This window comes from Engystomops pustulosus, chromosome 1 (assembly GCF_040894005.1).
Source record: "Engystomops pustulosus chromosome 1, aEngPut4.maternal, whole genome shotgun sequence".
Lineage (NCBI taxonomy): Eukaryota > Metazoa > Chordata > Amphibia > Anura > Leptodactylidae > Engystomops > Engystomops pustulosus.
Genome location: NC_092411.1, coordinates 35173682 through 35232239, shown reverse-complemented (window position 1 = coordinate 35232239; position 58558 = coordinate 35173682). Strand labels below are relative to the sequence as shown.

General features: G+C 41.8%; 1 protein-coding gene across 5 annotated transcripts; it reads right to left on the bottom strand.

Moving 5' to 3' along the window:
• Positions 1-19534: 19534 nt before the first annotated feature.
• Positions 19535-38968, bottom strand: MTX3 (metaxin 3). 5 transcript variants are annotated; one of them, XM_072137614.1, is made up of 9 exons: positions 38760-38963; positions 35300-35369; positions 32541-32617; positions 28532-28624; positions 27769-27951; positions 25526-25602; positions 24637-24794; positions 23139-23227; positions 19535-19791 (listed from the first exon to the last, which is right to left on the bottom strand). In XM_072137614.1, exons 1-9 carry the CDS (start codon positions 38889-38891, stop codon positions 19681-19683), a joined length of 990 nt encoding a protein of 329 aa, XP_071993715.1. In that variant the 5' UTR covers positions 38892-38963; the 3' UTR covers positions 19535-19680. The 5 variants fall into 5 exon arrangements, with proteins under 5 accessions (XP_071993715.1, XP_071993745.1, XP_071993732.1 ...); XM_072137644.1 differs by having other exon boundaries at positions 38702-38936; XM_072137622.1 differs by lacking the exon at positions 19535-19791 and adding an exon at positions 20247-20569 and having other exon boundaries at positions 38760-38968.
• Positions 38969-58558: the final 19590 nt, after the last annotated feature.

Here is a 58558-nt window from a genome sequence, read left to right as displayed (position 1 = left end):
CATGCATTACAGCAGCCGTGTGTCACCAGCATGGATAATCTTCAGTGACTAATGAAAAAAGTATGGGGGTCATTTATCTTATTTCCCCCTTCTCTGCGCTGTTTTTGCGCCGGCTGTGAGTCTATTTTTTGCACATCATTTGTCTTTGTCATTTTGGCTTTGGTTTGGCTCTGTGTCAAATGCAAATTTTTTAAAAGGCGCAATTTGTTTTGCGCAAATCATACCATTACCTTTCCTAAGCATGGTCAGGACTGGTGTGTTATTGCACAATTATTTGCACCCATATAGGCGCAACAGTATAATTAATTGGGCGCAAACATCTGGAAAGAGGCGCAACGTGATGACAAATAGGGCACAACAACACGTGGCGAATTGAGGCGTAACATTCCAAAAAAGTGCAAAATAGGCCCAAAACAGCCATTACGCAGAAAAAAGGTGCAAAAAAAGATAAATGACTCCCTATGTGTATTAGACCACTGAAACGTAGGGGCCCCCTGGAGCGAATTGTGTAAGGGGACGCATGGTGTCATTGGGGGACATTTATCAGTGTTATCTGAGGTAAATCTGTTCTAGTTGCCCATGGAGACCAATCAGAGCTCAGCTTTAATTTTATAAACAGCTGTGGGAAAATGAAAGCCGGGCTCTCATTGGTTTCCTAAATCTTCCCAATAGCCCCTATATGTAGATGTATATTTATAAATATAGATAGACAGACAGATAGATAGATAGATTCATTTGTTATGGAGATGTGTGGTCCTGTTGCCATTGCATTATGTGCTTGGCTCTGCCCTCTCTATGACCTCAGGTGAAGTAATTTGCATTTCTGAGGTAATTTCTGAGTTTTGCTTCAAACTTAAATTTATTCGCCTGGTGATAGGCTTAGGTTAGGTGTGATTGGTTACAAATTGGGCAAATCACAATAGTGTTTCCAGGTTAACTAGTGTAGGCATCTTTTTGATTGGTCAAAGAACCTGGCTACTCGTTATAAACGGCTGTCAGCGGAGGATATGGGCCAGTCTTCCATCAACATTCAAGCAGCAAGTCGTCTCGTCCGTACATCTCTTTATTCAGACTTTTACTAATGCTGGTGTAGATTCAGTTTCACATGTATTTATTATTCTTAAAATGTTATTTACTGATGAATAATAAAGTTATTTATTTATCTATTCATTGATGTTTTATCCAATTATTTAGTATAAAATTTTGGTTACTCAATAATAAAGCATGGCGGCCATATTTCACCACACTTATATCTTATTTGTTTTATGTGCTTGGTTTTGCATGAATGGGTCACCATACATGGGGCCATGTGCTAGCCAATAGCTAGCATACAAGCCAAAAATATGTCCGTGTGCAGGTAGCCTTATAATAATAATTCCTTTATGTATAGAGCGCACACAGCTTACGCAGCGCTGCACAGAGCTCGCCAAATCGTTCCCTGTCCCCAAAAGGGCTCACAATCTAATCAACCTACAGTATGTTTTGGAGTGTGGGAGGAAACCAGATCGGTTGCCCACAAGGGAGTAAGAGAAACTGTCTATCTGCGCTTTTGTGATTTTCCGTACTAAACATCAAATCTTTGAACTGACATGCTGAGTTAAGTTTAGTGATTTTTAGGTTAATTCCTGTAGACAATTTATTAAAATATATAATATAAAACATAACAATAACACAAAACATAAACCAAACATTATATACAATATATACAAAATATTTACAACAACTCGCCTGCTGGTAAAGACCCATTCACACCTAGCACCCGTGTTTTTTTTTTGTTGTTGTTGTTTTTTAAATTAAATTAAATAACACAACATCCCCCACCCTCATCATAAACCAACAATTGAAAATAAATCACACCCATAAAATTAACATAAATGAACATAAACACACCCTTCACCCTCTAATAAAATGAGGTTAATTCCTGTAAATCCTACATGTGCACAGAGCACGTTTTTTTGACCGACTTGCTCTTGGGCAATGAGGCTTAGAGGAAAAGAGTGCACTGGATATAGCTGCATTGTCTATGTCCCCTGTGTTAGGAAATTTACAGCATTATCTTAAGCAACTGAGAATCAGTTACTGGATTTATGTTATTTTCATCATATAAAAAAGCATAACTACGACAGAGCCTAGAAGCGCTGCATCCATTAGTCATTCATAATGACTAATTCATACTGGAAATAAAAGTTATATCCCAGAAATCTAAAAGTTGTGACTTGCTTTACTTTAAGTTCCATATAAAACATTATTGTCATTACTGGGATATGGTTTAATTGGAAATTATTTGACTATAAGGGAATTTCACTCACAAAACACAGTTACCTCCTGTGTAGGAAATCGTGGATTTTATACAGATGGCCAACGTCCACCTAGAAATTTCACCGAAATTCTTAAGACATTCAGACATTTGCTTTACAGACAACAAATAAATGAGTCAATTGAATGTAATTGGACTGGGAATAACTAATATCCTTATATTACTGGACTACTAAAAGCCACATGGAGTGGAAATGTGATTGTAGGTATAGAATTTTTTTTTGTTTTGTGCAGTAATTACCACATCAACTGTGGCAACAGACTGTAAAGCGCTACGGAATATGAAGGTGCTATATAAATAAAGATTATTATTATAATTATTACAGACAAAAACAGACAATAATTGGAGTTCTTCCACTGGGCAGAGACCAGGGGCATAACTAGGAAAGGCTGGACCCCATAGCAGACTTCTTAATGGACCCCCCTTCCACTTAAATGGGTTGTCCAGTAACTTGCTGATCGGTGGGGGTTTCAGTGATGGGACCCCAGGGATCCTGAGAACAGAGGTCTGTTGTACCCAAAATGAACAGAGCAGCCAGTTGCAAATGCTAACACAGTTTTTGGTCTCGGTCAGCCCCATAGAGAAGAAATTAGCAACTGGCTGCTCTGATCATCTTTAGTACAACGTAATCGATGGAGGGGGGGATCCCATCACTTTAGCAAGTAAGCCACTATAGATTGGAGCTAACTTGTTATCACCAGAGGGGTATTAGTGAATAATTTACTAATAACCCTCCCCAGTTAATTATGCACAGCCCCCCACTAATAAATTATATACAGGCCCCCCTCAATTAATAAATGTATGCCATGCCTCATAATTAAAAGTGCCCATTCATAAAATAAAAAAGGAACTTACCCACAGTTGTCCTGTCTGTGCCTTCGATCTTCCTCCCCCCGGGTCCGACGTGACTACACAAACAGAATGATGATAATGTCATCGTATCGCGCTTCCTCTGTAAAACTGCTGTGCCAGCTTTGTACATATTATCAATGGCATCCTACGGATACCATTGATTTATTGGCAGGGGTGTAATAGTACTCACGTGGCTTGCAATAACTGCATCAAGAGCTATATACAGCACCTGAGGGTGGTAGTCCCTGGCAGAGACAATACAGTATCTAAAGGTCCATGTGATGCTGAAGCATCATGTGATTGCTAACAGACAGCAAAGATATGCAAATGAGGTAGTTAAATAGTCATTTTAGAGGCTGGAGGTGGAGCAGCACTTCAGACACTATTATATTGGGTAGCACATGTTAAAGGATATCTACCACTAAAATCACTGCTGTTTAGTACTCACCCCTTGTGCTGGAACATCCTTTTGTTATAACCTGGAATGGCCGCATTATTTTCTAAAAACGGAAGAAATACGGCAGTATGCATTTAAATCAAAGCAGCCGTGCGTTCTGGCGCTAGCATGCGGGTGGCACAGGGTGCCGCAATTTTGGCGAAGTATGGATGCTCCCCATCATTGGGTTGTGACGGCCCTCCCAAAAATGGCAACACACAGCCCCGCTGACATTACAATTTAGCCGAACCCAAATTTTAATAGGTCTGCTCATCACTAATGATGCAACCAATAGGAAACTGAGATTTATATATTTAAATTATATATAGAAAATTATACAGCAATACAGGCAGTCCCCGAGTTACCTACAAGATTTGTTCTTAAGATGAATTTGTATGTAAGTCGTAACTGTATATTTCATAATTGTAACTCCAGACAAATTTTTTTTGGTCTTTGTGACAATTGGATTTTAAAAATGTTGGATTGTCATAAAAACCAGGATTAACAATAAAGCTTCATTACAGACACCTGTGATAACTGTTACTGCTTTTTTTGTAGCCTAAGGCTAAAGTACAGTGACTTACCAATTACTCGAGGTCTTTTTGTAACTAGGGGTCGTCTGTAAGTTGGGTGTTTTTAAGTAGGGGACTGCCTGTATATATGTTTTATTAAAAAAAAAAAAAAAACTACATTTCATTTGTAAGATAAAAACTCTCTCAATACAAGATCTTTTTCATTTCCTGCTTTCCAAGTTATCCGATCAGTACAGTTTTTGCCTTTGAAGATAGAACAGAAAATCCCACAATGTTACATTTTAATGATTTGCAAGTTTACAGAAGGAATGTATTTTACAGAGCACATTCCAAGCAGCAAATGTGATCCTAATAGCATTGCACTGGCCTATGCACTTTCCATATACTATGCATTGTAGTTCTCACAAGTTATTTGGCCTTCAGTTATCTGTTTAGTGCATTAGTGCAATGTCCATCCCACGATTGTATTAGTGTCTCAATAATACAGATCAGCTACTTGTGGTCTCTGTCTATGGGTGCCATTAGCACTGTACATGTAGAGGTTTCCATCCAGCTGTTCAAAAGATCTAGACCAAAGTATAAAACTGTAGGGCCTTGAACAAACTTATGTGGCACACATAGTATAACAATCCTTGTGATAAGTTGGGTACCACCAATTTGGAAAATTTCCACTAGAGAGGTTGTAAATTTTCTTTGGAATTTACATTGAAAATTTTGTGTCAATCAAAAAGTATTGACCAACTGTTCCAAATCAGATAAAGAAATATGAATGCATGGAAAGAATCACACACTCAGTCTCCAAGTAAGATTCTCCAATTTTTTATTGAACTACAAAACTATTTATCTATCTTTGGGTAGAGTAGCCCCACCGTTCAGGTACTTCACTTAGTTTTCATTGGCTGAGACCCTTTCCACACTTGCGTTTTTAACACACGTGTTCTGCACATGCTTTTGACGTGCAGAATTTGCATTGCACTCTATCCCATTGTTTCAAGTGGGCTTGTCCTTACTTGTGTTTTTTTTTTTCACGTGCGTGCATGCGTTTGTTTTCATGCGTCTCAAAATCGCAGCATGCTCTACTTTTGAGTTTCACGCGCGTTTTTCACGCCCCATTCAAGTCTATGGAGATGCATCAAAACGCCTTGCACTTGCGAGCATTGCAAGTGCAATGCGAATGCTATGCGTTTTAAATGGATGGGTTGCTAGGTGATGTGAAGAAAAGTCAAGAAGTACCAATTTAAGAAACCATGTGATTTAAAAAACACACATGAAAAACTATCTGAAAACGCAAGAAAAACGCCAACAAAAAGCTAATGACTCCAAGGAACAAAGGACCAAAAACGCAGCAAAAAAACTAAGTTTTTCATGCGTTGCACCCTGACGTGATCGGCAATGCAAGTGTGGAAAGGGCCTGACAGCTTAAAGGGGTTGTCTACTTTCAGCAAATAATTAAAATGGTTTGTGTAAGCAAAAGTTATACAATTTACTTTCTGAATCCATTCCTTGTGGTTTGCTAGATCTCTGCTTGCTGTCATTCAATAGAAAGCTTCTCTGTTTACTTTCTAGGAATAGAAATCTGTCCCTGGTCATGTGATGTCACACATATTACATCGTTATATCACACAGCTTTGATTACTCTTTGTGATACTAACACCTGTGTGATATCACATGACTAGGAATATAACAAGCCGTACACCTGGGATAGATCTCTATTCACTGGAAGTAAACATAGAAGCTTTTTATAGCAGGAGAGCAAGCAGAGATCTAGAAAACTGTGATGAATTGATACAGAAAGCATTTTGGAAAATTGTATAACTTTTTCTCACACAAACCATATCAATTATGTGCTGAAAATGGACAACCCCTTTAATCTTAGTTGGTCATATTTCCGAAGTTGTGTAGTAGCAGGATAAGCATAAAGGGGAAGATTTATCATTATGAAAGCTCTCTGTGCTAGTTCTATGACTGCCTTTTCAGATCTAATAAAGTGGCATTGGCCCTTTAATAAATCTCTCTGGGATCTTTCTTAAATAATCCAAAAATAATCGCTAGTAGATAACATATAAATAATAATGAAGGGAGGGCAGTGACCTTGCCACTTTTTTGGAATTATTTTTAAAAAATTACAAATCATAAATCTGGCTCTGCACGACGTTGCGCTACCAGTGGTTCTATGTTTAAACCACAATTTCCTCTGGGATTTTTTGGACACTTTTTTACACCAAAAAGTAAATAACATGTCACATGAGATATACACGCATCTACTTTTCATGGCCCGCAGTCTAGAAGGTACAAGATGTGCTTCATCAATGTCATGTTGAGGAGTTGTGCTGAACAATTAACAATTAACCCCGTCTTGAATAACTTCACTAAAAGAATCAAAGTAATTTCCGTAACATCTGTATTACCAGAATACCCCTAGTCTGCACAGCTATGAGAGGGTCTTACAATGCTCAGCAGTCACTACTGATCTAGCTTCCAGCTGTAGATTACATTTGCCAGGAATAAGGGGAACGAATCAGAATGGTTTATTCCCCGAATAAAATATCCTTTGTGAATATTATGTTACCACATCTCCACTGCGTGGACTCATTAGGTGATACACAAAATTCTTGTGTCCTGGAGAAGCCCTGATTATATAACCAGACTTCATTGGGGAAAAACACACGCTTGAAGTCCGACACCTATTCCTGATTATCCCCTGTCATGGAGACAACTGGGAGTGTTATTATAGACCATCTGCGGCAATCTTATTATGTTGTTCTACATCAGGTTAAAACAAGGATGATACATTTTCCAGAGACTGCAAAATAGAAGACAAACAGAACCCGGCACAAGAGTAAACCCTGTCCCTGGCAGGGGGAGAAAAGACTTCCCAAATCTTCCACCACCCCCTGCAGTAACAGGTTTGGCATGCAGTAACACAGTCACCATGGTAAACCAATCATCTCTGATCAGGATCTGGAAAATATATGTTCCCCATTCAAGACATATGAAATCCACAAAGCAGATGTCAGGGACTGGAGATACAGAAGTGATTAGAAATGGCTTGTGCCATAATCCAGGCCTGATACATAACAATATACAGTAGAGGCAATGAATACACATAATATCCATCTGTACAATGTTATTCCCTTGTCAAATACACATCGGCCAGGAATGTTTTATACTCAAGGAGCAATGTGCTAAACCTGTTGTTTTTGTAGGAAATAGAGTTCTTTCAATTAGACACCTCATGATTTTGTGTGCCCATATTATGCCATGAAATCTCAGCTCAACCAAAAATCCGTAAACTGGTCTATACGACTACTTTGCCCTGTTACTGCCATACTATAACCAGCAAACTACCCACATAAAGGTTCCCATCAATTGCTTGTATTATGGATTTCTTTTGCTTTAGCACAAATGGAGGCCCAAGCTCAAAGTAATATGTTGGGATCTATTTATAAAAGGCAATCTTCTGCAACAGTTCTATGTCTATTTTTGGAACTTTGATGCCCATCAGGTTCATTAAAGGCCATCTACCACCAGGATGAAGGTTTGTAAACCCCGCACATTGACATACTGGCAGGATCCGCTCTTCTTTTAGCTTCTAATGCCCTTGCTTTTAAGACAAAAATTCTTTAAAATTATGCAAATGAGCCTGAGGGGCTCCAGACTCCATTAAAACGCATGGAACCCAGAGCCCCTCAGGCTGATGTCCATAATTATAAAAGTTTTTTTTGTGAAAACTAGAGCATAAGAAGCTAAACGAAGAGTAGATCCTGGCAGTGGGGACACACTAGTATGTCAGTGTACTTGGCTTACATCCTGGTGGTAGATGTCCTTTAAAGTAGCTTTGGCAAATTAATAAATGTTTTTATGCTCTAATTGCTGTCTGGGATTTTTTTTTCCAAAAAGTTACAAAATGCATAAAAAGTCCCCGCACATACAACAGCAGGGCACTGGAGTGACTATGTGATTTTTTTATGCAACTTTTTACGAAAAGTCCCAAGCTTAAATCTGGCTTCTTCATGGCACTCTTTCAGATATGTGAAGAACACGGCAAATGGTTGTCCCGTGGACAGTTTCTCCTACCGTAGCTGTGGATCTCTGCCTCTCCTCCTGAGTGACCCTGGGCCTCTAGGACGCTTCACCTTGTCGGGCCTGTCAGTTTGGGTAGATGGTCACGACTACGTAAGTAAGCAGTTGTCCCATACTCCATTTACAGATTTAACTAATCTTGTATTTTTACTGATCCGTTGTTCATAGAAAAAAATTATGAAGCAGATGTGGATCATGGAAGGCAATATATATACACATGGCTGACAGTCAGTATAATAATGTGATACTCCTATACTGTGCTGGCTCCTCCCTATACTTCTTAGTGCTGGCGCCCCCTGCAGCCTTTGTGAATGAGATACTCCTTTACACATGACTGCATCCTGTATAATGATGTGACACTCCTGATGCTGGCTCCTCTATGTGCTTCCTGGTGCTGACTCCCCCTGCAGCCTGTGTGTATGAGATACTCCTATACACATGACTGACAGCCTGTATAATGATGTGACACTCCTGGTGCTGGCTGCCTCTCTATACTTCCTGGTGCTGGTGCCCACTGCAGCCTGTGTGTGTATGAGATACTCCTATACACATGGCTGACAGTCTGTATAATGATGTGACACTCCCTCCTGGTGCTGGCTCCTCTGTGTGCTTCCTGGTGCTGGTGCCCACTGCAGCCTGTGTGTGTATGAGATACTCCTATACACATGACTGACACCTGTATAATGATATGACACTCCTGGTGCTGGCTCCTCTATGTGCTTCCTGGTGCTGGCCCCCCTGCAGCCTGTGTGTGTATGAGATACTCCTATACACATGACTGACAGCCTGTATAATGATGTGACACTCCTGGTGCTGGCTCCTCTATGTGCTTCCTGGTGCTGGTGCCCCCTGCAGCCTGTGTGTGTATAAGATACTCCTATACACATGACTGACAGCCTGTATAATGATGTGACACTCCTGGTGCTGGCTCCTCTATGTGCTTCCTGGTCCTGGCGCCCCCTGCAGCCTGTGTGTATATGAGATACTCCTATACACATAACAGACGGTCTGTATAATGATGTGACACTCCTGGTGCTGGCTGCCTCTCTATACTTCCTGGTGCCCCCTGCAGCCTGTGTATGTATGAAAAACTGAATTATCAATAAAGATATAATACTAAAACCAAATAACATTTCACCTTACTATAAATTATATTTTTTTGCTGAAACTTGTTGGTGAACTTCCATTGTATTGTCACTAGGGCATGAGACATTTTGGCCACTTATGTGCAGCCCTATAATCATATATTCCCATTGGCCCAGATTATATGGTGTCTGCCAAGTTTTTTTACCTTAGAAAGCGTATTTTGTGCTTGCACATGAATTTATCAAATTCTTGTGTCACTTTCGTGTCATGGTTGCACTTTACCAGAACCTTTAGAAAACTGTGTGGAGTTTGCGTGACATTTATTAATGTGCGTCACCGCAATTGTGTCACAACAGCAAGAAGCAAAGTGCACTGTGTCACATGCTGAACAGACCAGATTTACTAAAAACGTGCAACACTATTGGATTATCTGGCGCAACCAGGACTGCGCCAGCACTGGGCATACCTGGGCAAGTGTGGGGCCCAGAGCTGCTGGGGGGGCCCCACATAAGGCGGTACATAAGGAATCTATGGGGGTGAGAGGGGATATATCTAATGAATCTATAGGGTGTGAGGGGGCTGTTTGGGATGATAAACTAGGGAATTTTTAAGGGAACATGAGACTGTTTTAGTTTCTGAATTTTTAATGCCAGATGAGGCGCTGTCACCCAGGGGCCTACGGAAACCTAGAGCCGACCCTGGGCGCTACCTGCATATTAATGAGGTAAACTGCACTTAGGCACATAGCATACATTTAGGCTATTATATCTAACCCTAGTTGAATCCATGTAGCTATGGAGATTCTCGAACTTCTGGTTTTTATTTATGACATACCATATTTTATGCATTCACTTTTTTCACACTTGATGTAAACCATATTGATTTCATTTCATACATTTTTCCCCTTAGGAATAAAATCATTTTAAGGTTTCAATCTATTTTATGTAAACCATGGAATAATGACCACATCCTCAGGAAGCTCTTAACCCCTTAGTGACCAAGCTCATTTGCGCCTTGATGACCAAGGCCTATTTTTCAAAACTGCGATATGTCACTTTATCCGGTTATAACTTTGGAAGGCTTTAACTTAACCAGGGGGCTTTGGGAGTGTTTTTTGTGAGATGTTGTACATCTAGTTATTTTTGATATATTTAGCATCTAATTATGAAAAAAGGTGAATTTGAAAATGATCTATTTTCAAAATTCAAAATGTTCTGTTTTTCAAACTGATGGTCTTACTACCCAAATTATTTGGTAACTAACATTTTGATATCTGAGCTTTGTGTTTGCATAATTTTATTAGTGCCCTTTTATTTTATTACAATGCTACAAAGATCACAAATCAAACAGCAATTTTTATTACATTTTCAGGAAAATTTTACAAGCTATTATTTTAGGGACCATTTTATTTCTATAGGGGATTTGGTAGTTCTGTTAATATAAACCCCCGCCCCCCACATATCACCCCTTTCAATTAACTTCACCCCTCAAACTATTAAAAAGGCAGGTAGGAAACTTGTTAACCCTTTAAGTATTTTACAGAACTTCAAACAAAATGAAGGGTATGTTTTAGATTTTATTTAGCCTTAAAATGTATCCACTTAAGATGAATAAACATAGAAAATGCATCTATGAATATATTGTGAGTAAGAGGACACACCCCACATGTGGATGTAACCTGGGTACAAGGCGGGAAGCAGAAGGAAAGGAGGGCCCTCAAACTTTTGCAGGGGAGATGTTTGCAGAGCCCCTGAGGCAATGTTGACATGTGGCGTTTCGGTTGCAATCCAAAGGCTCCACCTAAGATCGGATAGTGAGGTAATATCGCATTTCCTTCGCATTTAGATAACGTGTTGGAAACGTAATGTTACCTCATCATGTGATCATGGGTGAAGCCTTTGGATTTTGTTTCAAGATGCAACCAAAATCCCATGTGTGGATGCTGCCTCAGGTACCACAAGCCCGTTATCACACAGAATGACTCCATTTTGTTAACTTTTGGGGGGCATTCAAACCCCTTGCCTCTGATGGGATCTCCAATTTTATTTCCTGTTTATCGCTCCCTACTTAAAAAAATTCCTAACTTTTTTCATAATTTTTCTGCGTACAGTGCTGTATGACGGCTTGTTTTCTGCATAACAAATTGTACTTCCTATTGACAGTATTTTATATCCCATTGCCAGAGAAATCCGGGATATTCAGAGAAAGGCTTCTCATCCCAGCAGGAAAAAAGGCACTTACAAGACGCAAAACCGAGTGGTCAAAAAAGCTATAATAGCTACTAAGGTTAATCCATTTTAATGTCAAACTTAAAAGGTAAATGTACAATATATAATTGAAATCTGGATTAAAATCCAGATTTTAATTATCTATTCTACATGTACCTGCAGTATAAGGCCCGTTCCACACTTGCGAGTGTGATGCGATGAACTCGCAACGCACGCTGCCGGGAACGCACGGCCTGAACGCTGCACCGCGGAAGTGAACTGAAGTGAAATGCAGTTCCCGGCAGCATGCGTTGCGAGTGTGATGCGAGTTCATCGCATCACACTCGCAAGTGTGGAACGGGCCTAAGACTGGCGAGTTGTACTTTTGCACCTCCTATTAGTTGGTCTAGTTTACTGCGCCACAATAATGATTTTTCAGGTGCACTGACTATTTTCACGGCACCCATTTTTTGACAAAACTGACTTTTTTCAGACAGCCAAAAACTGCCTAATGCTTTAAAACCTTCAGCAAATGTGGCGCACAGCATTTCAGGTGCAAATTACTCCAGAATTCAGCTATAGAAAGATTGATATATCTTTCCCCATGAGTGAACGCTGATGACTGAGGGCACGTTCACACGTTGCGTTTTGACCTGCATTTTCATTGCGTTTGAAACGCATATGCAACAGCTGAGAAGGGGTGATTTGCTAATTACATCACTGTTAACATTTCCGTTTACAAAATGCATCGTAAACACAATGTTAACACACGTGTTAAAAACGCATTAAAGCATAGGAAATGCCTGGTGTTACACTCCCACACATCATATATTAATTACCTATCCCAGTGATGGCCAACCTATGACACGCGTGTCAGCACTGACACACGTAGCCATTTTCAGTGACACACGGCTGCTGGAGAAAAATTGCTGTAGTGCAGTTGTCCGTGGCCGGTCGGGTGGTCGGTCGGTCATGTGGTCTGCAGCGAGCGGCTGCATCTCAGTCAGAGAGATCGCAGCTGCTGCTCTTGTCCTACCGTCCTGCTCTGCGGAGGCCGCGCAATGACACCAGAGTGGAGCGTGGAGACAGAGCAGCCCCAGCTCGCAAAGACGCAACCTATGCTGTGCCTGTGCAGGAACATCTACACAGGAGCTGAAGCGGCCTGAAGAGGAGTAACGGAGGCTTGTGGTATCGTTGGAGCCTGTGCCAGTTAGGTAAGTTCATTTATTGAGTTGAGCTCTGCCGGGCTGGGCTGTGATGTACACTGCTTTGGGGGACACTTCTCAGGACACAAATGTCCATAAAACTAGCTGTTGCTGGACTGCCACAGGTTCGCCATCACTGGAAGAATTCCCCCTCCCCCTCACTTTCTTACTTCATGGCACCCCACACAAGTTAAATAACAGCAAGACCAACAAAAGAAACCAACTGACAGATTAACAAAGAAGTCACTAAGCAGGTAAGTTAAATAACTATACATATTTGTTATTTAAAATCTAAATATCATAAAATTAGGTTTTTTTTCTAAAGGTGACACACCACCCGAGTTATGCTCGGTTTTTTTGGCGAATTTTGACACACCAAGCTCGAAAGGTTGCCCATCACTGACCTATCCTGAGGGCGCGTTGACACGTTTCGCTTTGGTTGCGTTTTCATTGCGTTTTAAAACACATTACAACAGCTGAGGAGAGGTGATTTGCCTAATTACATTACTATTTACATTTGTTAACGCTATGTTACGCATAGCTACGCATGCGTTAACAAAATGCATGTGTTAACGCATTGTTAATGCATGTATTAACAATGCTTTTACGCATGCGTTTTGTAAATGCAAATGTTAACAGTAATGTAATTAGGCAAATCACCTCATCACAGCTGTTGTAATGCGTTTTAAAACGCAATGAAAACGCAACCAAAGCACAACGTGCCACACATGGCATTTTGAACCCTTTTTTGGTCCGTTTTTAAGCAGACCGTTAAAAAAACTGTTTTTGACCAGTTTTAATTAAGATAATTGTTAAAACCTGTCAAAAAAGGATGCGTTTCCAAAAGAAACGCATGGGTTTTTTAAAGGACTGCTTGGGTGAAGACACACATGGCGTTTTTGGGCCGTTTTTACTAAGTGCGTTTTCAGATCGTTAAAAACGCATGCGTTAAAAAACGCATCAGTTTTTTAAAAACGCATGCGTTTTTGTCCGTTTTTCCGAAATTGCGCAATGAAAAACGGACAAAAACGCATGTTTTTTAACGCATGCGTTTTTAACGATCTGAAAACGCACATAGTAAAAACGGCCAAAAACGCCATGTGTGTCTTCACCCTCAGGCCGCGGCCCAATCGCATCGGCTTTTCTGTGGAAATGCCTGTGATCGGGAACGAGCTGCTGGTGTTTTGCGTTAATTTAATAGAAACGTCAATGCGATTTCCGTTTGCAAACGCAGCCAAAACCGCACGTGTGCCACCCCTTTAAAAACCGCCACAAAATTTACTTGGCGCTGCTTTTTTAATTTTTTTAATTTTTGCAGCAAGTGGATAGGATGATGTTGAGGTTTGTCTGCAGGGAACTTACTCTTCAGAGCATGTTCACATATTCAGTTTTGCAGATGCAGTTTTTGAGGCAAAAGCAGCTGTGGATTGAACATATCTTTAAGGCCGCAGTCACACGTACCGCTAGACGTCCGTTCATAATGCGACGCTAGCGCACAGGGGGAGGTCCTCGGCCCGAACGCACATGCGTTTCCAGAGAAACGCATGCGATCGGCTTAACAATCACATGCGTTTCCCTGGAAACGCATGTGCGTTCAGGCCGAGGACCTCCCCCTGTGCGCTAGCGTCGCGTTATGACGGACGCCTAGCGGTACGTGTGACCGCGGCCTAAGGTACGCGTTAACGCAAAACACCGGTGGCTCGTTCCCGATCACAGGCGTTTCCATAGAAACGCCGATGCGATTGGGCCGAGACCCGCCCCGGTGGGCGCGACTTTGTCTGCGTTTGCAAGCGCAGACAAAGCGCTACGTTGGCGCTGGCCTAAGACGTGCTTCTCCTCTTTTTATCACTGAGCTCCTGGTTTGGACATCATAACCTGAGGGTGCGTCCAGACGTTCAGCTTTTCAGATGCAAAAAGCAGGTGTGGATGATAATGGGTGAGAATATATCATTGAGAGAACCTGCTCCTCCTGCTCCTTTATAACTCCACTCCTGGTTTGGACATCGGAAACTGCATCTAAAAAACGCGTGGACGTACCCTCAGACAGAATCCTGAAAAAAAAATCAAGGTGCTAAAACTAATAAGAACTTATAATCCCCAATGGTAAAAAATTAAAAGCGATTGTACTTGTCCAATATAATAAAATACATGAGAACTAATAATAATAATGATGCTAATTAAATAATTTTTTTTGGGATTTATTTTTTTATTAAAATAATAACATTTTAATTGTATAGGAAGCAGAAACCATTTATCGGGTAAAAACACACATTCAGGATTTTTTGCTGTATTTTTTTTTCCATGAAGAATCAAAACCAGAATTGAAAAAAAATACATTTTGCCCTTTGCAATTCACATCTGGTTTTTGGCTTCATTAACCTCAAAAAAATTAATAAAACAAAATTCTTACCCAATGTCAAGTCATATCATGTACACCACCAAAATTTTGGGGTCGCGAGCAGGTGGCACAAACTGCAGCATGCTGATGTCTATTGTGCAAGGTCACGTTGCAGTGAGGCCTGAAAGTTCGCAGTTTATAGCGCAATTCTATGGCAGGCGGGCCCTGGCGTAGAATTGTCCACTGTTGGCACCCTAATGAGTGATCCCTAAAAAATTATTCAGACTAGGACATGCTGCATGAAGCTTAGCTGGGTGTCCATGCTCTGTGGAGCCCCACCGTTATTACTGAAGACATTTTCATCAAATATCCCATCCACATTGCATTATAATGTGTAGGGAACCTTTTAAGTCAACTACTCTGCTTATTACTATGCATCATGGTTGTAATTCTGTGAGCTACAGAACAAGATATATGGACTTTTTGATCTTTATCTGGTACCTGGTATCCCCAAATTTGTCTTTAACTACCAGTTTTATTGTACACAGGATCTAAACCCTGGTGCTTTTTTAAAGATGACATTCTTATCTATACAATGACACCAGACTCATGGTTCTAGCTGCTATACATGCCAAAGTAAAGGCGTCTTATGTGACTTTTTTTTGTTATAGACAAACGAGAGACTTCACATAAAGAGGGAATATTAATAAGGGATATTTAATTCCCTAACTGATGGGGTTGGTAGTTAAGTGGTGTAAAAGCTGGACCTTGTCTGGCATAACAACCCAAAGCACTTTTCTAATCAAGCTAAATGTCACACGGTAAAGTAGTAAAAATGTCATATTTGTGTTTGTTGGACGGAGAAGACATTTTTTATGTGCCATTTGTAAAGTTCCAGTAGTCACAATATAAACTGCAGAACATATCAACCTAAATTGCCCGACTGAAGGATGAAGGCTTTCAAGTCCCCTAATTTATTCTACAAAGTAGCTGCAAACAAATATCTGAAGTGCAAATAGAACAACAGAAAAGCAACAAATACAATCAATAAAAAGTGGAAAAATACACAGTAGCTATGACATCTGCAAGGATCCACATAGGAAATAAATACCAATTTACTGCATAATATAATATATACCCCCCAAACAATCATTATCTAGAATATGTCATATGAAAATGTGTATACAGAACAATCTGCTGCAGGATATGAAGCCTATAGTTTAGTATTAGATTCATGCATAAAACTCTGTTACTAGAAGAATAAAGTCTTAGTTAATTCCATGTACAATAGGACATTCATCTGTATCATACAAATACTTAGAATAAATCATCTCATAACAAAATATTTTTGTACAATCTTTAAATTACAGACTAGGAAAAAGTAATACTTGTGTCATACATCCCATGAACTCGTAGATGCCTTTTATTTGCATAACTCGTTACCTATATTTACATTTAGGGGCAGCAAATAACATTAAAAAGGATCGTTCTACCTGTCACAAGGTAAACAGCGTCCCCTGTAGGCAGCGTGTTACATAGAAGGAGGAGCTAAGAAGATTGTCCTATCTGCAGGCAGGGTGTTATGGGGTAGGAGGAGGTGAGCAGAGTGTACATAATGTTCCATCTCCATGTAGCCTGTTATAGAGCAGGAAGAGCTAAGCAGATTGGACATTGTGTCCTATCTGTAGGCAGCATTTTATAGGGCAGGATTAGCTGAGCAGATTGTACACAGTGTCCTAACAGCAGGCAGCATGTTATAGAGCACAAGGAGTGAAGCAGGTTGTTCATAGTATCCTATCTGCAGGCAGTGTGCTTTAGAGCAGGAGGAGCTGAGCAGATAGGACACCATGTACAATATGCTCAGCCCCTTCTGCTCTATAACATGCTGCATGCAGATTGTTCATATTGTCCTATCTGCATGCAGCATGTTATAGAGCAGAAGGAGCTGAGCATATTGTACATAGTATCCTATCTGCAGACAGCATATTATAGAGCAGAAGGAGCTGAGCAGATTGTACATAGTGTCCTATCTGCAGGCAGCATGTTATACAGCAGAAGGAGCTGAGCAGATTGTACACAGTGTCCTATCTGCAGGCAGCATGTTATAGTGCAGGAGGAGCTGAGTAAATTGTACATACTGTCATATCTGCAGGCAGCATGTTATAGGGCAGGAAGAGCCGAGTAGATTGTATATAGTGTCCTATCTGCAAGCAGCATGTTATAGAGCAGGATGAACTATCCAGATTGTATACAGTGTCCTATCTGCAATACACTTGTTATAGAGAGGGGTTTATTTCTAATCAAATCTTTTTTATTTAACAGTTTTTGAATACAAACAATTCCCCCAGCACAGATAGCTTTTAAATATTACGCCGTAGTGACGTCTCAGTGTAGAAAGAGCAAAGATTTAAATGGATTTGGGGTTTGCATAAAAATGAATTCTGAATAATTTCCCCAAGTAATTGTACATATATCTGTACAGATCCTCCTGCTATATAACATGCTTTCTGCAGATATTTGCATATTCATGGTATGTCGTCCTAAAAACGTTATTATCAGAGCCCTTAAACAAAAGACATTGGGGCAGATTTACTTACCCGGTCCATTCGCGATCCAGCGGCGCGTTCTCTGCACTGGATTCGGGTCCGGACGGGATTCATTAAGGTAGTTCCTCCGCTGTCCACCAGGTGGCGCTGCTGCGATGAAGAGCATCGGAACGCACTGGAATACACCGAGCCGGGCTGAGTGAAGGTAAGTGCAAGCTCCGCGACAGATTATTTTTTTTTAAATGCGGGTTTTTTTCCGAATCCGATTTCCGTCGCGTGCATGCCAGAGCCGATGCGCCACAATCCGATCGCGTGCACCAAAATCCTGGGGCAATTCAGGGGAAATCGGCGCAAATCGGAAATATTCGGGTAACACGTTGGGAAAACGCGAATCGGGCCCTTAGTAAATGACCCCCATTGTACTGTTTGGATACAGAAACCTCCCATTCATTATATTTTGGTTCCTGATTTAGTTGCTACTCGCCTGTACCTGTATACATCTACTCAAGCAGCCATAGTCATAGCTAAATTAGGAGCTCATTTAGTACTTGTTTTTTGGGTACCCGTACTGAATGGCAATCAAGTATGGGACTGAGGTGCAATCCTGAATCGGGTGGTATTATAAGAGGGAACGCTACTACAAGTAGCCAAAGTACATACAGACTATATGGGGGAGATTTATCATCAAGTTTCTGAGGTAAAACTGTTCAGTTGCCCATTACAACCAATCAGAGCTCAGCTTTCATTTTATAAACAGCTGTGTGGAAATGAAAGTAGAGCTCTGACTGGTTGTAATGGGCAACTAGAATAGTTCTGCTTGAAGAGAATCATGATGAATTTCCCCCCCTATATGTCCATTAATATTTGATCAGTAACTCCAACATATTCTACTTGTGAATTCCCCAAATCCTGTCACAGCCCTAATAAAAAGTCTTTACACCAAACAACAAATGCATCTTTGTACATTATTCAATATTCAGATCACCCATGGAAAGAATAAATAATACATTTATTAACAGAAAAAGAAATAAATCTTGGAAACCCGTCTTCTACATTGACAACTTCTGAATGTCCAGCAATAGGACACAATGGGGCACATTTACTAAGGGTCCGTCAGACGCATTTCTGTTGGGATTCCCGAATATTTCGGAATATTTGCCCTGAATTGCACATGAGTTTTGGCGCACGCAATTGGATTTTGGCGCATCAGCGCCTGCTTTCATGCGACACAAATCAGGGGGTGGGCCGTCAGACAACGCGACTGATTTGGACAAACCGTGGAATTTAAAATTCTAATTGTGTCACAAGATCAGCACTTACATGTACCAGGAAGAAGAAGGTGAACTCCAGAGGACCTGAGCGGGGAAGCGACACATGCAGGAAATTGGACACATGGGGGCAGATTTACTTACCCGGTCCATTTGCGATCCTGCGGCGCGTTCTCTGCGCTGGATTCGGGTCCGGCCGGGATTTATTAAGGTAGTTCCTCCGCCGTCCACCAGGTGGCGCAGATGCGCTGAAAAGCATCGGAAAGCGCTGGAGTTCACCGAGCCAGGCTGAGTGAAGGTAAGTGCAAGCTCCGCAACAGATTGTTTTTTTAAATGCGGCGTTTTTTCCGAATCCATCGCGTTTTCGTTCGGCCACGCCCCCGATTTCCTTCGCGTGCATGCCGGCGCCGATGCACCACAATCCGATCGCATGCGCCAAAATCTCGGGGCAATTCAGGGGAAATCGCCGCAAATCGGAAATATTCGGGTAACACGTCGGGAAAACGCAAATCGGGCCCTTAGTAAATGACCCCCATGATCTTAGTGAATGGCGGAAGCTCCGAATCCTAATCAGACTAAGCACCTCTGGGATCGAGGCGGGACGGGTAAGTAAATGTGCCCCAATGTACATGGTGTAACATTTAGTATAATGCTACAAACAGGTTTCCGAGATGAGTTTATTGCACTTCATATGTTCCCGTAACTATATTTGGATGAGTATCATATTTGCGATTGCCACAAGCAACCACAAGACAGAAGAGGCCCAACCCCGAGTCCCTGACTGTAGCTGGAGAGAGGTAAGTGATCATTCATGGAGTGAGGAGCTGGCTGGGATGTCGGGGTTCAGTAGAAGCGTGAGGCTGCAGTGTTGTCGTAGTCTTAGGACGGTTCTGAGGGCTCCGCCGGAGATTATCATCCATCTATAACACACACACAAACACTTGACTGTAATACAACGATGTACTATATAAAGCAGATCTGTACACAATTCATTACATAAATAAATTAGGCAACAGAAATAATGGACCTTTCAGGGTGCATTCACACGTTCAGTTATTCGGATGCAGTTTTCAGTCCAAACCCGGACTGATGAGGAACATGAGGAGGAACAGCTTCTCTCAATCGTATGTTCTCAACAATTATGATCTACACCTCTTTTTGGCTTCAAAAACTGCATGTGAAAACCCGAACGTGTGAACGCACCCTGAGGAAACATAATGATTGCCATACACACAGGAGACGTTGTAGTGGATGCAGTTTTGACGCATATAAAAGGCTTCAGCCTTGATCACATGCTGAGGTTACACTGCGTTTTAGCAAATGCAGTGGAAACGCAATGCAACTTCAGCATGTGATCAAGGCTGAAGCTTTTTGAATGCGCCAAGAACGCATCAAAACTGCGACGCAATGCATCGTGTGAATGCGCCCTCAAGGAAATACAGCGGCTCAATTACAATATCAAATCATACCTCACCTCGTCTCATCCATAATATCAGCTGCATCAAATAAACTTGAAGGGAACCCATCATAATGAAAACCCTGTGCATGTTATAGAGCAAGAGGAGCAGAGAAGATTGTACATGGTTTCCTTTCTTTAGGTACAAGCTACAAGTGACTGTGGAGGCCAGGTCTCTGGTGTAGCCCCCCATCACTCTCCTTCTTGGTCAAATAGCCCTTACACAGCCGGGGGTCAATGTCCTGTTGAAAAATAAATGATGGTCCAACTAAACGCAAACTGGATGGAATAGCAGCCACTGCAAGATGTGGTGACCATGCTGGTTCAGTATACCTTCAATTTGAATTGAAAGCACCGACCCACACCATCACACCTCCTCCTCCATGCTTCACAGTGGGAACCAGGGATGCAGAGTCCATTTGTTCACCTTTTCACCTCGTTGGAACAAAGATCTCAAATTTGGACTCATCAGACCAAAGCACAGATTTCCACTGGTCTAATGTCCATTCCTTGAGTTCTCTTGTGCTTGTTACCTGACCTTAGCAGTGGTTTCCTAGCAGCGATGTTACCATGAAGGCTGCTGCACACAGTCTCCTCTTACCAGTTGCTGTAGAGATGTGTCTGCTGCCAGACCTCTGTGTGGCAGTGACCTAGTCTCTAATCTGAGCTGCTGTTACGCTGTGATTTCTGAGACTGGTGACTCGGATGAACTTATCCTCCGCAGCAGAAGTGCCCTTTGGTCTTCCTTTCTTGGGGTGGTCCTCATGATGGTAGCGCTTGATGGTTTTGCAACTGCACTTGGGGACACTTTCAAAGTTACCCCAATTATTGCGGACTGACTGACCTTCATTTCTTAAAGTAATTATGGCCACTCGTTTTTCTTTACTTAGTCCTACTGAATAGACTGATAGAATTTGTATTATGGATAGAAAAAATCAACTATCAGCCGCGTATCCACCTGACTTCTGCACAACACAACTGATGGTCCCAAACCCCTTACACAGCTCACAGTAGCCCAGGTGTATGTGACTTTCCTGTAGTCACAGCAGGATCTGTCGTCTCTTTAAAATGTGGTCATCAAGGATCCAAAAAAGCTTCTTAAGTACCTCCAGTCCTTTCGGCTCAGAAAATAAGTTTCTAGTCACATAGACACTTTGTTTATGGATTCTTTCCCTGCAATGACATCAGCGAGGACCCACGTAAAGGATACAGAGGCTTTCTTTCTTTCGTAGTCACTGAAGTCAGGATAATTGTGAAAATAAGTTCTTGTTTTTCGATCATTGGAAAATATGACTCGTCTGGAGGCAGAATATAATGACGGAGGAATGTACAGAGGTAGAAGGCGAGCTTTGTCTGCACAGATCAATCAGATCACCCAATGTATACAAGGACAGATGATTTGCTTCCCTGGACCCATAGTTGTAGGAATTTTGGATTGGGATGATGAAGCCTATGGGTCCAGTCTGTGCCAGTGGACGGTTGTGTTCATGTAACACCTACTTTCTTCCCAGAAATATGAAACTATTTTCCAGATGACCACCCAGAGGGGATTGTGACTTAGGTACAATAGCTTCAGCAGATGTGGACTACTCCGCTCTCCACAAACATTATCCCTGAAGGTTCATCTTACCGAACCTTTGTTTTCTCAAGATTGGCTTTACCAAAGGTCAAGAGTTTTAAGGTTTAGGGGTTAAAAGACATTTAGCCCCTAACAATCACCAGCAATATAAGTTGCCTAGTTGTTAAGGATTCTGTCCAGCTGTTACTCAGGCTCTGAGCCTACATTGATAGTATCTTACACTAGTCGTACAGATGATGGCCCCAAAAAACCTGCAGTTGTGCCATTTACTTATAGGTCTTGTTTCACTAAGCGGTGCCATTGACACATATGCTAATTTCATCTGCTACAATCACAGAAATACCAAATTTATATAGTTTTTATTAACTTTTAACACCTTGTAAAAAAATTCTATCACACCCGTAACTTTTTTTTTTTTTTTAAAGTTTGGTGTAAGGTATCATGTTTGGGGAATTGTAAATTTTTTGTTAAAACAACATTTGGCTGGCGATATAGCAAAGATTTAGACATGGAAATGGAAATACCTAATAAATTTAGGATTTTTAGGAATTTAATTGAATAGAATTTTTATGTACTTTTAAATTCTGATTTTTTTTTACATTTGTTTTACATTTTGAAGTCTGATTGCTAATACAGCCAGTCCAAGGACACCTGATTTACAGATGACACCAAGTTACCACGAACTCAATGCTGGAAATTTTACTTTACTGGAGTTACAGTTACAAAATATACTTGTTCCGACTTTAAATTCAATTTAAAGGAAATCTACCATCCTTACCAAGCATGATAAACCAGGGACACTTACTCATGTTAATCTTCTTAAATATGTTATCAATGGCCTCTTTTCTTGTAAAATCAACTTTTACAACCTAGAAGAGATCCTGGGGGTGTTACCAGAGCACCTCCATGCTGTTACAGTGTGCAGGAGCATCAACCCCCCCCCCCCCCCAACCCCCACTGTGTGATGAAACTTCCTCTTCTGCACTGAGATTACATTAGGCATAGGGGGGGGAGTGCTGGGAGAGCAGTTTGGCAGACATAGCCTAAGGGAAACCCGATTTATTTTTTCCAGGGAGGGGAGACCAAAAGGACAGGTTTTGGCCTCGTCTATTTAACAAGGACCTAAGTAGAAGCTTGATGTATACAATTTTTGTAGAGCATATAATGCAGATACAGTGAAATGAAGCAAATTGGTTAGAAGAATCTATAGAAAGAAGAAAGCAGGTTATGACCTTTTCTATCAGGTTGGACTCCTTATTTACAAGCTGCGTGAGTTTCTGTAAGTTTGCGTCTATTGCTTCCTGGCCAGCAGGAGATGTTCCTACACAGAGCAAGAAGAGACAGGGGTGAAACATACAAGAGAAAGGATTAGTAGGGATAAGAAAAATATATATAGCAAATAAGAGTAAAGATCCGTCTAGGACAGTGATGGTGAACCTACAACCAAGACCCACTTATTTATCGCAAAGTGCCAACATAGAAATGTAGTGATTTATACTCCCTGCTGTCACAGCTTTCATTGCTACCAGCACCCTGAGGACACCAATAAAGCAGAAAATAGAAGAAATTTGGATGATCATTGTAGCTTCCCTCCAGGATCCCATAAACAGGAAGAATTGTCAGGGCCGGAGCAGGAGCTACAATGATAATCCAGATCTGTCCACACCTCCCCACTCCTCCAGTAGTCCCAGGTAGCACAGTCACTTTAAAATATCTCTGTGCACAGCAAGTCCTGAGCTGTCTGGGACTGCAGGAAGATACCTGGAGTCCTCTCTGGTGATGTCCTGGGTGCCCACTCTGAGCTCGTGCCATAGGTTCGCCACCACTGGTCTAGGAGGATGGACGAGAATGTACTGGGAGAGTTAACAAGAACTACAACAATGTGAGGTATTTACTACGTACCTCCAAAACCACAGTCTTACCATTTATGATCAAATAACCAAAACTAAATATATAAATTTATAAAAATATTTCCCCATGTTGTGTCCACAGCCCCCGTGCAGCCTAATCTCTAAGTGTACAGACTAAAATACTCTGTGGTAGTCTTTGAAGCAATCTCCCTTCCATCTGTCCGGGAGTGGTGGATGGAGGTCATGCTACCTACTAAGTCACATAAAAGGGAACAGATGTGTCCCCGCAGTCCTCAGCTACAGCCCTGCAGGGGACAGCAGGGGGATTAGCCACATATTGGCTTTCAGGTAGTTACATTTCAGTAAGTAATGGAGACGCTCCATAATTAAGGGCAAGAGTTCACTTTTTATTATTCCCTAGAGATTAACATTAGAAGGAGTTGTCTGGTCACCAGGGATCTTCTATCCAGCACCTGCTAATTGATGGAACCACAGATCACGAGAACGAGGTTTTGTTGTACCCCTTAAATGAGTAAAGCAGGTGGCTACACATACGCCCTGCTGCTCTACTCATCTCTATGACCATGACAGAAGTAGTCTGTACTGGGCTCTGCTATCTCCATCAGTGCCACAGAGTGATTTGCCCTGTCATTCATCTGGGGTACAGCGGACCCCCATTCTCTTGATCTGCGGAGGTCTATTGATCAGCAAGTTATGCCCTATCCCCTAACTTGCTGTGATTGTAATACCCCTATATGGAGACACTCTTCTTATACATTCCTTCCATAATGCATCTTAAAGAAGGATTCAGACTTTTAAAGAAGGATTCAGACTACAATATTATATAACTTAAGCAATTCTAAGTAAAAATTGTAGGTACCTTCCGTGTGTTCTGTGAAATGGACACAGAGAACGTGGTCGCAGAAGTCACACAAGTTTGGAAGCTGCTTTAAGTGTTCTTGAAGCTGAACCTTGAGAAGACGAGCTTTATAGAGGGGGGCAAGAAAACCGAAAACAAAGGCATCAAGGGTCGTAGGCCTGTAATAAAACAGATGAGATCGTGAATTTGGCTGATCTCTAAGGCTGGGTTCACATCACACTTTGTGCCATATGCTATTAGGACATGTCAGGTGGATTCCGACCCGTCCTTACAACGTATATGCCTATACAGTACAATACGTCATCTGGGAAGTATTCACTAATGTAATGATAAGGTCCTGGAAGGTATACTGGTCATGGACAGTTAGAGATCACATGACCCTAAATCTGCGGCCAGATTTCTATGGACAGAAATGGCAGCTAAGGAAACGAAGTAAAATACATTTCTGAACCAGGGGCTGTACTTTACATATCAAGAAAGCAGAGCAAAACATGTAATAGATGTATATTGATTACATCCAGCCTCCCACACATTACAAAAGACATTAAGTAAAGTGGCCTGTCGCTTTAAGAATTTTTGCAAAGTTCCTTCATTTCACATTAGGCCAATGGTGGCAAAAGGGTTTAGGCCCCTTCCACACTAGCGAGTGTGATGCGATGAACTCGCATCACACTCGCAACGCAAGCTGCCGGGAACGCACGGCCCGAACGCTGCACCGCGGGAGTGAACTCAGCATGTCAGTTCACTCCCGCGGTGCAGCGTTCGGGCCGTGCGTTCCCGGCAGCTTGCGTTGCGAGTGTGATGCGAGTTCATCGCATCACACTCGCTAGTGTGGAAGGGGCCTTACCGTTTGCCACGTATGAATCTTAATATCTTTTCTACAACTCACATGTCTCCAAAAAAGAACTGTGATCTCCCGAGTCTGTTGGAGAGGAGATTCAGACATTCCTTGGCATCTTTATAGATCTGTTAAAACAAACAGAACCTGGTTAATATAGACAAAACTTACAAAATAACCAAAATACATAAAAAATAATATAACCCCTGGTCCCGTTTTTTTCAGTTTTATATGTACTACACAAAACCTGCATAAACCTGAAAAAAAAAGAGGACACACAGATGGAAATCAATGTACTGTGGCCAATAATAGGTCACGCAAAGTTAAAGATATTTGGGTGAAATGGATGGAATATATATATATATTTCTGCAATGCACTAAAATGGCCACAAAACAATATCTTTTGATCTTGTAGGTTTTAGACAACATTGGCAAGAAGTGGTAATAAATGTATAAACATTACAGTAGATTAGATTAATAACCACCCAGGAACATAATATGGTAAATAAGAGGATAACTTCCAACAAATCCAAAGTTCTGCCAGTAAGCAAATACTTCTCCTGACCGCTAATAAAATTGCAAGCTTCTCTATTGTCTTTGGATCCAGAGAGTGGAAACTCTGTACACTATTATGTTTCTAGCAAATTGAACCTGTGAGAGAACACAGTAAACCATGGTAGATCTGCAAAGTAAGACTCTAACATAGAACAAAATAAAAGTGATAAGACCCAGGGGGGGACATGGCATTTTGGTGCCCTGGGCAGACAAGTTTTGGTGCCTCCCCCACCTACCATTAGAGCAAGTGTGTATTTTAACCACTTGCCACCACAGCCCTTTCCCATTTCCATTTACTCCCCTCCTTCCAAATACCATAACTTTTTTATTGTTCCATTTACGGGACAATATGTACTTCCTAGTGGCATCATTTAATATTCCATGCAATGTACTTGGAAGTTGTAAAAAAAAAAAATTCCAATTTCAGTCTAATTGGCAGAAAAATGCTATTTTGTCATTTTCGTAGGGGTTTTGTTTTTAAAGCATTCACTGTGAGTCCCAAAAGGGCTCCCAGTTCTCATGGACACAGATTGCTACCCCCCATCCCTGATGAGGTCACAGGGGATGTTGTTCGGTGACGCACATGTGCCGTCAGCATTTAAGAGGTAGGTTCGCATTTGACTGTAGTGATAAAGAGGAAACACCTACAGGTAGAATTTTATGCTGCCTACCCTACGTCCCAACCCTGATAAGTCCTTTAAGATAAATTGGGGCACATTTACTTCCCCTTCCCCTCGCGATCCCCACCGTACATTGTCCCACGAGGTTTCGGGTCTACCGCAATTCACTAAGACCGTGCGTCCAATTTCCTGCATGTGTCGCTTCCCCACTGAGGTCCGCCGGAGTTCACCTTCTTATTCCTGGTGCATGTAAGTGCTGACCTTGTTAAACAATTGGCTTTTTAAATTCTGCAGTTTGTCCGAATCAGTCGGGTTGTACCATGTCCACGCCCCCGATTTGTGTCGCATGCAAGCCGGCGCCGATGCACAATCCGATCGCGTGCGCCAAAAACCCGGGGCAATTCAATGCAAAACCGAAAGATTCGGGAAATCCGATGGAAATGCGGCATTCGGACGCTTAGTAAATGTGTCCCAATATGTTACTTCTCAGACTAACTCATAATTTGTGTCCATACACTTCTGTTACACAGAACACAACATGCAACTTATCCCTGCAGGGGCTAAATTACCATGTTACTAGGGCTGGGCGATTTTGTCTAGATTAAATTTTGATGACTCTCGATTTTCCTATATATGCCCAATCTCTCTAGGCTTCTAAGCCACATTACCAGACAAAAGAGTTTTTTTTCTTATATAAAAGAAAGCCTTTGATAGTGGTTGTGACTAATATTACAAATTATCACATCCCCCATAGACGGCAATGGCTTCATGGAGCAATACAGTGCCGCAAATGTGCGGCACCGTACAAAGGTAAAAGATAGCACATGTCCTAACTTTCCCTGTGTGCACGGCCCGTATGCTGTGCACTTCTATGGAGAGGGGAGGGGTCACGGCCGTTTGTCTAAAGGCAGCTTAAGAACTACTGTGATTTCTCCATGACAATTAGAATAAGGGCATTGAAATTGGCAATAAGGAGCAATAAAGCAGAGGTACTTTTTTTTTTGCTTAAAAACTTAATTTTTTTAATGGTTTTCCTTGTAGTACTACAGTGTTTCAGGCAATACCTTTGTATTGATGACACCGGACACTTTACCATGTTGCCCGGCATTATGGCATTACCTGAGCTTCCACTTCATTCATGCTGTAAAGCGGGGGCTGTCCTTTGGTCACCAAAATCCGATTCAAAGCTTCTCTATACATCCTTCCAGGCAAGTAAAATCTTAGAGGAAAAGGAATCCTTGAAGCATACCAGGGCCGCGTCACACTGGAATAATTGTCCGGATCAACCCAAAACGTATGCAGCTGGGGTGACGTAAAATAAGAAAAATAATAAGACAAATATAGCTCGGTAGTGTAGAAAATCTGATAGAAGGCAGAAGCTGCTACAGAAAAAATTGATACATTAAATAAATTCAATTAAAGCATTGAATAAAGTGCTTAGTGCAAAATAGTAACAACCTATGATGTGCAATAAATAAATTAAGATGTCTGCTACAGATAGTTCATCCTATTACCTAGAGTACAACCATGAAAGGGAGAGACCAGTAGTGCTATATTTGTACAACGTTGTGTTATTAATTGTATTGTTGCACATTGCACTTTATCACCTTATAATTATAACTTCATTCATTGTTTCAATTCCCCCCTCCATTATTGTGTTAATCTGTATAAAATTATTATTAAATAATGTGGCATCCACCATCCTGTCCCTTCACCGGCTATCTATGAGATGAATCACAGTCTACGGCTCTGTGCACACCTCATTCCAGCCTTCCATCAGACGTGTACACCATGGGCAGGGTGTATGAAGACCGATGGATATGTCCTGCGACAAATATCCCAAACTTGTGCACAAAGCCTACTCATGTAACCCAAAACCTACTATTGCAGGAAGAAGCTTCTCCTCCAGTAGAGCGACGTATGCCAGGGTGTCAGATCCCTCTCTCGCAGATAACACATAGTCTGCATTATATTTCTGTGAATAAAAAAATGGAGAAATATTCAGCTGTAAAGATGGGAGAAATTACACAAGCGTCTAGTAACAAGGCGTCTCCCTAGGAGGTACATGATACCATCTGTTTAGATTCTCAGTTGAGAAAAGACACCAAATCCAATTTCCGCTTAGTAAAGTTAAATTCTACAGTCCACCGACTCAGCATGAAACAATTCATTCCACAACATGGATTTTTCATGAATAAATGATTATTTTGGCTCCCTTGATGTGTATGTTTAGTATGTAACTGCATTTCTCATAGAGGAGTTTTCAGAGATTAAAATATTGATGATCTGTCACTGAATAGATCCTCAATAAGTTGTTGGGGTACAACACCCAGAAAACTCAAATTCTACTTCCCAGACTGTGTCCATCCACATGTAGAGATGAGCGGTCCCTTAGTTTCAGTTTGGGGTTAGGCCTTGCGACCCAGGTGTATTGCCAGATTGGCAGCTTAAAAGCCAAATCCGGGAAATTGATGCCCCTTGCTACAAGCCATGCCATGATTGGCTAATGAGGTGTCCCTTGGATTTGCCGGATTGTGCCTCCCAACCCAAATTAAAACTATGGGGTCTGCTCATATCTCATCACATGATCTGGTTGCACATCAGTCCCAAAAAAGGGAATGCAACTGAGAAACAATACCAAGAACAACCAAGGTACAGACGGTCCCCTACTTAAGAACACTCGACTTACATAAAACCCATAGTTACAAACGGACCTCTGGATATTGGTAATTTATTGTACTTTACTCCTAGGCAACAATAAACAGCTGTAACAGTTATCACAGGTGTCTGTAATGAAGCTTTAGTGTTAATCCTGATTCTTATGACAACCCAACATTTTTAAAATCCAATTTTCACAGAGACCAAAAAAGTTCTGGCTGGGATTACAATGATAAAATATACAGTTCCGACTTACATACAAACTCAACTTAAGAACAAACCTACAGACCCTATCTTGTATGTAACCCGGGGACTGCCTGTACTGTACATTTTCCATTTGGTTCATGCAAGTACAGATTCTCCAACTTAATGAAATTCTGGGGAATACAAGAATTCACATGCTATGGGGATAGATCGACTAACCACACCAGGATTTGGATGTTTGTACAGTGGTTCACCGCTCCACAAGTCATGCGTTTTTACTCCGGCAGAACGGAAACCGTGTAATATTCTATCATTTCAGTGGACCACCACCACTGCGGGCACATCTTCAAAAAGCTACTGTATCCTGCTGTCCTAGTTTAGGAATCCGATCAATTTCTTCTTACTGGTTTACATTAAATGTGTGCCAGTACCCAGTTCAAAGGTATGAGAATTCTTGAGTAAGATCTACAAAACCCACACCTCTCTTACACATATGGGATTCATAGAAGAGTTGCTAAATACTCAGGATTTAGTGGAAATGTGAGAATCAAATCAGTAATAAAAGTAAAGGACCTAGTCTTGGAGTTTTCCCGGAATGGTCTTACATGTTTTACATGGATACCAGAGTCCTAATGACTGTGGAGGTTGTTGAAAGGATGTTTCTAACCTTCAAAGGATGGGGCGTAATGTTTGGCTATGGGCACAGTTGGGTCAGAAAGGCCCAAAGGGTCAGCAAGGCACTTCCAGTGTTACTGTGCACGTTGTTGCCTCGTCCCCCCCCCCATCCCTATGGGGGGACCGCGCTAACAACCAGGTTCACTATTCCTAACATCAAAATAAGCACAACGCATGCAGACGCAGAACGGACCAGCAAGGATGAATGGGTTCAATAGAAATACACTGTAAATACTTTAAGCCGGCACATTTTTAGGATTGCGTTTTAACTACAGCCGCTTGGTTGGTTTCCATCCACAACACCGCCACATTCCTTCTGCACGAGTGTTCATCAAACGGCGGAAAATTTATGGGAACAAATGCTATTAACTAAACATTTTATGGATTACTTCACTTTCCACTGAAGTCAGGTAGTGGACTGGCATTTCCTAGAATACTTCCTACAGATGTTATACGACTGGGGCCACACTCAACAAGCTGCAGGCAGGGGGAAAATTTTCCATCCGGAATTACGGGGTGATCTTATTCCCTTACTCTATAACATCCTACAGATGATGTTGTGAAAGGAGAAATCTCAAGATTATGTTTAGTATGTTGCTGCTGTGCACAAAATACATTTATTAACCTTTCATCTTGTGATCAGATAACGGTCTACAACTACTGTGAAATCACTCTGCTTTAAAGATGGCATTTGTGTCTAAACGACTGCACCCAAAGATGGCGTCTCAGTCTAAAGACTGCACCCAAAGATGGCGTCTCAGTCTAAAGACTGCACCCAAAGATGGCGTCTCAGTCTAAAGACTGCACCCAAAGATGGCGTCTCAGTCTAAAGACTGCACCCAAAGATGGCGTCTCAGTCTAAAGACTGCACCCAAAGATGGCGTCTCAGTCTAAAGACTGCACCCAAAGATGGCGTCTCAGTCTAAAGACTGCACCCAAAGATGGCGTCTCAGTCTAAAGACTGCACCCAAAGATGGCGTCTCAGTCTAAAGACTGCACCCAAAGATGGCGTCTCAGTCTAAAGACTGCACCCAAAGATGGCGTCTCAGTCTAAAGACTGCACCCAAAGATGGCGTCTCAGTCTAAAGACTGCACCCAAAGATGGCGTCTCAGTCTAAAGACTGCACCCAAAGATGGCGTCTCAGTCTAAAGACTGCACCCAAAGATGGCATCTGTGTCTGAGATAAGACTGGAATGTGACCATCCTGAAGTCTTGGTCATCTTGGATCTTCCTATCAAAAAGAGACACAGAAAAAAGCTGGCAATGCTTACTCTCGTTTCTATACGAGTTCCTGTACTTCCTTGAATAAAGCAGAATTGTCTGTGCCTCTAACAAAGAGGGAATTGTACCTGCTTTTAGTCTTGGTGTGATTCTTTATGAATGCACTTGGTTTCATCAATTTGGACAAGAGCAACAACTCGTATAATAAGGGGGTCTCCTCATAAGGAGGTACCCCACTTTAAGATTATCAGCTTATAAAATAAGGGTGAAAACTAACTTTATTTTGAGGGTGGATAAAGGCCTCGCCTGGTAAAGATATCAATTTGTCACATACAGTATTTAGGGATTCAGAGTTAATATAGAAGAGGTCCTCAGTTAGTTTAGGGGAGGCCCATAGGAGAAAAACTTCATCCCTTTACCATCAGTTTATTATTAAAAAGCCCTAAAAAGGCATTGTACACAGCAGGGACAAGCTTGATAAATGTGGGGTCCACTCTGGGGCAGCATGTTATAGAGCAAGCGGAGTCAAGCAGGTTTATATACATAATTGTGGGAAAAGATTAAGTATAAAAAGTAATTTATTCATTTAGACCTCTGCTCACTCTGTGTTAAGGAGTACAATGGGCTATCCTATCACTGACTGGAGACTGTATATGCCACATGTATAGAAAATTTTATTAGTTTTGGATTAGTACCACCCACTGGGCTCCGAAGCCCAGAAAATGTAGGTATTTCAAGGTAAAAGTTACAAGTGGTGCTTCATTTTTTCACGCACATATGTATCACAGTTTTCTCATATCCTCCTGCTCTATAACATACTACCTGCACTTAGGTGACTGTGTACAATATGCTCCTCCAGCTGCTGCTCTATAACATGCTGCCAGCTGATAGCACACCATGTACAATCTTTAATCTAATCCTGTACTTATCCTGCTCTATAACATGCTACCCAGGACTAGACTGCAATTTCCAAATTATGTTTCTCTTTAATCAATAACTTATTTAACATATCTTACCCATATATACTTTATATGAATAATACATTGTCTGACATGCAGAACAACATTCAGGTATTATAGTCATAACAAGGTAGTAAGATATAAAAAAAGCAAAAAGGCAGATATCAACTTACCTGTTTTCTAAAATAGCTTAAAATGTTGACAGGCAGAGCAATAACATCATCCTTGTGTATTAATAAGGGCACTTCACCTGCAAAACACATAATATTTGACTAAGACTTAGAGGGGTTGTCAGAGAGTTGAAAAACATGGCAGATTATTTTATTTATTTTTTTATAAACAGCGCCACACCTGACCATGGTTTGTGCCGGTATTGCAGCTCACCTGCATAGAGATGAATGGAGCGTAGTAGCAATACCACACACTACAGTGGATTCAAATTAAGCATTAGGGTTCACTCTACATATCAGTAAAGCAGAGCAGAACTATCCGGAAATATGTATTGGTTAATTCCCTGATATCCTGCCCCCCACACTTACACACACTTTACAAAAAATAAGTTAAAGTGGCCAACCCCTTTAATTAAACCCCCGTCACAGGATAAAATGTCTGCTTTGATAGATGCCTCTCATCAGCTCATGGGGTGTATGCACCATTGTAGATTGCCAAAACAAGAATCTCACTTCAAGTGAATGGGGCTTATTTACTAAGGGTCCGCAGTTCGCCCTTTCGTCAGATTTTTTACATTTTCGCTGTGACAGGTATTTAACAGGGGATTGTGTTGCACGCGATCGGTTTTTAGTGCCGCTGCGCTGGTTTTCATGCAACAGAAATTGGGGAGGGCGTGCCATCGGACGATCCGACTGATTCGGCCTGAGTGCAGGATTAAATATTCAAATTGTGTCTCAATCCAATGCACTTACATACATACATCAGGAAGAAGAAGGTGAACTCTGTCGGACCTGAGTGGGGAAGCGACACATGCAGGATATCGGGCGCACGATCTTAGTGAATCGCCGCACAGTGCATTATAGTCGGACAATGCACCTTCTAATCAACCTACCAGTATGTTTTGGAGTATGGGAGGAAACTGGAGGACCCTGAGGAAACCCATTCAAACACAGAGAGAACATACAAACTCTTTGCAGATGTTGACCCTGGGACTTGTTTTATCCCAAATATGACAGAATACATCAATATAGTGTATGCTTTCATATATGACAAAGATTCTTGTTCCCGAATCCCCTCCCCCCCCCAATAAAAAAAAGGCCAATTACAAAGAGGTACACTTTAAGCACATCACATGACACGTCTCGGTTCTAATGTACATCTGGAGTTACGGCAGAGCAATGTGCAATAATCTGGAATAGGGGCATCAGAATGACCAGGCGGGTTTAATCAGTGCATATGATAAGGCTCATGGCATCTGTTACTAAGGGTATAACTAGATGTTCTTTGTTTAAGTACCAGACCCTCCAATCGGGAAAGAGGTCACAAAAGCCCCTCAAATCCCTTGTCACCCAAAGAAAACTATTAGCGAGCGTTCTTTCCAGAGTAAGTCATCTCCATGAGAGCGGGATAGTGGATATCTCCTTATACCCTGGTGATGCTAACCAGAGCTTGTATGTATGTTATATATCCCATTCCATAATATATAAAGCCCCCACAAGGCAAGGTTTATCCCCCTCCCATCTGCTCTTCATTACTCTGCAGAAAGCGATTTTCTTCTGCGTTACCTTTGTGTATTAAATAGAAAGATAAGCCACCACATTCTCAAAGTTTAGGTTTATTGTGAACATCCACATGTGAATAATAAACCATAATCCATCCTCATGCCCAAAGGGCTTTCCCCAAAATCTCTAAAATTAAGGTGAATAAGCCCCATGCGTCACATCCAATTCTTCCAGATATTATCTGCCCTTCTACAACATAATCTTTTTACAAGATGCTTTGTATGGACATGTTTTTTTTTTATTATAGGAAATGTACCATCAAATCAAGCATAATAAATCAGGGGTGCACTTACTAATAGATCCAGGCGCCGAGACTGTGGTAATCTTCCTAAATGATGCTAATGATCCAGACAAGTTCTAAGGGGGGCATTACCAGAGCCCCTTCGTGCTTTAGCTGCACATGCTGTTACACTGTGCAGGATCACTTTCCTCTCCCTTCCCACTGTGCCCTGAAACTTCCTCTGCTGCAGTGAGATTACATGAGGCAGAGGGAGGTGCTGAGGTTACAGAAGGGAGGGCTTGACAGTGATTTTAAAAGGAAGGAAGCCATGGATAACAACTAAGATGACCACAGTCACGGTGTCTGGATAAGTAAGTGCCCCTGGTTGTGGCCTCGGAGATGCAGGGAGAAGACGAGCTGCGAGGAGAAGAGGATGCTGGAGTGTGCGATGGAGGTAAGGGTCCGCAGACCAGACTATCAAATATTCGACGATTTCCCATGTGCGTCGCATTTAGAAGGGGTTTTCGGTGCGCGCGATCAGATTTTGGCGCATCAGCGCCGACTTTCATGCAACAGAAATAGGGGGGTGGCCGTCGGGAAGATCTGAAGGATTCGGACCAAGCACTGAATTTAACATTCAAATTTGTGTTGTATTCAATGCACCAGGAAGAAGAAGGTGAACTCGAGTGGGGAGCGATACACGCAGGATATTGGGCGCAGGATCTACGTGGATCGCGGCACAGTGAAGGATCGTCGGGGAACGCACCTCGGGGATTGCGACTTGGACAGGTAAGTAAATGTGCCCGATTGTATTTATAAAGTGACCACCTGCACTATACCCACCGCAACACAAAATTCAGCCCTGAAAGGGGCATTTAGAGCACAGTAGGACCATGCGCCATATCATGCAGTGTCCAACAAAATTAGGTACCTCGGCTTATACTAAAGTATACAAGTTCTGCTTAGTCATTAGGAATACCTTGTGAACTTGCCCAGGTATAATCCACAGGAGTTAATGTCAGTGGGGCGCCACCAAATTTTGCATATGCCTAGAAAACACAAAAATAACAAATAAACAAAAATAAACATCAGTGTCCACAAAAATGCAGGGTTTCTCATCTTACAGTGGTGGGCAACTGGCAGCTTGGAGGCTGCCTTTATGGTCGTCACCCCAAACATAGAAAACCTTAGAAGAGCAACGGAAGATTTTTTTTTGCTCAGATACAGAGAAAGTTATTGGACGTATTGGGAACCCCAGTAGAAAGATGAGCTAATTTTTGGCTTGGAATTTGAGGTGGACGACATCAAACATACTCCTGACCTGCAAACAGATCCATTTCCTTGGACCGGTCACATACAGCTGACCTCATACTTCATATTAGAGATCAATCAGATTTGTCACGTCGGAGTCATCGTTACTACTCCCAATGCCTGCGCACATCTTCACTCAACATAGACACAACACACTTGCATTAAAGTAGGGTTTACTGACATTTGTGTGGAGCTGCACAGGTGCCTATAGTAGAAAGATAAGGTCAAATAGGAGTAGAAAGTTTGAGGCTGTATTCACACCTTCAGTTTTCCACGTGCTGTTTCTGATGTCCAAACCAGGAGTGGAGTGAAAACAGAGGGTGGACAGTTACTCTTGATGATATGTCCTCACCCATTACGATCGACAGCTGCTTTTGGTTTCAAAACTGAATGTGTGAACGCAACCTAAGGTGCCTTCGTAAATGTGCTGTTATTACAATGTAACATTATGTTTACATAGTGCAAATGCAATTTAATTGTGTTTACAATGCTTCACCAAATGCAAGGTGTGAATGCACCCTAAGAATGTATTAGACAGAATCAACCAGTATCAGACACCAATAAATATGGTGTATTTTAAAGGACACCTGTCACATGAAATAATGTTGGAGCTAAAGTTATAAAAGTTACAGAACACTCATATAAACATAATGCATATGCTTAGAAAGGGGCTGGGGGGATGGCTTAGAAAGGCTGCTTTGTTGTGGGCTGTGAATTCATGTGACAGGTGTCCTTTAACACGGTCTAGACTACCATGAGGAATCTACCACCAGAAGTAGATCATATGGTAGATTCCTCCTGCCTGCCTCTCTATAATCCTTATTTTACAAATCCTAGAAACTAACCAAAAGTTTTAAAAATTTTAATAAAGTAATATGTAAATTACCTGCAGAGGCTACTGGGGCGTGGCAAGGCAGAGGCTACTCCACGCCCCATTAGCCTTTGCAGTCCCACCTCCTAGCGTGTCCTCTTCATGCTTACGGCCATACACAAGCACCAGCCGCGCCGCTGGCTTTCTATGGAGCTACTGCGCATGCAACTGTGCCGGGTTGAGCAAGAATTGTGCATAGTGCACAGCGCACGCACACACACACATCTATGCTCGACTCGACACTGGAGCATGTGCATAGTAAAAGCAGGAAGATTGGACTCCATTCCTCCATTCCCCAAGAAGCTCGAGTCCAGTACCATATGTTGGGATATAATATTCATACAGCCCAGGGCCCTGGAAGGGAGCACAATACAAGCGCGTGCTGTCCTTCCAGCTTTATCTCTGCTCCATGAGAACCAGCTCCTTTATAAAATAACTAATAAAATCTCACAAGTAATAAAACACTGAATACAATCAGTAAATATCAGATTTATAACATGTAACAATCTTCTTCCAACTTTCCTATCTGCGCTGTGCTTTGTAACAGCTCTTACTGTGTACACAGTCACCTCCATAACAAACACCACGTCTCACACATTGTTCACAGGCCCAGATATATGACATTGTCCCAACCTCGTTCAGACTGGAAATACTGGGGCAGAACTGGCAGAGAACACAAAACTGAAAAGAAAACCTATAAAACATGTAATATACGAGTACAAGGTTATAGAAATCTCACCACATGATAAAAATATATACAAGTCGGAAGTCCCAAGACCCAGGAACAAAAAAATGACTTATCTACCGTAAATACCCAACAAGTAATGAGTGAGGAGGGGGGGCTTATCTTTTGAGGTTCAGATGCCATCTTGAAAGCCGCCATACAGGAGCAAGGGCAAGTTTTTTTACATTGTGAAGATAATCATGTAACATATCAACAACTAGAATGCTCTCAGAAATCAGTTACTTCTATCAGATTTGTAATATTTCTTATTATTCAAAAGTTGAAACAACAAGGGGGAATGTTCCCTGTGATGCACAGCTATCTGATCAGGGGCATTACTACAATGGTAGCAGCCATAGTAGCTGCTACGGGGCCTGCAGTGTTAGGGGGCCCCAGTGACAGATCTGTGAAAGTGTATATATATATATATATATATATATATATATATATATATATATATATATATATATATATATATATCAGTGTATAAATGTGTGCACATGAGTGTATGATTGTGTGAGTATAAAAATATGTATATTTTATGATGGGGTAGGGGGCTGTGGGGCCCTGCCTCATCCTAGTTGCAGTACCCCCCTGTATCTGATGTGTTGTCCATGGTGCTGAACACAGGACTGAAGGCGCTGGATCCAATCATTAGGAGACTATACTCTGTAGTGACAGCCTATAAACCTCCACAGATATTGCACATCTCATTCTGGAAATTGATGTCTTAAACGATTCTGCTCTTTGATCTGCTACATGGATCACCTTCCCATTAGGAAAAACTTCCCCTAGATCCAATATGGCGGCCGTGTGTTCTAGTTATGGCCTAAATAACAGACCCCTCTCCACATAAAGGGATATTCATATATGTTGTTTTCCGTTTCATAGAAGGGTTTCGAGTCCCTTTTGGCTGACCCTGGCACATGTTATCCCTTGGATTTGTGTAAGATGCTCCGTAGTGGATCAGCACAAGGATCAGCCCCATAGCATTGCGCTTCTGTGGCAGCAGAAAGATCACAACATGCAATGTGTCATGAGAGTCGTGAACCATATTCTATAAAAAATGCACCTAAACCTGAAGGAAAATGCACAGTGTGAATGTAGCCCTAGGCCGGGGCTATAGCTACACACCAAATGTGAAGATTTACTGCACTTCTCCTATTGCTGTGGTGACCTGGGGATGGGGTCAGTTTATTCTTCAAAATATTAAAGGAGTGAAGAAGATCCCTTTAAGTCTCCAGGTAGGTAATAACACACCTCCATGACACTGGGTGACCTTGGTGAGATTACACACAGCATTGCACACCAGGCCGGGGATGCAGAGCATTGCACATCAGGCCGGGGTTGCAGAGCATTGCACATAAGGCCGGGGTTGCAGAGCATTGCACATAAGGCCGGGGTTGCAGAGCATTGCACCTGCACACCCCGGGTAACCACATAGCATCATCTCCAGGTGGTCACGTGACTCTTACCAGCACAGCAAGGCATTCGGGGTGCACGGAGGGCAGCCCCCAGTCACCTCCCCAATACCTCAGCTCCATCACGGGGAATCCCCGGGGCAAACCGGCCACAACAACCGAGCGTCGGTCCGGAATTTCCTGCCGGAGACTCAGCCTCACTCCACGACCATCCCCCGGAGGGGGCGGAGCCACATCTGCACATAGCAATCTGCAGGGCGAACGGAAAAGGAGAACCCCGCCCACTACGGGTAAAGCCGCATAGGTAAACAGTCACAAGCCCCGCCCACTCACCGGGACTGTGCGCCCCGCCCACTACATTTTGCTCCCCGCCCACCTCATTTACGTCATTTCGGTAGCTTCTGCCTACAGGCGTAATACGGAGCGTGATATTTTAGCCGATGACGTCATGACGATTTTCACACATTATTTTGTCACTGGGAAATATAATGAAATCTCATTCCCTTATTTTTTTAGATGTTATTTGTTCATTACTGATGTAAGGCAGAAAGTAGTCAACGAGTACGTGAAAAGAACTGGAGGCCATCATAGTGCGATCAGTTCTCTACGCACGTGTTTCACGGAAGTAGCTCAAAGTGGTGAAACTTCTGACATAGGGCGGCACGGAGGCTGAGTGGGTAGCACTTCTGCCTTGCAGCGCTGGGGTCCTGGGTTCGAATCCCACCCAGGTCATATCATCTGCAAAGAGTTTGTATGTTCTCTCCGTGTTTGCATGGGTTTCCTCCAGGTCCTCTGGTTTCCTCCCACACTCCAAAAACATACTGATAGGTTGACCAGATTGTTAGCCCCATGGGGACAGTGAACAATTTGACATGCTTTGTGCAGCGCTGTGTAATCTGTAGGCGCTATATGAATTATTATAACTGGGATAATACAAGGATTACAAAAACTGATCTGCGGATATGACTAGGACTGAAATCGGAGCAACCATTTCCTCCAGCAAAAAAAAAAGTGCATTGTCTAAATCGCATTTACTTTTATCCTACCGTATTACGCTGTGTAAAACAACAAAATAGAAAACATTACAGGTTATTTTATTCTTTTGCGTTTGCCAGAAACAATTTCATCAGGTGCAAACAAATCCGAACATGTATCATAAGGTGCGATTGCCCATGGAAGGACGTTCTGAGATGTTTGTGCAGTGGATATTGATACCATTGGAAATGTTATTGGTCTTTTTTCAAGTTTCTGGGTCTCATGTTTTTCCCTGAGCTTCTTAAATTCCATAAATTCATGAAATAATTTGTTCATCACCATTATCCCTGTGTATTTGAGCTACGGTGGTCCCCTTTTATAGATAAGGTGATGCTGGTTCCTGATGTATTGTAGAGCAGTTTCATTTTTTGTAATGTGTGTGTAAGTGTGTGGGGGGCTGGATACTAGAGGATTAACCAATGTACATCTATTAAAGTTTAGCACCACTTTCCTTATATGTAAAGTGAAGTACAGGAGTTGGATCTCCATCAATCTGAAATTGATGGCCTATCCTATTTGGTCCAAGAATCCTATACATTTGGTACAGATTGTATTAAGACCCATTGGTAACATCATTTTTGCACTCTGCACCCCAACAGAAAAAAATAATTTTTTATTAAACAAGAAAAACTGAAATATCACATGGTCATAAGTATTCAGACCCTTTTCTGTGACACTCATATTAACTCACTTGCTGTCCATTTCCCTCTGATCCTCCTTGAGATGGTTCTACTCCTTCATTGGAGTCTAGCTCTATTTAATTAAACTGATTGGACTTAATTAGGAAAGGCACACACCTGCCTATATAAGACCTCAAAGCTGCCCAAAATGAAACCGCCCGAAGAGCTAAGAGACAGAATTGTGGTGTGGCTCAGATCTGGCCAAGGTTTGAAAGAATTTCTGCAGAACTCAAGGTTCCCAAGAGAACAATGACCTTTATAATCCATAAATGGAAGAAGTTTGGGACAACTACAACTCTTCCTTGAACTGGCCACCCAGCCAAACAAAGCAATCGTGGGAAAGGAGCCTTGACGAGGGAGGTAAAGAAGAACTCCAAGATCAACGTGGCTTAGCTCCAAATATGCAGTTGGTAGATGGGAGAAAGTTCCACAAAGTCACCCATCACTGCAGCCTCCACCAGTCAAGTCTTTCTGGCTGAGTGTGCCAACAGAAACCTCTACTCAAGACATATGAAAGCCGCATACAGTTTGCACAAAAACTCATGAAGGGCTCCCAGACTATGAGAAATAAAAGTCTCTGGACAATGAAATGAACATTTAACGTTTTTACAGCATCATGCTATGGGGGCAGGAACAGGACGACTGGTTGTAATTGAAAGAAAGAATAATGCGGCCAAGTACCAAGATATCCTGGATGAAAACCTCTTCCAGATGCGGTGGACCTCAGACTGGCTTAGGTTCACCTTCCATCAAGACAATGACCCTAAGCACACAGATAAAATAACAAAGCAGAGGCTTCAGAACAACTCTGTGACCATTCCTGACTAAACCCTATTTACCATCTCTGTAGAAACTTGAAAATAGCGTCCACCAACGTTCACCAGGGGCTGAATACTTATCACCAGGGGCCGAATACTTATCACCAGGGGCCGAATACTTATTACGAGGGGCTGACTACTTATCACCAGGGGCCGAATACTTATCATCAGGGGCCGAATACTTATTACGAGGGGCTGACTACTTATCACCAGGGGCCGAATACTTATCATCAGGGGCCGAATACTTATCACCAGGGGCCGAATACTTATTACGAGGGGCTGAATACTTATCACCAGGGGCCGAATACTTATCACCAGGGGCTGAATACTTATCACCAGGGGCTGAATACTTATCACCGGGGGCTGCATACTTATCACCGGGGGCTGAATACTTATCACCAGGGGCCAAATACTTATCACCAGGGGCTGAATACTTATCACCGGGGGCTGAATACTTATCACCAGGGGCTGAATACTTATCACCAGGGGCTGAATACTTATCACCAGGGGCTGAATACTTATCTCCGGGGGCTGAATACTTATCACCGGGGGCTGAATACTTATCACCGGGGGCCGAATACTTATTACGAGGGGCTGACTACTTATCACCAGGGGCCGAATACTTATCACCAGGGGCTGAATACTTATCACCAGGGTCTGAATACTGATCACCGGGGGCTGAATACTTATCACCAGGGGCCAAATACTTATCACCAGGGGCTGAATACTTATCACCGGGGGCTGTATAGTTATCACCAGGGGCTGAATACTTATCACCGGGGGCTGAATACTTATCACCGGGGGCTGAATACTTATCACCGGGGGCTGAATACTTATCACCGGGGGCTGAATACTTATCACCAGGGGCTGAATACTTATCACCAGGGGCCGAATGCTTATCACCAGGGGCCGAATACTTATCACCAGGGGCTGAATACTTATCACCAGGGGCTGAATACTTATCACCAGGGGCTGAATACTTATCACCGGACGCTGAATACTTATCACCGGGGGCTGAATACTTATCACCAGGGTTGAATACTTATCACCGGGGGCTGAATACTTATCACCAGGGGCTAAATACTTATCACCAGGGGCTGAATACTTATCACCGGACGCTGAATACTTATCACCGGGGGCTGAATACTTATCACCAGGGTTGAATACTTATCACCGGGGGCTGAATACTTATCACCAGGGGCTAAATACTTATCACCGGGGGCTGAATACTTATCACCGGACGCTGAATACTTATCACCGGGGGCTGAATACTTATCACCAGGGTTGAATACTTATCACCGGGGGCTGAATACTTATCACCAGGGGCTAAATACTTATCACCAGGGGCTGAATAATTATCAACGGGGGCTGAATAGTTATCACCAGGGGCTGAATACTTATCACCAGGCGGCTGAATACTTATCACCAGGGGCTGAATGCTTATCACCGAGCGCTGAATACTTATCACCGGGGGCTGAATACTTATCACCAGGGTTGAATACTTATCACCAGGGGCTGAATACTTATCACCAGGGGCTGAATACTTATCACCGGGGGCTGAATACTTATCACCAGGCGGCTGAATGCTTATCACCAGGGGCTGAATACTTATTACCAGGGGCTGAATACTTATTACCGGGGGCTGAATACTTATCACCGGGGGCTGAATACTTATCACCGGGGGCTGAACACTTATCACCGGGGGCTGAATACTTATCACCGGGGGCTGAATACTTATTACCGGGGGCTGAATACTTATCACCAGGGGCTGAATACTTATCTCCAGGGGCTGAATACTTATCACCGGGGGCTGAATACTTATCACCGGGGGCCGAATACTTATCCCCAGGGACTGAATACTTTTCACCAGGGGCTGAATACCTATCACCGGGGGCTGAATACTTATCACCAGGGGCTGAATACTTATCACCTGTGGCTGAATACTTATCACCTGTGGCTGAATACTTATCACCGGGGGCTGAATACTTATCACCGGGGACTGAATACTTATCACCAGGGGCTGAATACTTATCACCTGTGGCTGAATACTTATCACCTGTGGCTGAGTACTTATCACCGGGGGCTGAATACTTATCACCTGTGGCTGAGTACTTATCACCGGGGGCTGAGTACTTATCACCGGGGGCTGAATACTTATCACCAGGGGCTGAATACTTATCACCTGTGGCTGAGTACTTATCACCGGGGGCTGAGTACTTATCACCTGTGGCTGAATACTTATCACCTGTGGCTGAGTACTTATCACCCGGGGCTGAGTACTTATCACCGGGGGCTGAATACTTATCACCAGGGGCTGAATACTTATCACCTGTGGCTGAATACTTATCACCTGTGGCTGAGTACTTATCACCGGGGGCTGAGTACTTATCACCTGTGGCTGAATACTTATCACCTGTGGCTGAGTACTTATCACCGGGGGCTGAGTACTTATCACCGGGGGCTGAATACTTATCACCAGGGGCTGAATACTTATCACCTGTGGCTGAATACTTATCACCTGTTGCTGAGTACTTATCACCGGGGGCTGAGTACTTATCACCTGTGGCTGAATACTTATCACCTGTGGCTGAGTACTTATCACCAGGGGCTGAGTACTTATCACCGGGGGCTGAATACTTATCACCAGAGGCTGAATACTTATCACCGGGGGCTGAATACTTATCACCGGGGGCTGAGTACTTATCACCTGTGGCTGAATACTTATCACCTGTGGCTGAGTACTTATCACCGGGGGCTGAGTACTTATCACCGGGGGCTGAGTACTTATCACCGGGGGCTGAATACTTATCACCGGGGGCTGAATACTTATCCCCGGGGGCTGAATACTTATCACCAGGGGGCTAAATACTTATCACCAGGGGCTGAATACTTCTCACCAGGGGCTGAATACTTCTCACCAGGGGCTGAATACTTATCACCAGGGGGCTGAATACTTATCACCAGGGGCTGAATACTTATCGCCAGGGGCTGAGTACTTATCACCGGGGGCTGAATACTTATCACCGGGGGCTGAATACTTATCACCAGGGGGCTGAATACTTATCACCAGGGGCTGAATACTTATCGCCAGGGGCTGAGTACTTATCACCGGGGGCTGAATACTTATCACCGGGGGCTGAATACTTATCACCAGGGGGCTAAATACTTATCACCAGGGGCTGAATACTTATCACCGGGGGCTGAATACTTATCGCCGGGGGCTGAATACTTATCACCAGGGGCTGAATACTTATCACCAGAGGCTGAATACTTATCACCAGGGGCTGAATACTTATCACCGGGGGCTGAATACTTATCACCGGGGGCTGAATACTTATCACCGGGGGCTGAATACTTATCACCAGGGGATGAATACTTATCACCAGGGGATGAATACTTATCACCGGGGGCTGAATACTTATCACCGGGGCTGAATACTTATCACCGGGGGCTGAATACTTATCACCGGGGGCTGAATACTTATGCCCATGTGATATTTTAGTTTTTCTTGGTTAATAAATTAGCAAATATATCTAAATATCTTTTTTTCTGTCAAGATGGGGGAAGATGTTTTACCAATTGACTGCAATGAAACAAAAAGTGAAAAATTTGAATACTTTCCTTACCCACTATATATGGCACATGTAGTCCTGTGTTTTGGCTGTTTTTATTTTTTATACAAAATATGTCCACAAAGTGGAAAAAGAGATCTTATGTTAAGAGAGGATTATTTCCTCATATTTCTCTATATGTCATGGATCCAATTAAGACAAATATGATGTTTTAATTTAACTATAATATTATCTTTAATTTGGTTTCATATGAGATAATCATGGTCCTCCATCTTGATTGCATTGGCTATGAGTATGCAGATTAAAATCAGTTGTGTCTCACTAGTTTTACTTATACAACCCATGATGTGGCCCAAGATTTACATTTATACTGAATCAAATGGGCCAAGCCTTACATTTACTGCCTACACTATGGCCCTAGAATTACTTAAAGAGGACCTTTAACCCCTTGCCAACATGTGACGTAATAGTATGTGTTAACCCGTCCATCGTTTCCGACAAAGCTGCTGGCGTGCAAGTGTGTCCCCCGTGGATCGGACCCCCCCGATGTGCTTACCGGGGGATCCGATCCCTCCTGCCGCTGTCCCGGGTTCCGACGAGTGACCCGGGGCTGTCGGCTCCTCTTCTCACCGGGTCCTGCCTTCCTGGCAGGACCCGGCTGTATGTAACTGAGCATGCGCAGCATGCTCAGTTACTTACACTTTACACTGCAATACAGGTGTATTGCAGTGTAAAGGCTTGAATAAGCGATCGGATGATCGCTTATTCAAGCCAAGAAGTAGAAAATGTAAAAAAGTAAAAAAAAAAAAATTAAATCTTTTTATAATATAATTAAATAAATAAATAAAATAAAAGTCCCATAACCTCCCCAGTAACACATAAAATGCAAATAAAGTAAATAAAACACAAAAACACGTACATATTTGGTATCAGCGTGTCCGTATTAATCTGTACAATAAATCTAAATCAATATCGAATCCGCTCGGTGAACTACGTAAAAAAAAAACTCGAAAAACTTCCCATAATATACAATTTTTCATCAAACACCATCACAAAAAATGTTCTAAAAAGTGATCAAAAAAAGTTACGTTCCCTAATATGATACGACTGAAAAGAACAACTGTTTTCGCAAAAAATAAGCCCTCAACCAGATCTGACAACAGAAAAATACAGAAGTTATGGCCCTGAAAAGTTGTCAATAGTAAAAACAATGCGATTTTCTCCAATATTGGTTTTGCTCAGGAAAATTGAGCAAAAATAAGAAAAACTATATAAATGAGGTATCACCGCAATCGTAGTGAACCAGAGAATAAAGATAAAATATTATTTTTACGTTACGGTGAGCGGGGGGGGAAATGCTAACAATCCAAAATAAAAATTGATGATTTTGTTTGTGTCTCCCTTGAAATAGTTAATAAAATCTCAAGAATAAGCTTTAGACTCCCAAAATGAATTATTTATACATTGTATCTCATCCCATAAAAAATAAGCCCTCATATGATCGCATTACCAAAAAAAATAAAAATGTATAGGTTGTACAATGTGACAATACAAATCTGCTGTGGATGGCGCCTCCATTCATTCTATACTCGGCCGTGCGCCCGTACAGCAGTTTACCACCACATATGGGGTATCAGTACACTCGGGAGGAATTGGGCATCAAGCGTTGCAGTGCGTTTCATCATTTAATTTATTCTGAAAATGTCAGTTTTGGCCTAAATCAATGTATTTCCAAAAAAATTCTAGTTTCTAAATCGCAGGTCCATATTTTTTTAACCCATGTGAAACACTTAAAGGGTTAATGGACTTAATAGAAGTTGTTTTACATATGTTGAGGGGTGAACTTTCTATAGTGGGGTAATTTATGGGGTTTTACTATTATTTAGGCCTCTCAAAGTCACTTGAAAGCTGAGTTGTCCCTCAAAATGTGAGTTTTGGCAATTTTCATAAAAATAAGAAAAATCCCACCTAAAGTTCTGCACCTCATAACATCCTAGAAAAATGACCGGAAGCATAAAATATCATCCCAACATAAAGCAGATATTCTGTAAATGTTAATTATCAAACTTTTTGGGTAGTTTTACTTCCTGTCTGGAAACCAGAACATTTCAAACTTGGAAAATGAAGAATTTTTACAAACTTTTGCCAAATTTTCACTTTTTTTCAGAACGAAACGCAAAACGTATCACTTAAATTTTATAACTAACATGAAGTACAATGTGTCACGAGAAAACATTCTCAAAATCACCGGGATATGTTAAAGCGTTCCGAAGTTATAACCAATTATCGTGAGACATGTCAGATTTGAAAAATCAAGTCTGGTCATTGAGCTGAAAGCTAGTGTTGGTGATAAGGGGTTAAATATATGTAGAAATGTTAATAAACTTATAGTAACAGATGTGGCCAAAATCGAAACTTTGGCACTTTTTCATTTTAATGAAGTTTTTATAATCCTTCCAAAGATTTATAACATTTGCCTTTAGTTATGACCATTCCTTCAGTGAACCATCAATTTTCCACAATCAGCAGCCATGTTAGTATACATGCAATCAATCATAGCCGTGCATTTCCTTTGTAAGACCCGCTTCCTTAAATCTGCAAGTATTTATAATAATGTTGTTTAATTTTACTTCAGAGATTTTTTTACTGTAAGTCATTGTCTGGAAAAATCATCAATTCCATAATTATGCGTTTCCTGCTTTCTATAATTTCATGTCATCCCCAAAAAAACTCCATAGCTCCAGAGATGTTTACTTTTATGTAACCCTTTATGTTAATTTATTTTTAACACAATTTTTTAACCTGTTTAATATTCTTATTTATTTAAAGGACTTGTACACCCAGCTGATAACGATATGTATGTGTTAATCTAATATATAACGCTGAGTGTATGTGTGTCCATATGTCCGCTAAAGGAATCTGCACCATTGCGTTTACAATCACTCAATTTTGTACATTCGCTCCCTGTGACTCAGGAAACGTCATTATTAACCCCTTAAAGGCCACATTTCTGCGTTTCTATTTCTCCCACCCTACCTTCAAAAATCCATTTTTTATTTTTCCATCCAAAGATCTGTTTGAAAGCTTGTTTTCGGCATAACAAATTGCACATCATAGTGACAGTATTTAATATTCCATACCATGTAATGGGAAGCTGGAAAAAAATTCCAAATGCAGTGAAATTGATTAAAAAAAAATGGTCTTGCACCAATTTCTTGTGGGCTTGGATTTTACAGCTTTCACTGTGCGCCCCAGATGACATGTCTACTTTAGTCTTTGGGTCGGTACAATCCCAGGGATACCAAATTTATATAGGTTTTATAATGTTATCATACATTTACAAAAATTAAAAAAAATTCTTAATTTTGCCATGTTCTGGCGCTAATAACTTTTTCATACTTTGGTGGATGGAGCTGTGTGTGGTGTCATCTTTTGCAACTTTTAATGACTTTAGGCGATACCTAACATGTTTATGATTTTTTACTGTTCATTTATCATATTTATTTATAGATTTTTTTTTTACTAATTTTCAAACAAGGGTACTTTAACCTTAGGTTGTCGGATTGATCCTACCATATACTACAATACTACATCTTTTACAGAATGCAAAGAGTTGGAGTAGTATAAGGCCCACTTTAAAGGGATTGTCTAGCAAAAAAATATTTTTACAATGTGAAGTGATGGGGGAGAGGTTTTTCCTGGCCCCCATGAGCTGTGTATTCCCATATTCTAGGATTTAAACCTATATATACTGTATAAAACATACTGGGTTTCTATAGTATTCTTTGCACTCCTACAGATACAGCCTCCAGTGGATTATTTTTTAGTCATCTGTTTCGATATTGATATACTTAGAAAGGTAGTCTGAACTAGAGTCCACATTGTGAGTCCTTTTCACTGCTGGCAGTAGATATCTAGACAGAGACAGTAAAGTAGTAAATCTATTGTATATTTCCTCCTGTATAGCGAAATGCTATAAAACACAGAATTAAAGGGTAATTAGAATAATGAACATGTTTACATTAATCACCCAATAGGGTAGGATCATTGGGGTGGAAAAGCCCTTAAAGGGAACCTGTCATCAGTAAGTGGCCTAATAAACCAGTACCAGTATGTTGTAAACAGATTAACACCTTCTAGTTTTTGTTTCTCTCATGGTCCTGTGTGGTGACATCATCCAGAAAATCAGCTTTGAAGTGAGATGTAAATTGGTTGTATAAAGTCAAGGAGGAGGAGAGTTTAACACTGACGTCAAGGTCGGGAGCTCTGAACGCCTCCCCCTCTGTGATTGATATTGTGCATTGGACTTCAGGAGATCTGGTTAGTGATGTGTCTGGTGGCAGGACCACCTATTACAGTGAAGGGGGCTTTCTGAGGCAGGGAAAGCTTGACTTCAGTTTTTAAATCTCCACCTCCTTGACTTTATACAACCAATTTACATCTCACTTCAAAGTTGATTTTCTGGATGATGTCACCACACTGGGTCATGAAAGAAACATGATCTGGAAGCTGCTTGCCTACATACTGGTAGTGGTTTATTAGGTAAATTTCTGCTGACAGGTTCCCTTTACAGATACACATGTGATGGTTGGCACATACTTTTTTTCTGACCCACAGCATAAACATGCAAGGGCTATTCATTGTGATATGTTCGGTTTTCAACCCAAAATGTTAAAATCCTGGTTCTTTATCAGACACTTTTGTACTTTGCTGGCTGACAATATGATCTGAAAACCCACTTCCCGCAGACAAACTTACAGCATTCTGTAATCTGTTCACCTCTGCCATCACATACGTGACTAGTATATTGATTATATGCTGCACCTTTGTCACTTAAGGGCAGGGTCCTTTCTCCTGTATCAGTCACTTTATTCAGTAAATATAATGGGGCTCATTTACTAAGGGTCCGCAGACTGCACAAACGTCGGATATTCCGATGATTACCGGATTGTCTCTTTCATGCGACAAATCATGCGGCGGGCTGTCAGACGAACCGACGGATGCAGACCGAGCACGGGATTTAACATTTGAATTTGTGTTGCAAGCCAAGCACTTACATGCACCAGGAAGAAGAAGGTGAACTCTGGCGGACCTGAGCGGGGAAGCGACACATGCAGGAAATCTGCAGGCACACGATCTTAGTGAACTGGAGTCCATGATCGTCGGACAACAGCGAGGATTGCGCAAGGGACGGGTAAGTAAATTTGCCCCAATGTGTCTTATAACTTGATTTATTTTATATTGAATAGAAGTTCCTAATAAAGTAGTGAAGGATCTTGAGGTGCAAATCAGTTAAAAAAACTATTTATATTCAAAGGAAATTCCAGAAATAAGCATAAATCATATCCAAATTGCTCATTTAAATATGTAATTAGTTGTTAACTAAGATATTGCTCCCATTTGCAGAAAAATGTTGCGGAATTAAAATTCTATTTGACCATTGATTTTCTCACCATGGAAGAGACACAGGACAGAAGATGGCCGCTGGTCACATGTTCACATCACATGTCCTGCTGCTGCCTGGGCAGGTCTTGTGATCAGCACTATGTTTGGCTGTAGTCGGTTGGTTGCAGTGCATCCTATATGGCCGGTGTTGTGGTGAGACACCAACTCAATGAGGAAATGTGCAGTGATGCCAGTTACACGTCATTACAATGGTAACAGAGCAGGACAGTCTTTTACATCATCACTGGGAGCAGAGCATAAGAGGGAGGAGCTGTTACCCAGAACTGAGGGATCATGGTAGCTGTAGTATCCTGTGGCACCCATCTTGTAAATAACTCCACCTTCTTTAGAAAGGCCATTTTGTGAATCATAAAAACAAACAATTTAAGCTCCGTTTGCGGTTAATGACATTGAGTTTGTATTAATTTATTTATAACATTCAGGGTTTTTGTATCAGCTGTTCATATTCTTGGAATACCAAATACTTTTAACTCTCTCTAGTAGCTCTGTTCTGTTATAACATTCCAACACAGGTGATTTTCACAGACTATAAAAGTTGACTATAATTCACCTTAAAGGGAACCTGTCACCAGGAGAACCCTTTTTTGCAACCCCCCTCCTGCTAAACATTTTTTGTATGAAAAGTCGGTATTACAGAACAAAAGATATCTTATATATTACCTTTCAATTCCATGTACTGTGTGACTAGTCTAGTCGCCACCTGGGCGGAGCTGAAGAGGAGTAGTTTCCCCCCACCCTTGGAAAACTGCTCCTCCGTGTGTGAGATTTTCAAAAGTATACTCCCGCCCTCCTCCTTTATTCTTTTGGCCCCTGGCTCACCCCCTGCACATGTCACCTATGCAGATCCTGCCCGCTGTCCTGAATTCTTGCTAACTGTGAATTCTCGTCCTGTGCGCACGGACATGCGCAGATGAGGAGGTGCTGGCTGCAAGGTCCTTTCATCTGTCTGCGCAGGCGCCACACTACGCTGCCGGCTTGGGTTGGCTACGTAGTTTACGTAGCTCCCGGTGCCTCATTGTCTACGTAGCCAAGCCTGGTGACAGGTTCCCTTTAAGAGGTGAGCTTGATTACTTATTTTATTCTCTACATATAGTAATCTCTGTGAGGGAGGGAACAAAAGTTGCAGCGCACCATAAAAATATTCAGTTCACAAGCCCCTCTCTTTCTCCTCATCCTTACCCCACCCTTAGTGTCCCCAAAAAGTATAATATCCCCTCCTGTTTCTGACCACCACACGTTATAATGGCCCCCCCAATTGTATAATGTTCCCTTCTTGTACTGCTTATAATATATAATGCCCCCTTCTAACCTATTTTTCTGATGGACCCCATTTGTGATGCCCCCTGTCCTCTAACCCATGCCTCATTTTCTTTAGCCCCCACTTATATTGTCCCCCCTTTTGTGCACCCCTAATTTATGCCCCCCTGTCCTGTAGCATCTATAATGCCCCTTATTTTTGTAGCCCCCATGTTCATGATGCACCCCTTATCTATTAGATGCCCACTCCCTTTTTCTGTAAATGAAAATAAAAAAATCAAATACTCACCTTTCTCAATTCCCCACAGCAGTGTTTACTTTTTCTTGTCTTAACTTCCATGATTGCTGTTGAGTGGAGCAGTTGTGCCAGCAGAGGGGGATGCAGACAAAACCATATAGGGGTAGCTCTGAATATACCTACCGTTGACAGAGACAGTAGGACAAACCCAAAAGAACAGGATTGTGCCGCTCAATCTGGCATGGGTGGGAGATATTACTTTCTGAATGAGTAAGGTTAAACGGGCCTGCACCGCAATGTTCAGGTCCTTGCCGAACATTGTGGATTCCTGAACCCGGATTACAGCTAGTTCAGCATTCGGGTTTACCCCCACTATTAATACTTTTGATTGGTGCTGAGCGTTAACCCTTTAAATGCTACCAGCAATGTCAACATTTTCGATGGGATTTTACAATTCCATCAAGTTGAGTGACAATCCTAGGGAAAATAGCAGCGTGCATGCGCTGGCTTCATTTAAAGGGTTACTGGTGAGTGTTCGGTACCTGAACAGAACTTGGCGAACCCGAACGGGTCTGCTCATAACTAGTAATCAGGTCACAGTAACTTTAAGTATTCACATTGGTAAAGCGGGAGAACAGACTTTCTACTATTTTATTCTGCCTACTGACACATTTATGATAATATTTTTCCAATGGAAAACCCCTATCGAGGATTCTTTCTGGGACAAAGTGATTAATATAGATTATTCTCAAATCAGACATTTCTGTAAGTTTTTATTCCTTTATTACTGATACTACAAGATCCTTTAGCACATTATTTAGTACCCGCTCCTAGGGGGACTATATTAGGTTAGAGTAATCTCTTCTACAGAGACTGATAGTGTGGTGTGCACGGCCCCCTTAGGCACGTCTGGAAAAGTTCTTATTCATTGTTAAGATCAAAAGCCAATGTGACATCTGTAGAGAATTACTGTATAGCCGTCCCCTGCCATCATTCACCAGCCGGGAATACTTGGGTTGTGCTCTGTCGATTCTCTGCCTGACAAAGAAATACAGAAAATACTCTAGGGCCAATCACATTCTTACATTGGGCATTGGTGCTGCTTACACTGGATTTTCGGAAATTCCCTCTTGCCTTGCATCGTCATACTGGCATGGTTTAGGTATATTAAAATTCACTGGAAAGGGTTTGGCAGCAATGATGTTCTCAGTGACAGGATCCTAGAATGGAAATGTCCTTTTACAAGGTTGTGTTTTAGGTGTAGATGTAAAAAATGCTTTTTATATGCTATGACACATTCTTTCTAGCACATTTGCCTTGGTGATATTGTCGGAACTCACGGTCGGCTCCAGGTTTCAGTAGGCCCCTGGGCGACAGAGCCTCAGTGGGCCCCTTTACAGTGAACTAATGTGGCAGCATTATAAATTCAGCAACTAAAACCGTCTCCTGTTTCGTAAAAAAAAATATTCCCTAGTTTATCATAACTGGTTATTTTATATAAAGCCCCCGTTACCTCCTGTGGATTCCTTATCTACAACCTTATTTGGGCCTCCCCACAGCCCTGGGCCCCAACACTTGCTCGGGTAAGCCAAGTGCTGTCGCCGCCCCTGTCGGAACTAAATATTTGTATACTTGAGTCAATGGCCTTGTATATAGCAGAGGAGTTATCATATGTATTTACAACAATGAGAATGGAGTCACTAGCAATCTACCTGTGAATCATCAGCACTTGTTTGTTCCTTCCTGTAGTCGTAGGATGAGTGTTACCGTGTTGTTAGGAGTGTTATTGTGCCCACAAAACTGCTGCCGTCACAGTATTACTATTCCACGGTGTGATTTCTCCAGAAAGATGACACCTCATAAATAATAACATGGAATAGTCACTAAATTTGGTTACAGGTTATATTAGCAAAGGATTAGATGTAACATGTAAGTTTTTCCATGAACCTATAAAAAGGGTTTTGCATCATAATTATTCAGGGATAGATAAATTAATAAAAGTAATTAAAATTAGAGCTTTCAGAAAACTAAAACTAAATGTAAAAACTCCCATACATGTATGAATGAATATTAAAAAAAAATCTTGTGAAGAAGGGAATCAGTGACAGTCTGAGAGCAAAACTGTTTTAGTTGCTCATGGCAAACAATCAGAGCTCAGCTTTCATTTCCCCACAGCAGTTTATGAAATGAAAGCTGAACCCTGATTGGTCTCCAAAAGCAATTAGACTAGTTTTGCTCTGAGGCACTAGAGATAAATCTCTCCCAGTGTCCCCATAATGTCCTACTCAGATGATCCATTAACAATTAAAACTCTATCATCCACATGAAGTAAACATGCATAAGTGCTGTATGAGACAATGAGGCTCATTTACTAAGGGTGGCACGCTGCACTTTCATCGGACTTTGCACCTTTTTTGGGGATTGCACGGCTGTGACATGTATTTAACAGATGTCTCCGCTCGGATTGTGTCGCACACAAACGTTTTTTGGCGTAGCTGCACTGGCCTCCATGCAACACAAATTGAGGGGTGCGCCTTTGGACGATCCTACTGGGACTGGGCGCGGAATTTAACTTTCAAATTGTAATGCAAGAACAAGCACTTACATGCACCGGGAAGAAGAAGGTGAACTCTGTCAGACCTGAGCGGGAAAGTGACACATGACGGATATCGGGCGCATGATCTTATTGAATCGGGGCACAGTGCATGATCGCCGGACAATGCACTTTCGGTGAACTCCAGCGGACGGGTAAGTAAATGTGCCCCATTGTGCTGACATAAAGACAAGCTTGGAGGTAGTGGTGGTAACAAGTGCAGCGAGTTCAGATAGCAGGACCTTCTAAAAGTGTTATAAAATTATCAGGACCAGCCCTTGGTGAACTCTGAAGATTGGATATAGAGGACCATCTGATGCGTTTCAGACCTTTAGGTCTTAGTCATCTTAGTCATCTATGACTAAAGACCTAAAGGTCTGAAACACGTCAGTCGCTATTTGCATGTTCCCTGGCTGCACTGTAATGTACTACTCTACTGTGTTTTGGATCAATGAAGCTGAAGACACATTTTTGACAAGTAAGTGCTGACTTTCAGCAGGAGTCTTTCTTATCAAGTCTTGCACCTGGATGAGAGCTGTTCCTTTTAGCATCAGATTGTCATATTGATCATCATTAGCCCCAAATCGCACAGAGAAGGGGCTGGAGACTGTAGGGGATTTACGGTGATGGTGCAGAAGGTGGCTAAAAAAGCGATTGGCCCCTTCTTTAGGCGGTCCCTAAAAGGGGCTGGATTGGGCGGGCTTATTGGTGCCCGCCCCGTGGTTTTAAAAGCTTTGGGGGCACGTGGCGGGGCCTCTTTCCTTCTGCCCTCAGGACCGAGCGGCGAGAAGTCTCCCACCCACCCTGCCCTCAGGTTAATTTTCGTTTACAGGTGCTTTTCCCGTCATTCCGGTTTTTGGCTGTTCTTTCTTTCTTCCTTTCAGATGTCACAGCATTGGCGGATTTTCACATGCCCGAAGGCGAGATGAAGGTGCCCATGTGACGTCTGACGGCATTCGGGTGAAAGGTTTTTGCTCAAAAGGAGCGAAGAGCCCGGATGGGCATAAATTTTGTTCCAACTATTTTGCAATTTAATCTATTTGTTATTTAATTAATTAATTATTTCTCTAAAAATAAATGCTGTGCCCCCACATACCCACAACAAGAAACACTGTGTAGTGTCCATTGATGGCTGGTCTTTGTTTACGAGGATTTTAAATTCTGGGTCAAGAGCCTGAATATTTTGGGCTTAGATTACAAGTCCAAGAAACTATAAGCATTCAGTTTAGTTTTGTGTCTTTTGTAAGGACCTCAGGTTTAATAGATTATTGTATAATGTGTGAATATGTGGTTCAGACTTTCTCTCCAAATGTTGGTGTATTATGGATAATGTTGACATAATGCCAAAAAGTTTGATGGTTATCCTATGCAAGATGTGTATTGGTGGGGAAGATTGTAAAAGTCAGTCAATTTTCAATGCCTTTCTAAAAATTGAAAAGGATTATTTATTAACAGTGTCCTAGCACTGTAATTATTCCTTTTACATAATTTACGTTGTAGACAAAGAACTTAAGGCCTCATGCCTGTTTTGGCCAGATCACGACCCCCATAGATGCTATGGCACCTGGTCACGGTGCGGTGAGGGGACAGTGGTCTCATCACTTCATGACTAGGGCAATTTATGGTGGCGACCACCCAGCTTTTCATGGAGAGGGAAGGGGTGAGGAGCTCTCACCTCTCCTCCTGGTCATGTGAGCACAAATCCATCTGCATGAGGATTAGGTTGGGTGAACATGACCCTGTGCTTTATACATGTGTATACCAGGAGTAGTTTGTGGCCCAGTGGAGATGGCAGGGATGATTGCTCCTCACCCCTCCCATCTCCTTAGAAGCAATATGCTGTGTGCACTTACCCTTACCCTAGCTACAGTAAACAGCGAGTAGCGGGACACCATGGAACCACCATGGTACCTATGGGTTAAAGTTTGAGAACCTCTGTACTGGATCTGCAGCTGGAGAAGTAATCAGTCCGATCTGCCATTATGGCTAATTACATAAAAATGCATAATCCTTTGTATATCTACCGACAGCAAGTAAGTCATGATGCATAGAGAAACGGAGACAGACCCTGCCTTGGAAAAGCAACACGCTTTGGCTACAGTCTTACTGGAACGGGCCCAGCATAAACAGCCATCTTATTAATGGACAGACGCATTGATTTGAAAATGTTTAGTATTTACTTTGAGCCATTTCCTTGTAAAGTCATTATCCATGTATGTGTTTGATGTGGAGCAGACATGACATAACCCAGAAGCTATACAGCAGCATATAGGGAGATGCCAGAATTGGATTTCAGAGGTTACATACAGTGGAACAGTGTCTGAGAAATGTGTTCATGTTTAAAAGACCACGATATTTGTGCAACTAATCATATGAGGACGTATTAAATTAGAGAGGATTTGGGTAGCCTTTATTTCTTAGAGAGAAATTAAAGGGGCATTGCCAAATGAAACAGATGTGTGTCATATTGGCACATGTGCATGCAGTGTGGCCCCAGTATAAATAGATGTTACCCATAGTTATTGGACGCATGTGTCCTAATAATATGGCAAAGTGACCAAGGAGTTCATGATAAGTGGGTGTAACTGATACCTCTCTGTATTACTCATCATCAAAGACACTTTCCTATGCTGTGGCACCAATATTAACCCCTTACATCATCTTTCGCTCCCCACCCCACCTATTGCACTTTGCATTGATGGTATTTATTATTCAATGTCTTGTACTGGAAAGTTTTGCCATCTTCTGATGCTAATAACTTTTTCATTCTTTCGGAGCGAGATGAGCTGATGTTTTCCTTGCTACCATTCTGAGGCCTGTACAAGCTTTTGATTACTTTTTGTTAAATATTTTTTGCAGTTGTTTTCCATTACGCGGTATAACTGTTATTACGTATTTATATCAGTTCTAGGGAAATGCGGTGATTTAAACTTTTAGGTTTTATTATTTTGTTTCATTTTTGAAACTTTTTTTTTTTTACTATTTTTCAAAACCTCCAGAGTACTTTTAACCCTAGGTTGTCTGATTGATCCTACCATATATTGCCATACTACAGTATGGCAGTATATGAGGATTTTCCACATCATCTATTACAATGTGCAAATTGCAGATTGTAATAGATAGGGTAAAATAAGAGAGCCTCTGGTCTTTGTATGACCAGAGGCTGTCTTGGCAACAGATCGCCACTCTCCACCAGTGGCAATCAAAGGGTTAACACATATCCTTAGCGGTGGGTGTTTGCTGCAATATGCAGCAAACCCCATGTCTTTATGATAAGGGCTCACCCAGTCAGCCCTCTTCATATAATATTAACAGCTCCGTGACGTACAGATATATCATGGAGCGTTAAGGAGTTAAAGGGAACCTGTCATCTGGAAGGTCATTTTTACATGATGATAGATTCCAATAGCCTATGGCAAGTTGATTTGCATCTGAATAATTCCATTGCCTTTATACTGGCTCCCTGCCACCAGTGTGTGGTGAGTCCTGGGTGAGAACCTGTCATCATGTAAAAATGACCTTCCTGATGACATGTTCCCTTAAAGAACTTAATATAATTAAAGTAATATTCATCATGAATGATCTATTGCAAGTTCCAGCAAAACTGTGTACTTTGCCTCCTCAAGGATAAACTAACAAAGTGAGGGGGATATTCTAACCTTGGAGACCGAAGTAGTATGTTGCCTATTGTTTATATCATTTGTAAAAAGTTCAAGCAAATTTAACTTTCTTCACCATTATCTCTCCGTGTCCTAGAAATTATCCCATAGTCAACAAGTCTAGTTGAATATTTGTAACATTCTCAATATTGAGTTACATTTTTGTGTATTCTCTCTCTCTAGAGGCTTTTTGCATCACTACTTCTCCTTTTATCCTTTGTGAGTTTGTAAATTTTAGGGTTAAGGGAACATATTATGGAAAACATTAAAAAATTTTCAAATTTCTCCTGATTCCTTTAATAATGGGTTAACAAAAGTCCTAAAAGGCATGTTTAGTAATTTGAGGAGTGCCATTTTGAGAATGGCATTTTGAAAAACATTTGAGAACTAAATTACAGGGAGTCCCCTACTTAAGGACACCCGACTTACAGACAACCCCTAGTTACAGACGGACCTTTCTGCCCTCTGTGATCTCTGGTGAAGCTCTCTGGATGTTACTATAGTCCCAGACTGCAATAATCAGCTGTAAGGTGTCTGTAATGAAGCTTTATGGATAATCCTTGGTCTTATTACAGCAAAAAATGTACAAAATC

Coding starts and splice junctions, on each gene's coding strand:
- MTX3 (XM_072137614.1), bottom strand. CDS start 38,891: ATGTGCAGATGTGGCTCCGCCCCCTCCGGGGGATGGTCGTGGAGTGAG. Junction 35,370..38,759: donor TTCCCCGTGATGGAGCTGAG/GTATTGGGGAGG, acceptor TGTGTTTTCTAG/GCATATGCAAAATTTGGTGG. Junction 23,228..24,636: donor TTTCACAGAACACACGGAAG/GTACCTACAATT, acceptor TGCTCTGTGTAG/GAACATCTCCTGCTGGCCAG.